Source organism: Heptranchias perlo, chromosome 31 (assembly GCF_035084215.1).
Source record: "Heptranchias perlo isolate sHepPer1 chromosome 31, sHepPer1.hap1, whole genome shotgun sequence".
Lineage (NCBI taxonomy): Eukaryota > Metazoa > Chordata > Chondrichthyes > Hexanchiformes > Hexanchidae > Heptranchias > Heptranchias perlo.
In genome coordinates, this window is record NC_090355.1 from 31,266,636 (window position 1) to 31,328,209 (window position 61,574).

The 61,574-nt window shown below is 41.1% G+C and overlaps 1 protein-coding gene across 2 annotated transcripts; it reads right to left on the minus strand.

Annotated features, from left to right (window-relative positions):
* Positions 1-19,884: 19,884 nt before the first annotated feature.
* lhx3 (LIM homeobox 3) lies at positions 19,885-57,840 on the minus strand. 2 transcript variants are annotated; one of them, XM_067969502.1, is made up of 6 exons: positions 57,735-57,840; positions 45,365-45,536; positions 37,667-37,869; positions 35,703-35,854; positions 22,208-22,379; positions 19,885-20,309 (listed from the first exon to the last, which is right to left on the minus strand). In XM_067969502.1, exons 1-6 carry the CDS (start codon positions 57,838-57,840, stop codon positions 19,885-19,887), a joined length of 1,230 nt encoding a protein of 409 aa, XP_067825603.1. The 2 variants fall into 2 exon arrangements, with proteins under 2 accessions (XP_067825603.1, XP_067825604.1); XM_067969503.1 differs by lacking the exon at positions 57,735-57,840 and adding an exon at positions 51,775-51,868.
* Between the last annotated feature and the right edge of the window lie 3,734 nt (positions 57,841-61,574).

The window sequence follows — 61,574 nt, forward strand, 5'->3', positions numbered from 1 at the left end:
CAGTAACCCGATTTGGAGACTTTTAAACATAATGGGCCGGACTTTGCTGTGAGCAGTGGATGAACGATTAGTCGTTCATTAGACTGCCCTTGCCCACAGACTGTCGATCAGCTTTTGCACGGCACGTTCCTCTAAATCAGACAGCAAAAAAGCACAGTGCCCTCTCCCGGGCTTCTAGGACCTGTGTGAACAGGGCAAACAGCTATGTATCTCCTTAAGCAATCAAATTGAAGGATCATTGATAACAGCGCAAAATCTGAACCAGGAAGTGTCAGTTAGAATAGTGAATTCAATGTCAAATCAGGTACAGAACGAGAAATAAAGAGAGGGTAAGAAAGACTGAATTAAGAGACAGAGATAAAAGATGCAGAAAGAAACATTAAAAAAAATGTATTTACATTGTTTTTTATGTCCAACAATAATTAAAATCTGAAGAAATGAGACTCTACACTTTGTTAAAGTTAATTTTCAGTGCCAAAGAGGTTGTTTAGCAATAATTAAGACTTACCATGCTGTTAAAAGGGTACTCAGACTTGAAATGACTTGATGTAACCTTTCTTGGTGACTTTAGTTCATATCTATCAGGTAAGTACAAGAACTTCATGCTGTTCAATACATTTGGGGAGCCTGACAGCGAGATGCCGTTTTCCTGCAGATCACGGAGGGAGAACGCATCTCGGACAGCAACTTCCGGATTTCCACGTTTAACTGCACACGTGAATGCTGTAACCTCACCGTTATTTTTACAGCAAAGTCCGGCCCAATGATGGACTTCCACTATTGGCAGATTAAAATAAATCTAGAAACATCCACAACAAGTAGGATTGCTACAATTTTTCCTGCAGACTGAATTTTTCACAAAAAAAACCTCATTTTTTGTTTCTGTACAAAAAAACTTTGTGAAGGCAATTTAATCAGTACTGCACTGGAATAGGCATTGCTGTACTATGCCAGGCTGGATACAAATGAATTTTGACCTGAACCACTGCACCAAACAGGATACCCCTCATACATGCTTTTGTTATCTCCAGACTCGACAATTCCAATGCTCTCCCATCTTCCACCCTCCGTAAACTTGAGCTCTGCTGCCCATGTCCTAACTCACACCAACTCCGGGTCAATTTAAAAAGGTGCTCAGGAGTCAGATTGGGTCCTGAAACCAAAGTTAAACTGCAAACAATGTATTTCTGGTGTGGAAACCAGTTTGCAGTGATGTTAAAGTTGCACTAAACGTGCTCTTAAAGGGTAGATTTTGGACAGCATATTTTAAATGGGTTATTCTGATGAATCCTTTTTCTCTATTCAAACCAATTACATCTGGAAACAGGTATTAACAAAGTACTACCTCCTCACCACCAAGGTAAGATAAAATGATTTCAATGTAACACTCCAGTTTCAGAAGAGCATGCGACATTGCTGGATGCAACAAAATATTTTAAATGAAATATAAAAATGAGTAATTTGAAAAAAAAATGTTTTGGGCAGAACATCAAGAGAACTTCCTGATCCTCTTTGGACGGTACCAAGGAAATTTTAACATCCACCCAAACAGATGCAGGGGGCCTCACTTTAATATCTCATCCAAAAGACAGCCCCTCTGCCAATGCAGCACTCCTTCAGTACTGGAGTGAGTGGCAGCCAGATTACGCGCTCAAGTCTGTGGCAGGGGAGGTTTGAACCCAAAACCTTTTGACTCAGAGGCAAGAGTATGACTAACTGAGCCGAGGCTGACATTACGTGGAGCCTTTAATTAGATTACTACCTCATAATTACTCTCAGCCATCCATTATTCTCTGTAAATCAGAGCTTAGGCTGTTTAAATTGGTTTGTGATACTGTGAGTACACATTTAACAATAGCATTCCTATAAAATTATGAAAGTCTCCATATATTTCCAAAAGCAGTGCGACCCTATATATAACAAATTGCAATTATATTGCACCCTTAACATTGTAAAAATGTCCCAAGGCGAGTGTTATGAAGCAAAAATTGACATCGAGCCCCATAAGGAGATATTAGGACAGGTGACCAAAAGCTTGGTCCAAGAGGTAGGTTTTAAGGAGCATTTTAAAAGGAGGAGAGATGGAGAGCCGGAGAGGTTTAGGGAGGGATTTCCAGAGCTTAGGGCCTAGGCAGCTCAAGGGTTAGAGATTGGAGGCCATGGAGCGATATGAACACAAGGACAAGAATTTTTAAATCAAGGTGTTACCAGGGCACACCTGGATATGTAAGGTGTAGTTGAGAATGTTGGATAACTGATTATGGTCTGAGACTCACATAGGCATGTAAATTTTTTAAAATCACACTGCAAGAGCAATTCATTAATAAAATCGAGCAGGCTTTATAATAATCCAGAAACATTCTGACTGATTAGAACTAAATGCAGGAACACAAACGCTGGGAGGAAAAAATGTTAACGTCATATGTGGGATTAAAAGAGGAAACGAAATTAGTGAACCAATTGAGTTTCTACAGGGGAGTGGGACTAATTAGATAGATCTTTCAGAGAGCCGGCACACGCATGACGGGCCGGATGGCCTCCCTCTGTGCTGTGCTGTATTATTCTATGAAATGAACGATCGCCGAACAAATTGCAGCTCTTTTCCATAACTGAAATGAAACCCCTACTTTTCCCTCTGCCCCTCACCCCAGCAGCAGTGTTAAAATGCAGAGGGAGGGACCCATATACCGAATTCAAATAACCTGCTGCTAATCCAACCCTGCCCCTCTGTTGCTTCTACGATTGCGTTTCTGCTCCATCGCCCATAACATTGTTACATTAATTCCGACCCCTCTTGGGAACCGTAACTGTCAGGAATGATTTACCTCCATCCAGCTGACCGTCACCAGGCGGACTGGGAAGGGGGATTGGCGGCCAACAGGCAGGTGTATTCACTTGTATTGATGCCTGCGTGTAACTCATTGACAAGGCTGTGGAAGGGCTTAACCTCCCTTTGGGGAGAAGATGGAATGGCAGAAATCGAGCCTAAAAGCACCAGGGAGCATTTACATAAATAATCATCAAAAGTAAAGCAAATACTTTTCGATATGCTATCGATTTTAGATTGTTTTCCCAGCTGCTTATAAACCAACTGTTTGAATAATTTCCCCGTGAAGACAATGTGAAAAATATAGACCAAAGGCTGTTTCTTGTACACCAGTGCTCACCACAGTTCTCCGCTGTACACCAGTGCTCACCACAGTTCTCCATTCTACACCAGTGCTCACCACAGTTCTTCACTGTACACCAATACTCATCACAGATCTGCTCTGTACACCAGTGCTCACCACAGTTCTCTGCTGTACACCAGTGCTCACCACAGTTCTCTGCTGTACACCAGTGCTCACCACAGTTCTCCACTGTACACCAATATTCATCACAGATCTGCTGTGTTCACCAACATTCACCATGGACCTCCACTGTGCACCAATATTCACCATAAATCTTCACCATATACTAATGTTCAGCACAGTTTGCCACACAGGTTCAGGATGTGACAGTTACCTACAGCAGTAGTTTACAAACATTTGTATGTGGTGAAGTCCATGGAAATACTGACAAACTCCTGGGGACCCAATGGAAATACTGACACAGTCCTGGGGACGCTGTGTGCAAATACTGGCACACTCCTATGGAACCTGTGTGCAAATACTGGTACATTCCCTGGGACCCTGTGTGCAAATACTAGCACATTCCCTGGGATCTTGTGTGCAAATACTGGCACACTCCTATGGACCCTGTGTGCAAATACTGGCACACTCCTGGTGACACTGTGCAAGTAATGGCATACTCCTGGGGACCCTGTACAAATATTGGCACACTACAACAGTGACTACACTTCAAAAATACTTCATTGGCTGTTATGGGCTTTGGGATGTCCTGAGGTCCTGAAAGGCGCTATATAAATGCAAGTCTTTCTTTTCTTTTTTCTTTAGTATGACATTTGCATGTTTCCAGCAACTCAGGAACCTTCATGCTTTATAATAGCATTTGACCATCTCTGTACAGTTACTGCACTCCAGATGTAATTTGTTGTGTGTGAGACATCTCGGAGACATGATAAGGCACTCTGTAAAGGGAAATGTTATTTATTCGTATCCTTATAACCCTCAATTCCATAATTACACCACACTTTATAAAGGATCCAGCAGTAACTGCTTAGGTTGGCAATCTGTCCTCAGATCCACTACACTATCACTAAAAGTAGCCTCACATATTATTAAAGCCATATAAAGGGAAATCAACCACCGGGGATCATTTCTTGAGGGATAGAATTGAAAAGCAGGGAAGTTATGTCAAACCTGTATGGAACCTTGGTTAGACCACACTTGGAGTGCTGTGCACAGGTCTGGTCTCCATATTATAGAAAGGATATAGAGGCATTGGAGAGGGTGCAAAAAAGATTCACAAGGATGATATCAGAACTGAGAGGATATACTGATCAGGAAAGGCTGAACAGACTGGGGCTCTTCTCTCTAGAAAAGAGAAGGCTGAGGGATGACCTGATAGAGGTCTTTAAGATAACAAAAGGGTTTGATAGGGTAGACGTAGGGTGGTCGTAGAGAAAATGTTTCCACTTGTGGGGCAGTCCAAAACTAGAGGTCATAAATATAAAATAGTGGCTAATAAATCCAATAGGGCATTCAGAAGAAACTTCTTTACCCAGAGAGTGGTTACAATGGGGAACTCGCTACCATAAGGAGTAGTTGCGGCAAATAACATAGATTTATCTAAGGGGAAACTAGATAAGCACATGAAGGAAAAGGGAATAGAAGGATATGCTAATATGATTAGATGAAGGAGGGAGGGAGGAGGTTCGTGTGGAGCATAAACGTGGCATAGACCAGTTGGGCCGAATGGCCTTTTTCTGTGCTGTAGTTTCGATGTAACTTGATGTAACATTCAGGGAGTAACCTTTTTAAAAATATAAATAGAGCAGGATACCAACAGGAATTTCTCAAAAACTGTCTTAACAAAGACCTCGGTTGAGATTAGCCAGGATGTAGATCTGATAAATGGAGAGATAAAATACACAAAATCTAGAAATATGAAACAAATCGGAAAATGCAGGAAATACGCAGAAGGCTGGTCAATGAGTGAGAGAGAAAGGACAGGTTAATTATTTCAAGGGTGATTCTTCATCAGAACTAGCATGATCAGACAGAACCAGGACTGGCCAAAGCAAAAAGGAGGGAGAAGATGTTGAGGTGAGGAGTACAGACCGACTGGTATTTGGCAGTTCTCACACCAGCCCTGCTTGTGAGGTCTCTGAATGAGACTGCCAATTTTGTGCCAAACGAAACATAGTTGGAGGTTCACACTTACTTGGACCAGGGATGAGGCTGGTCAAATTGATCTCATTCCTGGGAGTTTACAACTACAGAAGAATTTCACCTCGTCAGTCTAGACTGCGTTCAAACCTACTTCCGAGAGGTGAAAGGACAGTGTCCATACTATTGAACCACCAGTCCTGGCGGAGATTTTCTTTCAGATTATAATCATGATGAAGTTCCTGATCAATTATAACCCACCACTTTACACAATATCTGCTTGGATTGAACTTGTGCATTAAATCATATTACTTAGTCCAACACGTACTTTTTAGTCCAAACTATCTATTATTGAAGAAATGGCGGACGGTTCGCATCATGTGTTTATAGCAACCCATGATAAACCTTTAACTTTTTTACCCCAGATGAGTTGTAAAATGGCAGTGGAAGGAGTTCACTTGTTACAAACAGAATAAACAGCTGTTCCATGTTTGTACATGGCCATTTAACATGATACTAAAATTCCATTTAAAATTCTCATCCTTGTTTTCAAATCCCTCCATGGCCTCGCCCCTCCCTATCTCTGCAACCTCCTCCAGCCCTAAAATCCTCCGAGATCTCTGCGCTCCTCCAATTCTCCTCTTGCCCATCACCTATTATCATCCCTCCACCATTGGTGGCTGTGCCTTCAGCTGCAGGTGCAATAAGCTCTGGAAGTCCCTCCCTAAACCTCTCCAACTTTAAGACGCTCCTTAAAACGTACCTCTTTGAGCAAGCTTTCGGTCACCTGTCTTAATATCTCCTTATGTGGCTCAGTGTCCAATTTTGTTTGAAAACACTCCTGTGAAGCACCTTGGGATGTTTTACTACATTAAAGGCGCTATATAAATGCAAGTTGTTGTTGATATGGGTGCAATACTGTGCACTGGACAGGGAGATTTCCTATGTGGTTTATCTACTTGTTAAACAGGAGAAAGCAGCTACAAATACATACATTTTAAAAAGATGTTTATGTTGTAGGGTAATAGTGTGCACATACTTAGCTGGTCTGATTTTAGCAGAGATATTAGACGAGCCCCCCGTATATTGTAACTTCAGGAGCCGTAAGGGTCGAGTTGGTGAGTCCTCGCCTCCGACCAGTGCCTATCAGAGAGTCGTGGGCAACTCGCCTGCGATTTTCCGATAGGCGCTGGCGGTGGGAGCGGGCCAGGAAAATCTAACCTTCCATATTGCATCATCTTTTATTCCTGATTCCAGACATCACTCAACCTGCATTTACCCCTTTACAGAAAGGCGTTATAGGGACTCTGGCTGTGAAGCTTCCTGTTACCCCATTTCCCTGATTTTAAACCCCAAGAACGGGTGGGTTGGGGGCGGGTGGGAGTTGATAATAGTTGTTTTTAGGGTCGCGACCGCAACCTGGCTTTATTTCCTGGTTTAACGTCGGCGCTTAAAAGAACAGGCTTCCCACTGGAAATGCAAAGTCCGTAAATTTTGCGGTTGCGAGGCAAAAAACAATTATTTTCAACTCCCACCCACCCCCAACCCACCCGTTCTTGGGGTTTAAAATCACCCCTCATGGTCAGAATCACAGCATCATTTACACATACGGTGATCACATTAACATGAGGTTCATCCCCTTCTCCCCCAAAAACAACCTCAACAGGACAGTGCCCCTTTAAAGGGGATGAACCTCGTGTTAATGTGATCACCCTACTATTTGGTAGAAAATTAAACCCTTCTTTAACTTTTGAAACTAATTGCAGATCATATTTTCTACATATTCATTGTAATCAGCATCAATTTTCACCTCGCCTCCACTATCTGACCCCCCCCCCCTTCTCCTCTCTCATTGTAACATTCACCCCTCCTCCACCCAATCCCTGAGGAAATCAGCCTCCGCAACCACTCCGCCACTCCCAGGGGTCCCGGGTTCACCGAGCCCGCCCAGTAGCAGCTCCCTCGCTCCCTTTACCAACACTGTAATGGGCTACACGCGTGCTGTACATTGCATGCTGTGAACCTCTATAATAGAACAGCCACCTCATTACAATGCGTAATATAAATAATTAATGATCATCAAATCTGGAATCAGTTGCAATACACTTTGAACTCGCACTTCCCACAGCAGGCCACATAATTACAATTTGCAGATGTGTTGTTGGATCCTGCGGAGAGGTATGTACCGCACATCTGGAACCCAATTGTCAATATCAAATAGAAAGAGGGAGAAGAAAGAGAGAAAGAGCTGAGAGAAAGAACTTCCATTTATATAATAGGACCTCAGGGCGTACCAAAGGTTTTACAGCCAATTAAAGTACTTTTTTGAAGTATAGTCACTGTTGTAATTTCGGAAACGCACCAATTACTATATTAAAATAAATGCTTCTAATTGTGTCAATAATTAATAGTTATTATTCTGCATTAAAACAATTAAACGAAAGGTTCATGAAATCTTAAAGAAGGGTGTCTGATATTCAGATAGATTTATCCCGCAAAAAAAACCTTTAAAAAGTAACAAAATTAGGAATACAAATATCGCCGGATAAAAATGAGATTCGAAGAGTATGGGTTGTCATTTTAAGGATTCTGTAACGGAGCATCCTGCCAAAGAAAGTGGAGCGAGGCTGGGGTACAGTACGACCAATAAGATGTGAATGGGCTGGTAATGAATACTTAGAACTGGTCGAAAATGTTACATTTTTACCGGGAGTTTGATTGATGCAATACACATCTAGAAAGGGCGGTGGAAGCAGATTCAATAGTAACTTTCAAATAGGAATTGGATAAATACTTGAAGGGGAGAAAATTGCAGGGCTCTGGGGAAAGAGGGGTGAGGAGTGGGACTAATTGGATAGCTCTTTCAAAGAACAGGCACGATGGGCCGAATGGCCTCCTTCTGTGCTGTAAGAGTCTACCATTCTATGAAAGAATTTCAGGTTCGGTTTCACTCATTTCCCCCTTATACCACCTTTCAATGAATTCGATTTTTTTTTCGAAAGATAAAGCCGTGTCTTTATTTGTCATTTGTTTTCTCTCTCTATATTTTCAGTCTGTGGAACATGTCCCTGTGTTCCTCTTCCCAGGGCCCCTCAGTAATTATTAACAGCCCGGTTCCACACACACAGCCAATCCCCAATAAAAGCAAGTTTTGATTTAATTACATTTGGAACTTAGGATAATTTGATGATAAAGATCCCACACAAGATGTTACAGGTCAGTGGAGTAAGAGAGTTAACTTCAACCTAGAGACATCACTAGCAGGAAACAGGCAGTAATGTGTCGGGATGCGGTTAATCTGAAGGAGAACACCCTGGATTTAAATAGTCGTTCAGTTCTTCCAAATACAATGTAACCTACAACATTTTTTTTAAAAAACGAGGGAATTTCAATATACTTCGATAATTGCGTTTTACTTTCCTTTGTTATTTGCTAATAGTGTCTACACACCTATCCGTGTGTTTGTGTGTGGTCTGTATGGTTATGTTGGTGACATTCTGAGTGGGTCTATCTAGATGTCTATATGTGTTTCACTCTGTTTGGGGTTATGTTAGTGTCTATCTGTGTGTAACTCTCTGGTTATGCCAGTGTACATCTGTGTATATATATATGTCTGTGTGTATATATATATATGTCTGCGTGTATATATATGTGTGTGTGTGTAAATATATGTGTGTGTAAATATATGTGTGTGTAAATATATATGTGTGCATTTATATGTGTGTAAATATATGTATATATATATATATATGTGTGTAAATATATGTGTATGTATATATATATATGTATATATATATATATATATATGTGTAGTTAGGTATTGACTGAGTATGAGGGAGGTATGCTTGTTTGTGTTTGGGGATATTCTGTAAATACGTTTGTTGCAAATTACGAGCTGCTCCTCCCCTTGCTGCCAATCACGCTTTTACAACCCCTCCCCTAGTAGTTAATTGGGACCTTAAATATTACAACTTTTAATTGCAATTTAGATTAAACAAATTTAATAAAACACCACGAACAGAAATAACTAACAACTGCTTGGAGGGTTGACAAGAGTATGTGGGGTTTAGCAACCTAGCCTCTCCCAGTCTACTTCCTTCACCATCGATTCCTTCCTTCATATCTGTGAGTGCTTGTGTATATTTAAAAGAAAAAATAAAGCATTTAGTTGGCGCCTTTCACGACCTCATGATGTTCCAAAGCGCTTTACAGCCAATTAAGTACTTTTTAAATGCAGTCACTGTTTTAATTTAGATTTTTAACCACCTCCACCGGGAATGTGTTGAGACTGTCTGACTATCTTTCCAAGTATGTGTGTCCTGAGTTTGCATTTTTCTTTCTCTCTGTCCCATATGTATATGTGTGTGTGTGTGTGTGTGTGTCGTTGTTTCAGTAAGTGGTTATATATGCATGTGATTATGTTAGTATATGGGTCTCTTTGTGTTTGTGGTTATGTCTGTCTGTCTGCGTGTCTCTGTCTGTAGGTGGTTATGTCGTTGTCTAACTGTGTGCCTGTTTGTGTATATTTCTGTGTCCCCGTGTAGGTGTCTGTATGTGGTTATATTGATATATATCTGTGAATGTATTTGGTTATGTTGGTTATGTCTGTGTCTATGTCTGTTTGTGTATATCAGTACGTCTTTACCTGTGAGTATATATGGTTATGTTGGTGTATATCTGTGTATGTGGTTATGTTGGTGTATATGTGTGCCTCTCTGGTTCTTTGTGTTTCTATGTGGTTACGTCGGTGTATATGTGTGTAACTGGTTATGTCGGTGTATATGGGTGTAACTGGTTATGTCGGTGTATATGGGTGTAACTGGTTATGTCGGTGTATATGTGTGTAACTGGTTATGTCGGTGTATATGGGTGTAACTGGTTATGTCGGTGTATATGGGTGTAACTGGTTATGTCGGTGTATATGTGTGTAACTGGTTATGTCGGTGTATTATGGGTGTAACTGGTTATGTCGGTGTATATGGGTGTAACTGGTTATGTCGGTGTATATGTGTGTAACTGGTTATGTCGGTGTATTATGGGTGTAACTGGTTATGTCGGTGTATATGGATGTAACTGGTTATGTCGGTGTATATGGGTGTAACTGGTTATGTCGGTGTATATGGGTGTAACTGGTTATGTCGGTGTATATGTGTGTTTCTATATGTGGTTATATCTGTGTGACTCGGTCTGTGCTTGTGTCAGTGTCTATCCGTGTCGCGGGAGGTCGGTCTGTTATCTTAATGTGTGGGGCTGGTGTGCATTCGGTGATTGAGCTCAACCTTGACTCCACGGGCGATTAAATATCACAGAACGATCTTAAAAAGCCAAGTGTCGGCCTAAAGATAGGGTAAAAGTAGGAGAGTTTAACCGGCGGCCCAGCTCATTCGGAGAAGGTGCCGTTTAAACACCCGTTCAGCAATCCTGCTTGTTGCCTTCCAGCCGAGATATGCAGAGATGACCCCCCGCACAGACTGCCCTGTCACTGACAGCAGGGAGTGGGGATTCGTACCGTCGATATGTTTTTTGTCACGTTTCATTCATTCGCTGCGGGTTTTGGACGCTGCGATTCGCAAGCATCAGGTTAACCACCTGCGCTTTCCCGAAGAGAGTGATTACAGTTCAAACTCTCTGGGGCGGAATAAGTCGATTAGAACACGGATTTACCTGAATGACTTTAAATGTCATGTTTGGCCCGTATTAATCCAACTCTGGGACACACAACAATGTCAGAGAGCGGACTAGTTACACAGACTTAGGGAGATCGAGTGACCGCTCTCCTGAAATAGGAGACACCTATTATTCTAATAGCCAGACACTGGCTGTGTTTAATGGTTTATTTAATAAAATACACGTTTAAATTTGCCCTGTGAAAGTCATTTAATTAGAAATGAAGAGCTTTCAAAAATATTCTTATCTGAGGAACGAACTTGAGTTTATATAGCGGCTTATCACGGTTCAGAAGCACCTCGCGTACAATTAATTGCTGCGAAGTACAGCCACTGTTGTTATGTAGGCGAACCCGGCTGGCCTATTAGGTACAGCAAGATCCCACGGGCAGCAACGATTAGTTCAGAAACAGCACAAATCGGAGAAACATAAACGGATTCATTTAACCCGATTTAATAATGAAAGAACAAATTAATTTCGGAACAGTTAATAGAAAATGAATCTCAAAATTTTCCACCCGTTGAATTGTTTTGTTTAAATCCCAGTATCATAACCATATTGATATCCACACTGATATTCACTAGAACCGAGGGAAACTCGCGAGAACCGAGGGAACCTCACCAAGAGAAACGAATAGTTCAATCAAGAAAACCTGATAGATTTCGTTAAACGAGCGACCCGCGACTCACTAAAGAGGGGTGACATCTTTAATACCAGTCCAGTGGTGCAAATCAAATCCCACTAGTTAAACATCTGACCAATTCAATAACCTGCAAATGCAAAGAGATTTTTATTTTATCAATCACGGATGTTTTGATCCAGATCTCCCGCCTTCAAAACATTCTTCAAAACCCAATGGACTCAAAATAATTCTCCGGGTTCGAGATTGTGGTAACTGGATTGTCTTTTCTTTATATAAAAAAAAGCAGGAAATCTGAAATAAAAACAGAAAATGCTGGAGAAGCTCAGCAAGTGAGGCAGCGTCTGTGGGGAAAGAAACAGAGTTAATGTTTCAGGTCGGAGACCTTTCGTCTTTCCTTAGTTCAAGTTCAAAGCTCTGGATATTATTGTCCAAATGATGTCTCCATTCTCTTAGATTGAAAGGTTCCGCTGAATAACGTAAGGAACTGAAGAAGAGTCGAGATTTAACCCAATGTAATCAGTGCTTTGGGCGCTGGACGCAACACAGTTGATGATTTGTTGTTTTAAACCCTCAGTTTAATTTTATTAGGGGATCCAATGCTCATTAAAGATCAAAACACAGTGATTAGTAATCAGGTTGTGAATTTACTTTCATGAGCGTTTTAATTAATTCCCATTTTCCTTCCCTGCACCACCGTCTCCCCGATAAACTAGGCAGCACCGAAAAACAAAGCAAAATCGTGTTTCAGGTCAAACGCAACACTGATACAAAGGGAGAGCAAATTACAGTAAACACCAAAGATGCTCCATTTACAGTGAAATAATCCACTGTCATCCGGATCTCGTGTAACTGGATAAAACCTTCCCTGTTTATAATGAAATACTGAAGACATTGTTTAGGCTATAAGGGTCAGTGGAATTAGCCCCACAAATCAATGGGACGGACATCCAATGCCTCGGTAAAATACTCAGTTTCAGCCTGGACACTGACTGAATCTGTTTATTGCAATTTTCTCGAAAGCGTTCATTCCTTCCCATCTATGGGAAGCAACCAGACTTCCGGTAGCACCCATACGGCTATAATGCAGTTTGTATATGATTTTTGAGTGGCGCCAGCAAGCGGCACTGGGTTATACCCCCCATTCTGTACTCGGAGGAATTCAGCCCGTTATTGTTTAAACCATTATGAGAGACTGGAGAAGCTGGGATTGTTCTCCTTAGAGCAGAGAAGGTTAAGGGGAGATTTAATAGAGGTGTTCAAAATCATGAGGGGTTTTGATAGAGATAAGGAGAATCTGTTTCCACTGGCAGGAGGGTGGGTAACCAGAGGACAAAGATTGAAGGTAATCGGCAAAATAACCAGAGGGGAGATGAGAATTTTTTTTAGGCAGTGTTGTTATGATCTGGAATTCACTGCCTGAAAGGGTGGAGGAAGCAGATTCAATAGTAACTTTCAAAAGGGAATTGGATAAATACTTGAAGGGGAAAAGATTGTAGGGCTATGGGAAAAGAGCTGGGGAACGGGACTAATTGGATAGCTCTTTCAAAGAGCCAGCACAGGCACGATGGGCCGAATGGCCTCCTTCTGTGCTGTATGGGTAACGCTGCTAAGAAGCATTGACTGCAGGTGAAATTGAATTTTACTAAAGAGCTATGTATCTTGTTCTTTTCTAACATTAAAAGTGTGAACTTACTGGACAACCTTTTTAAGCTTTAATAAGTTTGCTCGGCATTGTTGCAGTTAGACAGTAGCTGATGTGAATCCTAAATGCTGTGACTACCTCCAGGGGATAGCCTTAGGGACATTTAAAGTTGAATTGATGAATAGAGATTTTAGCTTGATATTGACTCTAAACTTGTGTACTCTAAATTGAATCTCAGAACTCCAAAGGCTCTGAAGCGCAGCGGAGTGAGATTCCCTCCTCCAAGGACTCTCGCTCCACTTCACTCCGGGTATCAGATCGGGCCCTGGCTCTAGATTCAGGCTGCTGTAGTGTCAGTGGCTTTACTTGGCACTGAGGCTAAAAATAAGTTGCAGTGCAAACTGTAGTCAGAGTCTAACCTGACGGTGCAGCAAGAACTCTGTCCCACAGGGTAGATAGAGAGAAACTATTTCCTCTGGTGGTGGAGTCCAGAACAAGGGGGCATAACCTTAAAATTAGAGATAGGGGTGATGTCAGGAAGCACTTCTTCACACAAAGGGGAGTGGAAATCTGGAACTCTCTCCCCCAAAAAGTTGTTGAGGCTGGGGGTCAATTAAAAATGTCAAAACTGAGATTGATAGATTTTTGTTAGCCAAGGGTATTAAGGGTTATGGGACCAAGGCGGGTGGATGGAGTTAAGATACATCAGCAATGATCTAATTGAATGGCGAAATTGGCTCGAGGAGCTGGATGGCCTACTCCTGTTCCTATGTTTCTAAGAGTCAGGTTGGGTTCTGACTTGCAATTTACCTACAAATTTAGGGCTTCCCACCAATGCTACAGCAGAAGTGTGAATGTAGTCTTTGGCTACAGTTATACTGCAGCTACCCGACTCAGACTGGTATCCAACCAATGCGATGTGCATAGCAGATTACCTTAGTTACAAGCATAGCCTCTGCTCTTGCAGGAAACACTTCTTCACAGATCTGTTCCTTGTAATTTTCTTTAAAGCATTCATTTCTTCTCATGTGTGAGAAGCGATCAGACTTCTGGTAACAACCATACAGCTGTAATATGGTTTTTGTATGATTTTTGAGTGTTTCGAGCGAGCAGCACTGAGTTATACTGCCCATTCTGTATTCGGAGGAATTCAGCCCGTGTATTTAAACATACGGTTTAAACTGTTATGTGGCGAGACTGGAGAAGCTGGGATTGTTCTCCTTAGAGCAGAGAAGGTTGAGGGGAGATTTAATAGAGGTGTTCAAAATTATGAGGGGTTTTGATAGAGATAAGGAGAAACTGTTTCCACTGGCAGGAGGATCAGTAACCAGAGGACACAGATTGAAGGTAATTGGCAAAAGAACCAGAAGGGTGATGAGAATTTTTTATACACACTGAGTTGTTATGATCTGGAATGCACTGCCTGAAAGGGTGGTGAAAGCAGATTTAATAGTAACTTTCAAAAGGGAATTCGATAAATACTGTACTTGAAGGGATTACAATTGTAGGAAAGAGCAGGGGAGTGGGACTAATTGGATAGCTCTTTCAAAGGGCCAACACAGGCACAATGGGCCGAATGGCCTCCTTCTGTGCTGTATGATTCTATGAATCTATGATATGGGTAGAACTCTGCTAGTGAAATTGAATTTTAGTAAATAGCTGTGTATATTGTTAGTTCTTTGCTAACATTATAAGTACAAACTTACTAGACAATCTTTTAAGCTTTAATTTGATGGTTTAATAAGTTTGCTCAGCATTGTTGCAGTTAGGTTGTAGCTGATGTGAATCCTAAATGCTGTGACTATGTCTAGGAGGTAATCTTAGGGACATTAATAAGTTGAATTGGTGAATAGAGGGTTTCACTTGGTATTGACACTAAACTTGTGAACTGCAAATTGAATCTCAGATCTCCAAAGGCTCTGAAGTGCAGCGGAGTGAGATTCCCTCCTCCAGGGACTCTCACTCCACTTCACTCCGGGCGTCACATCAGGCCCTGGCTCCAGATTCAGGCTGCTGCAATGTCAGTGGGAAGCAGCTTTACTGCAGCTAAAAATAAGTAACAGTGCAAACTTTAGTCAGAGTCTAACCTGACTGTGGAGCAGAGACTCTGTCCTGCAGGGTAGATAGAGAGAAACTATTTTCTTTGGTGGAGAGAGTCCAGAACAAAGGGGAATAACCTTAAAATTAGAGTTAGGTCGTTCAGGGGTGCTCTCAGGAAGCACTTCTTCACACAAAGAGTAATTGAAATCTGGAACTCTCTCCCTCAAAAAGCTGTTGAGGCTGGGGGTCAATTGAAAATTTCAAAACTGAGATTGATAGATTATTGTTAGTCAAGGTTATTAAGGGTAACGGAACCAGGGCAGGTGGATGGAGTTAAGATATATCAGCGATGATCCAATTGAATGACGGAATAGGCTCGAGGGCTGAATGGCCTACTTCTGTTCCTAGGTTTCTATGGGTCTGGTTCAGTTCTGATTCGCAATTTACACTACAACTTTAGAGCTTCCCACTAATGCTATAGCTAAAGTGTAAATGTAGTCTTTGACTACAGCTATACTGCAACTACCCGTCTCAGACTGGTATCTATCCAATGTGATGTGCATAATCAATTGCCTTAGTTATGAGCCCCGAGTTCTGCTCCCTACTTTTTGAGCTTAGAAGATGGAGAATAGTATCACTTCGTCCTTAACATTAAACCATTTTATACTAAGCTTTAGCAAGACCCTGAGTGGTCCAATTGACCTTGAGAACACTTTTAAAATGTGGCTTCACTGTATCCTTGAGTTATACCACAACTGATAGGCAGTCAAAGTGGAGTAAGACTATTTATTAGAGGTGGTCACTGCACTCGGCTTTTGTGCACTTGGGAGTCATATCACACCCTGAATCCTGAGATGCACTGTTACTTTTTGCACAGATGTGCACCTAAAACTAATTTGCATTGACATGAAAGTGACATGACAGTATTTATACCAGTTTGTGAGTTATACTGCCAGTAGCACTCAGTAGCAACAATGCAATGAAAAGTGTCCATGGCCCCAGATGGTTCATTGTTAATGTGATGAGTATGCAGATAGAAGCCTAAATACTAAAACAATTCAGAACTAAGTTTAAAAAGTGCCTAGGCGGTGCATTGGACCGATCAAAGCATAGCTTCACACCACGAGTTATATCACATTGTGTGAAGGGCCAGCTATGAGAGCCGACCTACCAGAGGTATTTTCACTTGGCTTATGGTCAGTGCACTGAGGAGTCAGAACAGAACCGAACGCCCATATTTTACTATTGTTGTTCTGTTGATGTTGAAAAATTGCTGACCACCCATACACAACCAATAGTCAAGGGGACTACAGTATTGGGGTACAATGTATGAGTAATTTGAGACCTTACATGTGGTAAGTGTAACAGGCTTGGGAGGAACAGGTGAGTTTGGACCCATGATTTCCAAATCTCTCCACCTCTGGGGGCTTTTCCTCGTGTTATGTCTGGGTCTGTTGTAGACTAATTGATGGTGATCAATAGCTATGATTAGTCAACAACTCCATTATCATTGTATCATGTGACTACCAGGATGGCAGAAGATGAACTAGATGGACTTATTTTATCTAGCAATTCTTATGTTCCTGATGACTATTAGATCCAAAGCCAAATTCAGAATTCACACTATTTTGGCCTTACTTACATCCTGCCAAGCTGTAACCATATGCAGTGATGTAGAATGTGCAATATAACATCCTTTCAGATAAACTGGTCTTTTTTAGACAAGGATCCTGACCTGAAACTGGCTGCATGGTTCCCTAAAAGATGGGACCCTAATTTTAAGACTCGTCAGATTCCTGTACCTGCCTTAAACCACCCCCCCCCCCGCCGTTATACGGCACATAACAGCCAGGGTTCCACTCCACACTAGTACCAGCAGAGCTCCTAGTTATACTCAAACACATCCATGGTGCTCTGCTCATCGGCCTCCAACTGCTGGTGAAATTTCTGGTGATAGGAAAAATCCCATGGGATATTCAGCTCCTTTTTGTCCTCGGAAATGGCGAATGCTGCATTAGATCATCTGAGGTTACTTAAAGCTTCACACTGGTTATCTTGGTCCCGCACTCTGGAAGTATCTCAAACCCATCGTCTTGTTCCCACAGCAACCCCCCCGCCCCCAACCCTCAAAAAGCTCCTCAAAACCTACCTCTTAGGCTACACTTTTGGCCGTCTCCTCCAACCTTCCCTTACTCCTTCTTGATGTCCCATCTGTCTCTTTGTGAAGTGTGCAAAGGAGATTTACCAGAATGGCACCAGGGATTAGGGGCTTCAGTTATGTAGAGAGACTAGATAAACTGGAATTGTTCTCCTTAGAGCAGAGAAGGTTTAGGGGAGATTTAATAGAGGTATTCAAAATAATGAAGGGTTTTGATACAGTAAATAAGGAAAAACTGTTCTCACTGGCAGGAGGGTCAACCAGAGGACACAGATTTAAGATAATCGGCAAAGGAGCCAGAGGGGAGATGAGGAGAATTTTCTTTATGTAGTGATCTGGAATTCACTGCCTGAAAGGGTGGTGGAAGCAGATTCAATAGTAACTTTCAAAAGGGAATTGGATATTTACTTGAAAAGGCAAAAAATGTACAGCTATGCAGAATGAGCAGAGGAGTGGGACTAATTGGATAGCTCTCTCAAAGGCACGATGGGTCAAATGGTCTCTTTCTATGCTGTATGATTCTATGATTCTATGATAGTTCCCAGTGTTTTGGGACATTTTGTTGCTTTAAGTACGCTATATAGCATAGCTTGTTAGACTGTAGCCAGTGTTCATTGCTCACCATGTATTGGGCTCCCGATGTCTAATGCTGCCCCAACTCTCAGATTACCCTGATCTGACATAGCAGCAAAATACAGTGTTGGTTTGACATAAGATCTGCATTATAACTGTGACACTGGATTCATCAAACTCATTCCAGATATAGTGAAACCCCCTGATCAGTGAAGTACGGTATTGTGACAATCAAGAGGTCATTATAAAAGGCTGCATTATGTTCTGATGACAGGTCATGGATCTTCAACATTAATAACTCTGTTTCTCTCTCCACAGATGCTGCCTGACCTGCTGAGTATCTTTCAGCATTTTCTGTTTCTATTCCGGCTATCACTAGGTTATCAGCACTATATAAAACACTGGTGTCTACACATACCGTGATACTTTAGCTGATAAATTTATTAAAGATTTGTCTTACTGAGTGTTCAGAAAGAATAAATAAAAGACAATAAAACATTTACACGTGACCTACAATAACTTCCATATCCAGTTTGTATATGTAAAACACCTTACACTTTATAGCTCTCGCTGACAAAATGCATAGTCATATCAACCACTGAAAAACCCAAAATGTCAAGTGGTGATGTTCAAACAAGAAGTGTGTCCGTCTTTGTTTTTTTTTGCTGTTTTTTAAAGTATTTTTTCTCTAAAATCGCACCACCATTTTCGATCCTAAAAATACCACTAAAGAGACCGCTTCCCTTTACCCACAGTAAAAATACACTTTACAGAAATACAGGGTGATTTCTTCTCGTTTTCCTTCCCGGGGGGCGGGGATATTTGGCAACAGATACGCATTGCAAAGTGCAATTGGTGAATAAATGTCACTCCAAAAAAAAAATAAGCTTAGAAATTACTGTTGGCCGCGAGTGAACCAATGCTTAACACGTTTGTACGACATTTTACTGTTTTAAGACAGGCATTAACCTACTTAGTTTAAATGGGTTAAAGAAAGAACTCGCATTGGTATAGAGCCCTTTCGCGGCCTCAGGACGTCCCAACGCGCTTTACAGACAATAAAAGTACTCTCGAAGTGTAGTCACTGTTGTACTGTATAGAAACTCGGCAGCCGATTTGCGCACGGCAAGATCCCACAAACAGCAATGACGTACTGATAAAATAAGGAACCGAGACTATCGATCCTATTGGGCCGCCACCCCCGTCCGATAATATGACCAACAATAACTTCTAGGCTACTAAAGAGAGTGAAGAACAGATGAGAGATTATGGACTATAATCAGGCGTTTAACAGCCATAGAATTTCCGAGTACACCGCTCTGTTCTGTCCAGTAACTGTTCTGATGCTTTGAGTTCCAAATTTTTATAAAAATCACATTCATTCGTACGATTACTGTTAAGAGTTCAGAATCCTATCACTGTGATTCATTGAGATGTACGCCAGGATCGCACAGAGACCGGGAAACTATACGCCATAGGAGTCTCACACACACACACACATATATATATATATATATACACATATATAAAGCGTAAAAAGGGAGGGGCCACCTCGGTGTGTTGCTTGGCAACTTAACAGCAAAATGATATTTAACATAGTCTATTAAAATGTTCTCTAAGAGTCCAACGCGTTGATATCGGTCACACAGAGAGAGAAAGAGTTACAAAAACAAAAGAGGGGAGGGCTGAGAGTTGCAAGGTCCGTGTTACTGCGGGACTTTGAGAAAGTTCCTTTGTTGTCTCACGGTGAGCGTAAAATCCTGGAGTTACTTGTTCGGAGTTTCCGGCTGATGAAGCATGTGAAATGCTACACGATTGTTTCATTGTTCCCTGTTTGATCGAAAGGTATTGTTTTTTAAAACGAGGTGTGTGTGTGTGTGGTGTATGTGTGTTAAAATTGTGCGTGTTCCACCTCGTCCAGCCAGGATGCGGGACTGGCCGGGAAGTCGGGGTATCCTCCGCTGCTGCCTGTCGAGAGGTCGGAGCTGGGTCCGTTTGCTCCTAAAACCCGCATGGCCTGGCTCATACCCTGTCCTCCTCCTCCTCCTCCTTGAGCCAGGATCCCTAAGCCAGTGTCCTGATACACGAGCCCGGAGATGAGGGGCTGGCGAGGCGGGATGGCTTGCAGAGAAGCCGGGGACTGAGGGATACCGTAAGGGCTGTTGGATCTCAAGTCGTGGTACTGGTCCTCGGACAGCACTCCGTCTATAGAGAAGCCTCCGTTGCTCGCAGTCTGTCTGCCCAGGGCTGGAGAGGCGTCGTTCAGGCTGCTGTACATCCCATTCGGATGACCCATGTCTGACATCGAATGTTCGTCTACAAATGTATAAATATTTAAATAAAACAAACACACATTAAAACCCAGGAGAGTTACTCAATCTATGTGAATGAAGCAGGTTCACCCCGGCATTAACCTAGAGTTTGCGACCGAACCAGCGCAGAAGATGGAGGAAATTCACGATTTACGCTGGGTGTAGATTACGACCAGTTTGAGTTTCCGCCATCTTTTGCACTGGTTCAAAAATCATCTCGCTGAAGCCAGCCCCGCCCGCAAAACTGGCCATCCACCCCCCCCACCCCCAAACGAAATAACGAGGATGGAGAGTTTCCTCCAATTACTCCCATTCAAAAAGGATCTCCAAATTAAGCTCGTTTTCTTAGGCGCACAGGCACTAGTAGGCTCGTTTTAAACGTTTTTACGTATTAAAGATATTTAATTTACTAACAAACTGACTAATGAGAGTGTTAAATGATTCAGTATAGTTTTTCAAAGTCATTTTCATTGATTTAAAATCAGGTTACTCACAGGTGAGGGACTGGACACTTATTAAAAATGCTTATTTTTTGTAATAAACCCATCTTCAGCGGTATTAATAAAACTGCACCAGGTTACCACTCTTAAATACATCATAAATACAACAATGAATATTTTTTATTGCAAAGAAAAAAAACAGAAATGATTACACTCTGTGAAGTTGCCAGATCGGTCATGGAAGATTTTACGTTGGAGATTATGCAAATAAATTTTAGCGGAAACTTGAACTGTAACCTGGCGCACCGATTGCACCCAAAGCAGAAATTCTACCATCAGAGATCTACAAAAGCCATGAGCATCCTGAATTTCTTTGCGAACCATATGTTCAAGCGCATCGTGGGTGAAGCTCCCCACCTGGAGCGTTACAACAAGAGCTTGACCATCAGCTCCCGGGAGATCCTGGTCTGCCTTCCGCTGGCTATTGCTTCCGGGGAGCTGGCCAAATGCACCGTGTCAGAAGGGACAAATTCCTCACAATTAAACTATCGTCGAGGTAAATGTTCGGCACTGTGAGATGAGTAATTTCGATTTAAAGTGACAACGTCCATTTTATTTTTGATGGGGATATTTAAGATAAAGTGCTGGAAATACACAGCAGGTCGGTTAGCTTCTGAAATGAGAGGCACGGTGACCTTTCAGCTGGGACCCTTCATCAGCCCCTCTGTAGTGTATTTGCAGCACTCCCCGGCTCACATTCCCACGATTCACTGTTTACTCGCAGAATGCTCCCCCCACCTCACAGTAATTCATTATATGTGCAGCCCCTCCGGGCGTTTATCAGATATGGGAAGCTCAATAAATGCACGCTTCTTTTGTCAGATTCTCTGTTCTTTTGTTATACATTTGGAGTTATTTAGAATCTTGGAATCATCCATCACAGATGGAAGCCATTTGGCCCACCGTGCCTGTGCTAGCTCTTTGAAGGAGCTATCCAATTAGTCCCACTCCCCATCTCCTTCCCCATAGCACTGCAATTTTTTCCCTTTCAAGTATTTATCCAGTTCCCTTTTGAAAGTTACTATTGAATCTGCCTCCACCGCCCTTTCAGGCAGTAAATTCCAGATCGTAACAACTCGCTGCATAAAAAAAATCTCCTCAATTCCCCTCTGGTTCTTTTGCCAATTACCTTCAATCTGTGTCCTCTGGTTACCGACCCTCCTGCCAGTGGAAGCAGTTTCTCCTTATCTCTATCAAAACCCTTCACAATTTTGAATAACTCTATCAGGTCTTCTCTTAACCTTCTCTGCTCCAAGGAAAACAATCCCAGTTTGTCTGGTCTCTCCACATAACTGAGATGTTGACATAAAGAATGAGAGTTCTAAAGTTTTATGTTGGATTCAGTGATTGTTTGGAGCGATTAGAACTGGGCTTCAATTCGGAGGGACTGTAGGATACAAACCTGTGAAGGACACCTCAGCATCACTGGCCACCCCGTCGTCCTGAGTGCTGTCCTTGTCCGATTTGGAGCTTGCTCTGGATCTCTTGATGTTCCTGAAATATTGGCCCCATCTCTGCCTCCCGGCATCTTTTTTCAATCGTTTCTCCTTTGCTCGTCGGTTCTGAAACCAAACCTATTCAAGACAAAGGCAAAGACGTAAGAACATAAGGGTGTAAGAAATAGGAGCAGGAGGAGATCATACGGCCCCTCGAGTCTGCTCCGCCATTCAATAAGATCATGGCTGATCTTCTACCTTAACTCCACTTTCCCGCCCTATCCCCATATCCCTTGATTCCCTAGTGTCCAAAAATCTATCTATCTCAGCCTTGAATATACTCAATGTCCGAGTATCCACAGCCCTCTGGGGTAGAGAATTCCAAAGACTTACAACCCTCTGAGTGAAGAAAGTTTTCCTCATCTCGGTCCTAAAAGGCCGACCCCTTCTCCTGATACTATGCCCCCGGTTCTAAATTTTCCAGACAGGGGAAACAGCCTCTCAGCATCTACCCCGTCAAGCCCTCGAAGAATTTTATACATTTCAATGAGATCACCTCTCATTCTTCTAAACTCCAGAGAGTATAGGCCCATTCTACTCAATTTTTCCTCATTGGACAATCCTCTCATCCCAGGAATCAATCTAGTGAACCTTCGTTGCACCCCCTCTAAGGCCAGTATATCCTTCCTTAGGTAAAGAGACCAAAACTGTACACAGTACACTAGGTGTGGTCTCACCAGAGCCCTATATAATTGCAGCAAGACCTCCTTACTCTTATACTCCAACCCCCTTGCAATAAAGGCTAACATACCATTGCCTTCCTAATTGCTTGCTATACCTGCATGTTAACTTTCTGTGATTTGTGTACAAGGACACCCAAATCCCTCTGACGACCAACATTTCTTAGTCTCTCACCTTTTAAAAAATATTCTGCTTTTCTATTCTTCCTACCAAAGTGGATAATTTCACATTTCCCCCCGTTATACTCCATCTGCCACCTTCTTGCCCACTTACTTAACCTGTCTATATCCCTTTGCAGACTTTTTGCATCCTCCTCACAGCTTACTTTCCCACCTAGCTTTGTATCATCAGCAAACTTGTATACAATACACTTGGGTATTTGTAACCCTGATGTCAATTGTTTTGAAACACCAGAAAAGCGGAATTAATGGGACACACACGGTGCCTGTTCCACTGTATAAAATACCACCTCAATATCACCACTTTAAAGGGTACTGGCATCTGGTAGAAGTGATCAACAGTGTAATTGGAGATCACACATCACCAGAGTGCACCCACCTTAACAAAAATTATAAAGAGTGATTTGTTGTGGACCAGTTGGTAGTATGCTCACATCTGAGTCAGAAATGTTGTGGGCTCAAGTCCCACTCCAGAGACTTGAGCACATAATCTAGGCTGATATTCCTAGTGCAGTACTGAGGGAGTGCTGAACTATGGGAAGTGCCGTCTTTCCAATGAGATGTTAAACCGAGGCCCCATCTGTTCTCTCAGGTGGATGTGAAAGATCCCATGGCAATATTTGAAGAAGAGCAGGGGAGTTCTCCCTGATGTCCAGGCCAATATTTATTTCTCAACCAACATCACTAAAAGCAGATTACCTGGTCATTATAACTTTGCTGTTGCGGGATCTTGCTGTGCACAAATTGGCTGCTGCGTTTCCTACATTACAACAGTGACTACACATCAAAAGCACTTCTTTGGCTGTGAAGTTCTTTCTTTCTTTCCATTCTTGCTTTCTTTCTTTCTATACTTTCTTTCTTTCTTTCTCACCAGTCTGAGGGTAACCCATATTCTGGCAACCTCCATGCTCCGATAACACACCAGCTGCAATACTGTTGCAACCAGTGCAAGCTAACCTTCTAAACCTTATTTTTAAAAGCTGAACAAAATCCTGGCTTCTCCGGGTTTCTTCTGACATTTCAGCAGAGATGTGGGGATTTTCCAGTTATAGGGAATTCAAACCTTCATCCTGTCAACACACAGTGCAGTGGTTCACACCATGGGGTAAGATCTGTCCTTCTCACCACCATCTTGAATGTCTTCCTTTTGAATTAATGGATGATGTCCTACACAAAGAGACCAGCGGAACCCCTCATCCTCTGTCATCAAACTGCACTCATCTACCATCAACTGTTGCCCACCAAAGTAGCAATACTGGAGGCTCCAAATCAGCACCAGAACTGAACCAAAACAACCAACCGGCTGAGGACTGGTTTCATGAATTTTGTAACATTTATACCATTGTTAAACCCATGTGGCTAAGTAAACACAAGTTCTTGGCAGGGTATCTATCTAAACAGAATGATGGAAGAATGGGCCTGTTATACTGCTCACTGGCACTGGTCTCGGCAGTTTTATCAGCCAGCAGTGGGCATGAATAGTACTTCAAGCATAAGCATGGTGCCAGGCATTTCACCTGTAGAGTAAAGTCAACTGCACTTTGTTGTTTTCAAAATATTATTTTCCCATGTTTTGTTTGTCATTTTTAATTCCATCTCTTTGTGAATGGGAATTGCTGAGTGGATTGATCAGGTGTAGAATAGCAATGCCATGGGAATGCCATCACAACTACATTCTTCTCCAAGTCACACACCATCCTGACAGACCTGTCACTGTTTCTTCATTGCTGTTGGGTCAATGTCCTAGAGTTCCCTCCCTAACACTATGTGAGAGAGCCATCACCACAAGGACTGCAGCGGTTCAAGGAGAAGGCCCACCACCACCTTCTCAGAGCAACTAGGGATGGGCAGTAATTGTGCCGCCCACACCCTGAAAACAAATTAAAAGAATCAGTATATGTACAAGGAATAGCTTAATGAGAAGATGCCCCTCGACGTTATTTCACCACCGAAATAAGTTTCGGTGAACTTCCCATTCACAAAGAGATGGAATTAAAAATGACAAACAAAACATGGGAAAATAATATTTTGAAAACAACAAAGTGCAGTTGACTTTACTCTACAGGTGAAATGCCTGGCACCATGCTTATGCTTGAAGCACTATTCATGCCCACTGCTGGCTGATAAAACTGCCGAGACCAGTGCCAGTGAGCAGTATAACAGGCCCATTCTTCCATCATTCTGTTTAGATAGATACCCTGCCAAGAACTTGTGTTTACTTAGCCACATGGGTTTAACAGTGGTATAAATGTTACAAAATTCATGAAACCAGTCCTCAGCCGGTTGGTTGTTTTGCTCCAGTTGACTCAAAGCTTTTGGGGATTCGACCTTCAACCTTTTGCACTGTATTTTGGGGTGAATGTGGCACTCATGTCATTATACTACAGGTTTGGCATCAGTACATAATTTAGATCTGAGTTATAACTGAGTTATACTGCCAGTTCTGCATCACTGTGCTCAGGCTCCCTTAGGTCAGAATACCAGGGAAATGTTTAATGTTGGCAAAGAAACTAAAGTAAAGTTTATAAAGATGGCTTTGCAGGTGTATCGCAATTGTTGTGAAACCCGAAACAGGTGAGACTCAAGGTGATCAAAACGGCACTCGGATCAATGACCTTGCACCGCATTTCGAAAATGATATCGCATTGAGACAGGAACTGCAGCATAACCTGGCCTCGCAATGTCTGTGAAAGAGGAACATTATGACGAGTTTATATCACCATTAGCTGCAGGATGGATTCCAGCCAGCCAGCACCTCATTTATACTACTTGGCTCGAACTACAATTCGCCCATCCAGAAGAGCCCTGTGTGTTAAATTTGAAATGTTTCGGGAGCCATGGGCTGGAGTGTTCACACTCTCTAAACACTTACGTCAACTCCAGGAGTGTTTAGAGAGCGTTCAGGGGATCCACGTACACTTTCTAAACCAGGTTTGACGCTGCACTTGGAGTCATACTCCACGTGGTATCGAACCCAGGAAAATCAACCGCTTCATACTGGTTGAGAACTGGTATCTCGAATTTCGTAACATTTATACAATTGCTAAACCCATGCGGCTAAGTAAACGCAAGTTCTAGGCAGTGTATCGATTTAAACAGAATGATGAAAGAAGCTCGCTGGCTCCGGTCTTGCCAGGATTCTCAGCCAGCAGTGGTCATGATTAGTGTTTCAAGCACTGGCATGGTGCCAGGCATTTCACAAGCCGAACAAAGTCAGCTGCACTTTGTTGTTTTCAAAATATTATTTGCCTTCGCCAGGGTGGTTTCACACAGCACCTTTCTGGATCCAAGTCAGAGCCTGACTCTAGTATCACATTACAATGTTAGGGTCCCAGCGAAGCAGAAACCCTTTTGCAGTAATGCTAAAGTATGATCCTTCCTTTAGATTGTCAGGGCTACAGTAGTGTGGGTTCAACAGCAGTTTCTCCCCATCATGAACCCTGCAGCCTAACAGAAGACTACTTGCTTCAAACATGTCCTTGTTCCTCTAAGTGCTTCCTTGCTGTCAGATCTGCAACAAATGTAATGAAACTTCATCATTTTCCCTCAGGAGGCCCAGAGGTAAGAGTTTGATGCTGTACTGTGACTGTTTAGAAAGGTTCTGATGAAAGGCCATCTACCTGAAACGTTAACTCTGTTTCTCTCTCCGCAGATGCTGCCTCACTTGCTGAGTGTTTCCAGCATTTTCTGTTAGATTTCCAGATTTCCAGCATCCGCAGTAATTTACTTTTGTTTTAACTATTTTATTTGTTATTTGTAATCAGTGTGCGGGATGTCCAATCAATTGCCATTCATTGAACACCCCTCATAAAGAATGTGTTTTCTTTTTTGAATATTGGCTATCCATGCTGAATAATCACAACTGTGCATCTCTTTAATGTTATGCCATTACCAGCTTGTGTGCAGTGAGTTTCAAGCCTTATAACACTGATGACCTTCAGTATAAGCCATGAACAGTCACTGCAACTAAGCAGCTATTCATAGATGTTACTGCCAGAACTGGAGAATACAACAACAAACACATGATGAGCGGAAGACGCATTGATCCCATCGAGCTGGCTTCTTTCTGCAAACAACGTAAAGTCACACATCGCCAGAAACCCCTGCACCTGCCACGGTAACATTAGACGTGTCCTTCAAGCTCTCTCTCTCCCCACCCCCCCCAGGCGAGCTACATTATCCGTCTCACCAGCCACATTAGCCCAGTGTAGGGACTGCAGACTCGATCGGAAGGGCCGAGGCAGCATCTTGGAATCAGCATGTGCGTTAAAAATAGTTGATTCAAATCTGCTGTGATGCAGGGATTTACTCCATTAGTACCGGCAGCTCCCCGATAGCATGGATAACTTGGTCTTAAAGCAAATGGTGGCTGTGGTAGCTAACTCCCAGTCTACCGACTTGCATAAAATGCAAAATCTTTCTTCGGGTGCTAAATGCTTTAAATTTGATTGTACAACACATGAAATCTTAGTTGTACAAGGAAGCACGATTATAAGAATTTGGATAGCAGGTATTCCCTCTCATCCATTTAATCTCTTGGGGAAAATTCGGCGCGGTTACACACTGATCCCCAAAAATAATTCAGCAAAACTCCAAAGAAACTCACCTATTCTCACATCTTCACTTTTCAGCCATAGCCTACTGTCATGTCCATATAAAATCCCCACCCCTTGCCTACACACCCCAGCAACACAGCAATCATATTGTCCTGTGCAGCATTTGATTCTATCCCTGAAGGCTGTACCCCATTCCCAACCAAATATCTGTTCAACTCCTTTTCGAAGGAGTTCATAACACAGCTTCAACTGCCTTTGCTGGGAATCTGACTCACATATCCACTACCCTGAAAAGATCAATTGATTTAGAATGGTAGTTTACTTTGTACCAATAAAAATTGAAAGTAGAAAATATGTTTGAAGTCAGACTGCGTGACATTAGTAACAAACACAGTAATACATTCACATGCAATTCCTTTGCCCACTATTTTCACAAAGCCATAAACCTGGGTTAACTGTTTTATCAAAGTTGGAGAAGAATGTTATACAAATGTGCTAATTTTGTCAAGACTGATTTCGACCCATGTTTTTTGTGCCAAAATGTATCAAAGCATTTACAAAGTTTGCTTTGTCAATATAGTTCTACATAAAAATCCATCATTAAGAGTTAGTGGAACTTTTTTTCCATTCCCAGTGGGTATTTTCCAATGTAACATTCTCTTATTTACTTACAAAAAGTTCCCTCCATTTTCCCCCTCTTCTAAAGGCTCAGGGTTATTGTGCTACAGGTGCTGGAAGTTCCATGGTGCATTGTGAAAGTCTCTGTTGTCAATAGACAGTGAATGTTGACAAGCTGGACCATGAGGAACTTCACAATCAACCAGCAGCAGGAAACATGATTGATTTTACCACTCCAAAGGACACTGAGACAAATTTTAATATCACTATTATCACCCTGGCTGAGATCAGCAAACTCAGCACAGACCAAAGGTCGAATCTTGGACTTTCCTGGTCTAAAATGGCTAATTTCTATCCTGAGCCGTGCAACTACCAATTGAGTACCAATTCTTCCCTTGTATTAACCTCCAATCTCAAGGCTTTGGTGCTCAAATGTCATGCTTATTATCTGACTGTTTGCACACATATTAGAAGATTTCCTTATAGTGCTCATGATCTCCTATAAAGAGACTCCCACAGTTGGAGGTATTGTCAGACTGCTATACTGTACGTTTGGGAGGGTTTAAAGAAAATAGTATCATCATAATGTTCCCAGAAAGTGTAGCATGACAAAAGTATAAGATATACAGAATTCTGTTCTATTTCCTCCCTGTACTCCAGTAGAGTCTGCTGACACTCACTGTGTGTTAGTCAGACAGCAGTTTAATTGGCATCTTATTGCATCTAATTGGCTGTTGACCCTAAAAGTTACTGCTAAGCAAAATTTTCCTCAAACAAAAGATCCTTTGCTGCTGCTCTCATTAATGAGTGGACATACCTGAGACTTTGGGACATTAAATATAACATAAGCTTTAGTAAGTTTTAACTGAAATCTAATCTTACTGGAGAATTATGACTCATCAGATTGTCCAATTAGTCTTAAAGTCTGGTGGGTGAAAGGAAAGGTCTTTGCCTTAACTTTAGATTGTTTGAGAAGTAGGCAGAAGAAGTTTGAACACAATGAGAATATTTGGAGAGTGTAGAGAGTTTTAGGAGTATATTAAAAGATCAGAGAAGGGTGAAGAATGTTTAGACACAATCCGAAGGTGTAGAACAGAGTATTCAGTACAATAAGTGTCTGCAGTTATTTTATATTTAAACTGCAGGCTAGAAATAAGAGACAGAAGACAGATGAAAAACCAGGAAAGGATATTACAGTAAACTCACTGAAGACATACCCCAGAGGTGGAACCAGGGCAATGCTGAGGGAAACTGAACTGTTTTGACAAAGCAGTAAAACAAATACCTTATCAAAACAGTTGTATACCCGTACTCTAAAATTAAATTGAAACAGGAAGCACATGATTGCACTATAATCCAAGGAACTTGATACTGTAATTCTGATCCAAGTTACATGTTAAATTGAACCCAATTACTGTTATGATACTATAATTCTGAAACTAAATTATTGCAATGTTGGTGATGATTATGTTGGCAATTGTACTATCTTGCCTGCATAATAGTAGTGAAACAAAGTTGTTGTTGATAATGCATCCTCTTGTGTCCTGTTGAAACAACTTAATATTTAAATGGCAATCAATGTTGTATTGTAGTCCTACTGGTGTTTGAACTGTGACTGAAGCTTTTTATTTAAGATGTCTTCAAAGTGATGCATCAAAGTAAAATAAGGCATCCTACATACTGGTGGTTTGTCCAGAATTATGACATAACAGAAGCATAAATTTATTGATGCCATTATAATATAAATCATAAGTCTAACTAAGTATATTTAATCAGCAGAACCTTGCTAAATCAACTGAAAATTAAATGTAACTCTTGCTACAAATTCAAGAAGTGATTTTGCAAGAAACTTGTACAAAAGTGCAGCATTTGTATTTGCATTTGGAGTTATATCAATTATTGTTCGTTATTTGTTCTCTGGATGCCCTAGAAGCCCTGAGAAGATGGTGGTGGGCCTATTCCTTGAACTGCTGCAGTCTTTGTAGTGACGGTGCTCCCACATTCATGGAGTAATGACTGGTGAAGTCAGAAACATGTTCGAGGTGTGATGTCCTATTGGAATGGCACAAATTTCCTAATGCTGTCAAAAATTGTAAGTTTCTGCTTTTCTAATTATCAAACCAAGTGAAGTGAAATTTCCAAAAAGTTCCTTTGTATGTTACTACTTCACATTAAAAGTAAGTGCTTTATTTCAAAGTTACTATGAACTAATATTCTTATGCTCTGAGGCTGCCCTGGACAGAGTTAAGCAGCTACTCCCTATGGGTTGGTGGGTGTCATCTAGAAGAAAGAAAAAGCAGACAGAGAATTAAAGAGACAGTTCACTGATCAGACCGAAGTAATTTGACTGTAAGCTTGAATGTAGTTCTTGTCAATGTTTGAAACATAAATTTGATTTGAAACACCTCGTCATGATGTGTCATCTTAAGACCAGTGGTATCACTCTCACCTCTGAGTCAAGAGGTATGGTTTCAATCCCCACTCCACAGATTTGAGCTCATAATCTAGGCTGACACTACAGTGTAGTACAGAGGGAGTGCTGCACTGTCAGGGGTTCCATCTTTTAGACAAGACCTTAAAACAAAGCCCCATTTCCCCTCTCAGGTGGATGCATAAGGCCACATGGCACTATTTGAAGAAGAGCTGGGACATTCTTCCCGGTGTCGTGGCTAATATTTATCCCTCAACCAACATCACTAAAACAGATTATCTGGTAATTTACCTCATTGCTGTTTGTGGGAGCTTGCTGTGCACAAATTGTCTGCTGTGTTTCCTACATTACAACAGTGATTACCTTTCAAAAGTAATTCATTGGCTGAGAGGCACTTTGGGACATACTGAGGACATGAAACGTACTGTATAAATGCAATTTTTTTCTTATGGCTAAAGAACTATCACAACTAGAGATTTTTTCTTCTGAAATTAAGGCAGGAGAATCATCTGTAGAAGGTGAGCTAGCAACTGGCAGAACCTAAATACAGTCAGTCAGAAGTTCATAAATGCACAATGATAAACTTGTAAAAGTTTTAAGTGGAAAGACTAAGCAATCAAATATAGGTATTGCATCCTCTATTGTTATGACAATAACCCAAAAGTTAAGCACAGAGCTTAGCCAGAAGGAAACAAAATACAAAAAAAGCAATTAACACAGAAAGAGACAGAAAATGCTGCTGTTACTCAGAAACTCAATTTAAAAGAGACAGAGTATGAAACTATTAAGTAGCAGCTAATACAGAGAAGCAGAGTAAGGACTGAAAGGCTTAGCATATAAAAGTAAGAAAGAACTTGCATTTATATAGTGCCTTTCATAATCTCTGGCTGTCCCAAAATGCTTTACAGCAAATGAAGTACTTTTGAAGTAATCACTGATGTAATGAAGGAAACCCTCATCCATGCCTTTATCATTTCCAGACTTGACTATTCCAATGTATTTTGAACCACCTTTCAATTTTCCACCCTCCATAAGCTTCAGCCCATTCAAAGCTCTGCTGCCCGTAACTTATAATGCACAAGTCCCACTTACCCATCACCCCTAAGCTTGCTGACCTACATTGGCTCCCAATCACCAATGCCTCAAATTTAAAATTCTCATCCTCGTGTTTAAATCTCTTCATGGCCTCGCCCCTCCCTATCTCTTTAACCTCCTCCAGCCCTAAAACCCTTCAAGAACTCTGCATTCCTCCGACTCTGGCCTCTTATGAATCCACCACTCCCTTTACCCCATCATTGGCAGCCCTGCCTTCAGCCACCTGGGCCCCACGCTCTGAAATTCCCTCCCTAAACCTCTCGACCTTGCCACCTCCCTCTCCTCCTTTACGATCCTCCATAAAACCCACCTATTTGATCAAGCTTTTAGTCACCCATCCTAATATTTCCTTCTCTGGCTCGGTGTCCATTTTTGTCTGATAATCGCTCTTGTGAAGCGCTGTGGGATGTTTTTCTATGGTAAAGGCGCTATATAAATGCAGGTTATTGGTATTGTTGTTGTTGTATAACTTCCAAGTTGACTTTGGGTTTGCAGAGCCAATTCATATGGGTACCTCCCATGCCCAATCTGATTTTGTTGGATTTGGTGGTCTGAAGCATCTAGGCATTGCAACGTCATGACATCATAATGCTTGGAGTACATTCACCAGAAGAGAGAGGCTAGTATTTGAAGGCACATTGTCAGTAAGTTGTTTGAAAGTCACCTGGGCAAAAATATCTGCTTTTAGTAACAGCTGGGAGGATCTTGACCAAGTGACGACACCATCACATCACAGCTGTTCACTCGCTCCCTGATCCCAACTGTTGAAAGACCGTTTACACTGCAGTCCAGATCTGCAGTCCAGGTGTCAAACCATCAGGTGCTGGGGGTCAGAACTCTGCATCTGCAGTTCGATGTGATCTGATAATCGCTACTCTTAATCCCTGCTACACACTGCCTTCAGCTAAAGTTGACGTGGGAATGTTTGAAATTATCTGCTGGAGGCGGTTTCACACCTCTGCTGATAAATTGAGTCCCTCAAAGATCTGCAGTACAACTGGCCGATAACAAATTGTCATAGAACTTTTCAGAATGGCATCAAAATGCATAACATGAAATAAAAACTTATGTCTGTCAATACTATTCAAAAATGATTGTCCTGCATCAAACAATTTACACAACTGCGACGGGAAAGACACTACAGGTTCATATACTGGGCAAGTTCTTCTCCTGGGAAGCTATCTAACAGCCCTTACACTAAGAAAAGCTCAGATGAGGGAGGACATTCAGCCCATCCTTCCATAGGAACTAGTGGTCTCCTCGTCACTGCATCTTGAATAACTCCAGAGTCCTTGCCTCCATTGCCCTGCCTGGATCACAAGCAGAACTGTTTCCCACGGACAACAATAAACTTGCCTTTACTAGTTTGTGCCTATGTCCCCTGGCCCTGCAGTGTGTGGTTTAAATTTCACCCCCAGAATCTGGTGCGAAATCCATCCGAGAGAGCTTGGATAATGGAAAATCTCCTTTCCCTTACAACAGGTATAGGTTCCAAACCATTTCGCAGTGAATGAGTCCACAGTACTAATCTGTCCATTAACTAGGCACTAATTTGACAATCTGGCCCAGAGGGGTCAGTGGTCGCACTTCTAATGTTATCACTATATCTTTACCATCTAATTACTACTGTAACATCACCATAAACACTTTATGGAATCAATGCATTTATACCACCTTCTGTATATATATCCTGTGCATCCCCCACTTCCTACCCTCACCATTGGTGGCCGTGCCTTCAACTGCCTAGGCCCTAAGATCTGGAATTACCTCCTTAAACCTCCCAGTCTCTCCACCTCTCTCCTTTCCAGACCCTGCGTAAAACCGACCTCTTTGACCAAGCTTTTGGTCGCCTGTCCTAATGTCTCTTTTTTTTTGGCTCTGTGTCAATTTTAGTCTTATTACCTTCCTGTGTGGGACGTTTTCCTACGTTAAAGGCGCTATATAAATGCAAGTTGTTGTTGTTTATGCCTCCTCGGGTCAGACCCTCGAAAAGTGATTGTCTAACCCTGCGCACAATAGCTTGAGCTGACACACAATGTCCCTGAGATTGGTGCCCATAATGTTATCACTGTCCGTGGCGTTATTGGTACCAACACTCACTCACTCACTCCAAATACCTCTCCCTGCTATTTGAAATAAACCACTTGACGTCACTATTAAAGTAGCGCAGAGTCCCTCTCAGGTATTTGTGTGATATCATCGCCAGTCAACCTAACCTTTGATGGACTTCACTCCCAGGCTGGCGAGCTCGCTCAGATAAGTAGGTACTAGTGGGTCCTTCCTCTCAGGATGTACATGCACGGTGCCGCTCTAAATTGTGGAGAACACCAAAGTGTTCTCTACAGGCAGCAATAACCCTGCCGGCCTGAGTGAGGTGTCGTTGTTCAATGTATCTCATTGCAATCTGACATAGATCAGCTTTGAGTGTACACTGGTCCTGTCTGCCGGAGTTATACCTCCACTGGTGTTTCTGAGGGTTTGAAGGCAGTTCTAGCCTCTGGGGTGTGCGCTTACAGCTGAGATTGGAGGGGAAGCTGGGCGAGGCTTCTCGTTGTTTGAGCCCTTGACTCATCACATCGCAACACAGCGCATCTTCTGTGCAACCAAACTCTGAGAAGGCGGACTGCGGGTGCCCTTGTGACCCTTGACTAGAGGTTTTAAACTCCCAGCTGGCCGGGATTTCACTCCTCCTCTTTCAAATCAGCGACCTGATTCCGGTGCTATTTTTACATCAATGTAAAGTGGGAATCTCTTCACGTCAGTGCAAAAACGGCAGTGTAACTGTAATCTTCCTCGCAATGCGCCAGCTCCAGCTGCTGTTAACAGCGGTGTCGTTTCAGATGAAACCACACTGGGAGACGAATTGCTCAGATCTCTACAAGGAGTCACATTGCAAAATGCACTCGCAATGATTTCCTCGGGCTTGGTACTTATTTTGGAACGTGAATCTACAGATTTAACGACTGGAAAAAAAATCTTCATCAACACATTTACAATATTGTGACACAATAGCGACCAGAGCGATTCATAGAATCATAGAATGATACAGCACAGAAGGAGGCCATTCGGCCCATCGTGTCTGTGCCAGCTCTTTGTAAGACCTATCCAATTAGTCCCACCCCCCCTTGCTCTTTCCCCATAGCCCTACAATGTTTTTTTTTACCCCCGTTTAAATATTTATCCAACTCTCTCCGTGATATCGAGGGCGGCGAGAGAGGGCCGTTGACCTGTCCTCGCATTTTGGGAATGTGAATATCGACACAGAGTAAAGAGGAAGAAAAATATTCCATTGTCGGCGCTGACATCCCTCACCTCAAGCTCGGTGGAATAGAATTTAAAGTTACACTGTCCTCACGAAAATCAGTCGGGCGAACCTATTTTGTGTGAACACAATGCCAACCTGCAGTTTGTGGGTCATTGTGTCTTTATAAATAAAAATGCCTTGTCCAACACATATTCACGAAGAGGATGTCCCTTAAACATAATAACTGATTTTATTTTCTGTGTTCCTCCAGCAAACCAGGATTGTTACACACTTTTCTACAGTTGGGATGGTGCAGTTTTTTTCGGTGCCTGTTTGATAAATCTCTCGGCTCGGAGCAGTGAGTTCTGCTTTTATTATTCAGCAAATAGAAGCAGAACATGCTGGAACTAGAAGGCGTGTGAAGATAAGGGAAGCGAGGTTATTGGTTGGGGTGTGACCCATTCATCAGTTCTAATCACCGGCCTTTCCTCTTTACAGACGCTGACCGACCTGTCGTGTGTTCTTGCCACTTTCTGCTCTCATTTCAGATTTCCGGCAGTTATAGTTTTAAAAAGAAAAATCGGAGTATTTTCATACCTGGACCACACGCATGTCCAGCCCGGTCTCAGAGGAAAGCTGCTCCCGCACGTGGCGAGCTGGTTTGGGGGAGTTGTTATAGGCATTTTTCAGAGTTTCTAACTGCTTGGCAGTGATCGTAGTTCGTGGCCTCTTGGCGTTGGTTTCTGCTTCTGAAAGTAAATGAAAAGTCCATTCGTGCGATCTAAGCAAAGTGTGCACATTTGGCCAGGGAAGACTGGCTTCCTACAGTTTCTGTTTAACAATCATCCGGATGAACGTCTAGGCTGAAGGAGAACAGGAAAAGAAAAAACCGTATTGGTGTGTGTGTCCATGCTGTGTTTGTGTGAATGGGTGTAGGTTCATGTGGGTATGTATCTGTCTGTGCATGTGTGTGTACATGTGTGTCAGTGTGTATATGAGGGTGTGCATGGGTGTACATGATGGTGTTTCTAGGTTCATATGTGTTTGGGTGTATATGTGTGTTGTGTATATGTGTGGGTGTGAAAATGTGTGCATGTATATGTCTGTGTGTGTGAGTATATATGTGTGTGGCTGTAGACGTATATGTGCATGTGTGTATGCATGGATATGTATGTGTGTAAATGTACATATGTGTGTAGGTATAATTACTAAACGTCTGCACATACTTTCCACGGTCCAACATGCAAGGTGAAATGCAATTAATTATTTTAAAATAAAAATCTACAATGTATTGATAAAAAAAACTCATTTCTTTAATGCAATGGAATAATGTTTGAATATATATGTGTATTATACATGTATATGTATATATATGTGTGAATGCATGTATATATATTTGTGTGTATATATTTATGTATATATATATGTGTAAGTGTATATGTGTATATGTATGTACGCATAATATGTATGTGTATATGTGTGTAAGTATATATATATGTAGGTATGTGTGTGTGTATAAATTTATGTGTATATATGTACATGTGTATATATGTATGTTTGTATATATTTCTGAATATATACTAAATCCCTCTAAAACACTGGTTAAGCCTAAGTTGGAGTATTGTGTTCAATTCTGGGCACCACACTTTAGGAAGGATGTGAAGGCCTGAGAGAGGGTGCAAAGGAGATTTACTAGAATGGTACCAGGGATGAGGGACTTCAGTTACGTGATAGACTGGAGATGCTGGAGTTGTTCTCCTTAGAACAGAGAAGGTTAAGAGGAGATTTGATAGAGGTATTCAAAATCATGAACGGTTTTGATAGAGTAAATAAGGAGAAACTGTTTCCAGTGGCAGAAGGGTCGATATCCAGAGGACATAGATTTAAGGTGATGGGCAAAAGAACCAGAGGCCTCATGAGGAAACATTTTTTACGCAGCGAGTTGTTATGATCTGGAATGCGCTGCCTGAAAGGGTGGTGGAAGCAGATTCAATAGTAACTTTCAAAAGGGAACTGGATAAATACTTGAAAGGAAAAAAATACAGGGGAGTGGGACTAATGGGACAGCTCCTTCAAAGAGCCGCCAAATGCACGATGGGCCCATTGGCCCCCTTCTGTACTGCAACATACTATACAATGATATGTTATGTATGTGTGTGTGTATATTTATATGTATTTGTGTATATATATGTGTGTGTGTGGCCCTCTATTACAGATATTATACTTTTGATCTACTAGTCTGTCAAAACAGAACGAAGAAACGGACCAGTAATATATCAGTACAGACGAGATTAAGAGGAAATTTTAAAAATATTTAAAAACAAACAAGTCAAAATGTCAGACCCCTGTCCTCGTTCTCTATGCCTTCGTATTAATTACATGTATCATTGACCAATTTAATTTTACTAGTAATTAATGTCAGTTATACATGATTTGAAGGCGGGCCTAGTAATTACAGCAAGAAATTCAATGTGCATATTTAATGTTATTTTTGTAGTTGAAAGATAAGGGCCAGTATTAAGGATCTCTGTTTTTTAAATGTTCGGTGGAGTGTTACTGACCTCTTTGCTTCGCCGCCTCGTAGTCTCCCTTACAGACTAGCCTGCTGTCTTCCATGAGGTAAAACTCGTCGCCCGTGGCTAGTTGCCGTTTGCAAACAACACAAGCAAAACACTGCAGGTGATACACAAAGTCCTGGGCCCTGCGGACGACCTGGGTAGGAGGGATCCCCTGCTGGCAAGCGGCGCATTTCGTCCCGAATCTCCTGCAGGAGGGGGGGGAAAAGGCCAGAAACGGTGTCAGTAGAATCGAATCCTGTTTCAGCTGCCTCGCGTGTTGGTTATCAGGGAATAATATTGAAGGGATCTTACTTTCACAGAAACCTGTGCTTTGGTGAAAGCTGCTGTGACAGAACTAAGTGATCGAGTTTATGTTTCTTGTACCAAGAAAGATTCGCCAGTTAAAGAACAACAGAATTTACATATGTTGACCGGAAGTCACCGGTTAACGGTTTTGGCTTAGTACACAGAGGAAGAGTCAATTCTCTCTTAATTCTCAATTCGCTTTATTAACGTTATTAGATCATGTACATACCGCTTATACGTCTAGTTAGATATAGGCATGTAGTTTACAGCAGGTTATACAGGTTTATACTCAAACTAGGATTTAAACGCACACCCACTAGGTTTTCCTGATAACACTCCCTGAGTATTAGGCTTTAAACGCACACCCACTAGGTTTCTCTGACAACACTCCCAGAGTGTCACAGAATAGAAAGGATATTATATTACCCGGAAAGGAGAGACACTGCTGGCCAGGCAATTCTCCCTCTTACTCCCGACGTCGTCTCCACGCCCCTGACGCAGTCTTTACGTCCCTGACGTAAGGTATTCACTTCCACGAGGGTTAGTCTCCAGAGTCTCCCTCACAAACAAAGACACACACTGACTCTCTCTCTTGCTTACAAACAAACAAAGACACACACTGGGACCAAACCAGCAATTCTTCAGTTTTTATTCCCCAAGTCTGTCTTTTCGAATGATGCTGTCTTCTCCGGTTGGCTCAAAGTTGCTGGAGTGATCGATGTCATCCCCTGATTGGCTCTGTTCCAAGGGCCCAGGTAACATCACCGTTCCTTTGTCTCTCTAAGAAGCGGAACGAATTCAAACCGGTTCTGGCCAGTTCAGACGAGTGACTGAACTCCAGGTCACCTCAGTTCAAAAGGTCAGTGTCTTTGTTAGCACTTCGAATTAACCTCAATAGGTTTTTGCAGCCTCTGGCCAACACATAGAATTACATTGAATTTACAGCGCAGAAATAGGCCATTCGGCCCAACTGGTCTACCCTGGCGGTTATGCTCCACACAAGTCTCCTTCCACCTTACTTCATCTCACCCTATCAGCATAACCTTCTATTCCTTTCTCCCTCTTGTGTTTATCGAGCTTCCCCTTAATTGTATCTGTGCTATTTGCCTCAACTACTCCTTGTGGTAACAAGTTCCATATTCTTACCACTCTCTGGGTAAAGAAGTCTCTCCTGAATTTCCTATTAAATTTATTAGTGACTATCTTATATTTATGGCCTCTGGTTTTGGTCTCCCCTGCAATTGGAAACGTCTATCTACGTCCAGCCTATCAAACCCCTTCATAATTTTAAAAACTTCTCAGCCTTTAGCTATATAATCATTTAACTAGTAATATATATTCACACATTCTATCTATATGTATGGTTAGATAAGCGCATAATGTATACAGCTATATATTGCACACTTTTAGGCTGCTGCAAACGTATAATTACTCCGAGAGTTATTCGACACAGACTCTGCACTCAACTCGATAACCATTGCACATCGACAGATACACTGCAAAAGATATAGAGACCATACATAGATATATAGAGGTTGCACACAGGCAGATAGCTTGGTATACATTATATCCGATGGTACAGTGAATAGATTGTGTACACAGCTACTTACTTTACATAGATAAATAACGGACAGAGCTAGTTCCTGCACATAAACCCTGAACTCAGATGCTGTACATAAAAAGTCTATACAGCTAAGTGGGCAAATAAATAGGTACTGTAGATAATTAATGTCCACATATGCATACTGTACCCAGATAGATAAATAGATACAGTGCCCAGGTAGATAAATAGATACAGTACCCAGATAGATAAATAGATACAGTACCCAGATAGATAAATAGATACAGTACCCAGATCATAAATAGATACAGTACCGATAGATAAATAGATACAATATCCAGATAGATAAATAGATACAGTACCGAGATAGATAAATAGATACAATATCCAGATAGATAAATAGATACAGTACCCAGATACATAAATATATACAGTACCGAGATAAATAGACACAGTACCGAGATAGATAAATAGATACAGTACCCAGATCATAAATAGATACAGTACCGATAGATAAATAGATACAATATCCAGATAGATAAATAGATACAGTACCCAGATAGATGAATAGATAGAGTACTCAGATAGATAATTGGATACAGTACCCAGATAGATAAATAGATACAGTACCGAGATAGATGAATAGATACAGTACCCAGATAGATGAATAGATACAGTATCGAGATAGATGAATAGATACAATACCCAGATAGATGAATAGATACAGTATCGAGATAGATGAATAGATACAGTACCCAGATACATAAATAGATACAGTACCCAGATACATAAATAGATACAGTACCGAGATAGATGAATAGATACAGTACCCAGATACATAAATAGATACAGTACCCAGATACATAAATAGATACAGTACCCAGATACATAAATAGATACAGTACCCAGATACATAAATAGATACAGTACCGAGATAGATAAATAGATACAGTACCCAGATACATAAATAGATACAGTACCCAGATAGATAAATAGATACAGTACCCAGATACATAAATAGATACAGTACCCAGATAGATAAATAGATACAGTACCCAGATACATAAATAGATACAGTACCGAGATAGATGAATAGATACAGTACCCAGATACATAAATAGATACAGTACCCAGATACATAAATAGATACAGTACCGAGATAGATAAATAGATACAGTACCCAGATACATAAATAGATACAGTACCCAGATACATAAATAGATACAGTATCGAGATAGATGAATAGATACAGTACCCAGAGACATAGATACAGTACCTAAATAGATAAATAGATAGAGTATCCTGATAGACAAATAGACACAGTAGGCAGATAGTTGCTGCCCTTAGACAGACAGTGTGGACAGGCATATAGATTTACTATATAGTAGGGACCCTGCTATTCCTTTTCCTCTCCACGCCGAAGTGGATCAGATACATTGATACACCCTTCCGTTTTTTGTCCGTATTATGTAAAGTGATTTTTTCTAATATTTAAATATATTTGAATTTGGAAATAAAATCGTTGTTTGAAATTAAGTACAGGTTTCCCCTTGCTATGATGTATGTCTACTAATCTGTCCTTTTCTCAGGTGATGACTGTCCACTGTGTTTTCAGCATTTTCTGGTTTCAGTTCAGAATTCTAATATTTGCCGTTTTTTTAATCCATAAAGTCCCCCCGCTACAATACACTGTTGTGCTCTATAGCGCATTCCCTATCATTTTAAATAGACCGTTACCTTACATTGTTTTCCGCAATATATATTGAAACTAAATTAAATCACTTCTGCAGTTAAATGTTAAATTGTTTGCTAGTTTATGCTGACCATTTATATTTAGATCACACACACTAGCAAGTATAAACTGTCAGGAAACAATTGGGCTTTTTTATACCGAGTTTGCATTTTAATGAGAAGCGGGTATAATAATTAATCAAAACACACAGTCACTTCTGATTTCAGCGGTGTGCGCGAACAGTTGTTGTAAAGTGCGTTCAAAGGTTAAACGAAAACAATGTCACCAGCACTGAAATCGTGTGAGCTGCATTACTGATACTTGTGAGCCCTAGCAAAGTAACAAAGTGTGCTATTTTTGTAACTCTGGATCCTTTGCAACCTGCTGATGAAAAGTAATGGTGTTATATCAAATGGGGGAGATAAGATAACTCCAGAATATCGTCACATTAAACCAGGTTTAATTTAAACGAGTTAAACATACATTTAAAACAAGAACTTTTATAAAAGTTGTTCCTCTCTAACATCTTCCAGCTCTGGTGAAAGGTCAGCGACCTGGAACTCTGTGTCTCTCTGCACAGATGCTGCCTGACCTGCTGAGTGTTTCCAGTATTTTCTGCTTTTATTTGGGAAGAACTGATTTTACTCAAAGTGTGATACATATTTGGGATAATTTGCCTGGGGAGATTGCCAGCTGTAAGATTCTATGATTCTAAAATCGAAGATCAAAATGCAGCTGGGTGTTGTGATGGAAGATTTGGGGTTGTTACACTTCCGCGCTTCCAAAGATCGGATGCTCTTATTCTCCTCGACTTTTCTTGTTCTTAAACAATTTACCTTTTAATTTAAAAATAGTTTTCGTGGCGGTTTTATTTTTCCAGCTGAATTATTAAAAAAGGAAGGGAAGCAATAGAAAAATGGAACTAAAGACCTCAAGTTACCCCCTCCACATAAAAAAAACCGTCGCAATTTTAATACATTTCTTAGAATTATCAGTAAAAACACAAACGACCTTTTGGGCGGAGAAATTTGGCTTTATGTTCTGAGATAGAACTGCAAATGGAAATCTGAAAGTAAAACAAAACGTAGGAAATACACAGCAGGTCAGTCAGCATCTGAAAAAGAAATGATTGGATGGGGTCCAGCGTCAGGAACCCAAAAAACATCAACCTGTCTTTTCTTTGATAGGCTGAGTGACCCGCCGTCTTTTTTCCAATGCGTTTTATTTTTAATTTATTAGTTGATTTAATGACCGCCCGTTTTAATGGTGTTTATATTACTGTACAACTTGTAACGGTGCGGTAACATTTAGGGATTAATGTTACTGTTCCTACCGGACTATTTTACAACTGCATTTTGAAGCAGTGAAATGACCAGTGTTTTAAAGGACTGATTCTTTCTTACCTGCGTGTGCAGTTCAAACCACCTGAGCAGCTAAAGGAAAACTTTCTACCGGCTCATGTCATTATTGCATTAATTAATCCAAGATCTGATTTAACTTTAATCCAAATATATATATCGCCTTTCACGGACCTTAAATCTTAATGAATTTTAAAATGCAATACGTTCATATAATACAATGCAGTTAATCTCGCTGCAGTGAATAGTGAGACTTGAAAATTACTGTATATTAAACGGAATCATATTTTAAAATGACATGTATCAACTGGGCAGATTTTACCATTCAATTAATGTCTTGTTCTAAGCTTAGGTTTTTAGACATGTTTTAGTCCCTAGGCGGGTTAAGGTGTCCCTTTTGTAAAAGCTGCACATCGACACACTTGGTTACTTCCTATAGCGAGTCGGATCGCCAATGAAATAGACTAAAGGCTTGTTGGAGATACAACAGCGGAACTCCTCGCCAGTGAGTAGTGCGGAGAAGGTGGGAGGGTTGAATTGAGGATCCGCGTGTATTCAACTCCCTAACTCACCTATCACAAACCCCTCAATCACAACGTTGGATTGAGAATTGTTTTTTGGTTGGGTCACCGGGGAAGCGGAATTCTCTACAAGTATATTTAAGGTGTAAACGTTGGAAATTAAAATATTTAAATTTTGTGCCAATGATTTTTAATTTTTGTAAGATGCGTTAAAATTGATTCATTGTTCGCATCTTGTTATGGTGTTTATAAGGTGTCACATGTGAAAATGCAATGTAAAAATCTTTAAAATTAAAAATTGCGTTTAATAAAACTCTACAAAGAAAACCAGGGATTCGACTACAAAGTTGCAGTCGCTCAGACAATTACTATTCATAAAATTAAATATGCATAGTATATTAATATATTAATGAATTATATATATTATGTTAATTATATTTTATTGACATATATTAATTAAATACACATAATAATGCGGAATTATAAAATAGCCTCAGGTGTAACCCTGTGTTAATTCTATGTTCACTACCTAATCGGTGCTAACAAAAGACGTTCACTGACTGCCCCTAAAACCAGGCTCAGGGTCCGGGCTCCAGTCGCGCTCTATCCCCGCCTGTCAGTGCAATGACCCAGTTCAGCGGCTGGGGGATTTGGACGGACTAATCCTTGCCTTTCAATCTCTTGTTTAAGCAAGAAGATAGCAAAGAGATATTAATCATCCGAGATCAGAAAATAAAAATAAGAAGAAAAAAAAATAAGGACAAATAAGAGGCTTAGTATCTTGGCTAAATGTGTGAGTGTGAGTCTCAGCTCGGCGCGCAATGATGTGAAACGGGCTTTCTCGTTTCTGCGGGCGATTACTTTCGAAATCCTAAACGCAATAGAAAATTTGCACCAGAACAAGGTTATTGGTAACGATCTAATACGGGTATTTATTAGTGGGGAGTCATTAACATGAATTAAGACGCAGGGTACAACCGTCTCCTAAACACAGCGTAACACTCAGTGCACAGAAAGGTTATAAATGTATCTATCTATACAAACAAAAATCTATAAGTATGTAATATATACCTAAAACATAAATGGAACTTAAAATATACGAACTGTCCATATATATAGCTAGAGATATAATTATATCGTGCCTAATTTATATGATCTATATGATCTATATCAAAAAGACATATGTTGGAAAGTTAGATTCATGCGGCGCAATATTTAAATATTTACACAGCTCAGTGCTACGGGCTGTCTGATCCTTCCTATGCCGGGATGGATGTCTTTAGTAGCAGACTCCTTTAGGTGAAATTAACAATCTAAAATCGGACATCTTGAGCGTTCAGTTCCACACGTATGTACTTTCTAAAATGGAAGTGTAATTTTTTTAATACATTCCAACGCCAGACATGCAGTTCATTTGTTTTTCTGTAATTGAGTTCTTTTGTGTTATTTATGAAGACATTTAGCTGACTGGAGATTGTTTTGTCTTGTTATGTTTAATATTATAATCAGCAGCCATACACTAAGTTTAAATGTATATAAATGTAAACAAGTCATTTGCCAACGCTGCTTGTGAATGGGTTTCACAGGTTCGATTCAACACTGTCCTTACTTGGCATTTTAGTGTCCAAATCAGGAACAAGTACCTGTTCTGTACACAGCTAATTAGATTTATATATCCAGTTCTGATGAAAGGTCATCGACCTGAAACGTTAACTGTTTCTCTCTCCACAGATGCTGCCTGACCTGCTGAGTGTTCCCAGATTTTCCTGTTTTTAGTTCAGATTTTCAACATCCACGGTATTTTGCTTGTTTTAGATTTATATTTTATACATATATATGTACAATTCGTCTACATTAAGCGAACAATATTTCAGTAGGATTTCTCTACAGTATCTCTCTGAAAAAAAATTTGATTATAAAGTCAATACATTTAAAACGAGTCTGAAAACGATGGATTTTGGTCGTAACGGACTGAAAATCTGGCCCGTGTTCTTTGTTGGTCTGCGCCTTCGAATTAAAGATAATCAACGTTTAAAACTCATTTCGATTGTTGCGTTTTTATAGTAAAGACAAGGTTTCCAATCTAGAGATATAAGCATTATTTACTTTCACTGTTGGCCTCAGCTTGGGCTTTCCAAAATATCTTCCCTTTCACTTTTTCATCCATACCTTGATTCTCCCTAATGTGTGGGATAGATAGATTGATAGATACGTTTTACTTACTTGAAGAAATCCTCTTTGCAGTAGACGCTATCTCCTCGGCTGAAGCATTTCTCCGTCAGCTGCTTCTGACAGTCGCCGCATTTCAAGCACTTACTGTGCCAGTGACGATCCAGTACCTTCAGAATAAACCTGTCCACGATGTGTTGATTGCAGCCGGCGCAAAGTGGGATATCTGCACACACAACACTCCGTTTAACCCAAGTCGTACCACAAAACACACTGCGCAAGTTGTACAATAGCCTGACTGATTAAAAGGATTCACTTCAGAAACACTTCACAATATTACAGCGGTGGTACCGAGCCAAACCAAATACAGGTAGAACCAACCAGCTCATTTAATGTGTAATGAAAACACAATGCAAACATAAAATGACGAATCCTTCAAATAGTATTTACACTTAAGACACTATTTTCGACGAGTGAGACAATCCTCATATACAGTCTTGGATGACACATTGTACAAACTGTAAACGAAAACTTGCAAGAAATATAAACAATTCTCACTAGATTTGAGAAACAGGTGCGTTTGATTATACAATTATTGAAACAATAGCGAATGCCACAGGAGTGGGTCATAAAGTCAATTACTTGAACATGTGCAAGTGCTGAGCATCTCAATCAATCGTAGACGCTTATTTTAGTGACTGGGTCGTGTACATTAAAACGAGGAGACTACCGTCATTTACTTTAATAAGAAATCGAACTTGCCAGCCAAAGTCAGGCTCCAAGGTTGGCATCCCATATCCACACACAGACACGCACACACGCACAGGGGGCGAGTGACTGCCACAAGGATTAGCCTTAGTAATATGTGCCGCAAACACTCCCACCCAGAACCAACCAAGACCAGCTTAAAGATTCTACCGCTGTTTAAGTTTTTTTAAAAAAAAAGTATTGACTTCCTTCTGTCTGATTTGCAGATCCGAGATGATCTTTTCTCATCAAGGAGGGGGTGGGGGGGGAGGGAATCCACTTAAATTAACATCAACCTCAACTTTCATAAAATGAAAGCAATTCTCATCCCTGCCTCGTAAGATCTGATCCCTGATCTACCCAACGTAGAAACTTAAGTAAAAAGCCTTACGTTGCATTGTGACCTCCAGAGGTTTAAGGGAACCGGACGGAATCCTTTGAACGGTGTCTCCCGGTGTGAAGAGCCTGATTTGCAAAGCAGGACGCATCACTTTTGATTATATTTTTTTTGGGAAGGGGGTGGAGGTGAGAGTGGGAGGTAAGGGAGGTGGGGGCGATTAGAAAACTAACCCCTTATATACACCAGCCCAGCTCACCCACCGAATAGAGAATGACATTACAGCGTTCAAACAGCAGGCTCTCCCAACTACCACCCTGCCCCATTAAGGAAAGTTCTTGGAGAGACCCCTTTCAGATGTTCCTCAGCTAATTGAATGACCAAAAATCAGGGGAAGGGAGGAGGGAGGATCATGTCACCGATCTCTGGAAATCTCATGGAGCAGCCAATCAGAGAATGGAAGACGAGAGAGCCAATTCCATAGGTAAACATTTCCTGGACTCCACATCACTTCCGAGCAACTTCCCCATTAAGAACCAGCCCCCTCCGCGTGTGCAAGTTTCGGGTCAATATAGCAGCAGGTGAAATCCACACACATGACCATTTTTGGTTAATGTGTACGCGGCACTTACTTCCGAGGACGAACATGTACCACCCCGGCCCCCCCGCCCCCCCGCCCCCGCAAAGTAAAATTAGGAGAAAAAAAACTTTGTTTCTATTCTAAATCAGCATGTCCGCCACGGTCCCACACATGTTAATTACATTTAGTAACGGATGTTTAACAAAAACACGCAGTCTGCAGATTTTTTCATTTTCCTAGTTATTATACTGACTTTTTTTTGGAAGGGGGAGCGTAGGAACATGGGAATTGATAGATGAAAGAGGACCAAGGTGCATCTAGGTTTGCCTTCTACCATCCTGGTAGTCGCACGATACAATAGTAGACTTGTAGATTAACCATCACAATTAATCTTTACGCCTTGATTTTATCTGGGGGGGGGGGTTGGGGTGGAGATTGTTCTTAAAGGATTTTGGTGCGAATTCGTTTCCGAATGGAATCCAATATCAGAAGGCGGCGTGAGGTTCGATTAAAAAAAATAAACGCGATTTCCAGAAGACTTATGTCTTGTCACAGCACGCAGCATTGTGTGTGGAGAAACTGTACAATGCCCTTCATCGCCGCGGGCACTAACTTACAGGGGGTATGCTCCACACTGACAGCGTCTCCCTGTATTCAATCCGTTTGATTTGCGACAAAGCCCCTTTTAACTTCCCTGGTGTGCCAAGCTGAACTGTTGCTTGCGAAGGGATTAAACGGTGTTTAAAATTAATATGGCGTTTAATTATCTGTGTAATTGCATTCTACCGTAAACAGGAAATTAGGCCGGAGTCTGTTTGTGACCAAGTGCTATTTTCCGAAGATTTTGAATGAATTGTAGAACTACCGCCGGACCACAAACACGGGGTTTCGCAAGTTTAGAAACCGTAGATTTATATATAAAATTTTTGTATTTATTAATTGGAAAATTAATATTCCTGTTATTGTTAATCCTTGGTCAGTTTTTCGTTACAAAGATAATCATAACAAATGAACAGTTTGCAGAAAAAAATGTGTACATTATGTAAAATTATTTAAATAAATATTTATTTTTACTTGCAAATGCATCCAGGTTTCGATTAAGAATAGAACACTGGATATTCGTGTCTGAGCTTTACAGCAATATTCCTTATTTCAGAAATTAAGGGTTTTAGCCCCATTTCGTTCACGCAGAACTGTGTACAAAACACAGTGAATTACAGGAATCAAATGTGAACGAATGTCCCCGCTATATATATATATACATTTTAAACACCATCCTTTCTCATTAAAAACAATACATGTTCTGTTAATGAAAAAAGAATTTGAAAAGCAGCCCCGAGCTCCTTTAGTGTGTCCACCCCCGCTCCCATTCTTAGAAAAGTTTTCATTACTGGGACACAATCCACGGGCCGCCTTTTGTACTAGAATATTCAAAAAAAATATCACTGGGACCTTTGGTCGGGTGCGCTGTCCCTGTAAATGGTGGTTACTGCCTAATGGATCGAATGCAAATGGCATAGACCATGTTGGTATAAAATGCGTGGTTGCCCTCGGCCTTCTATTGTAATCGTTCTATTGATTGCCTTCGCGTTCCCATAATAAATATATTAATCAGCTGTTTATATACATATATTACACACACGCACTATTTTAATTCATTCTGGGGATGTGGGCGTCGCTGGTAAGGCCGCCATTTATCACCCATCCCCAGTCGCCCTAAGAAGTTAGCGGTGGACCGACTTCTTAGCGGTTTGATACAAATGAGTAGCTCGCTAGAGCGCTTCCGAGATCAGTTAACCATGTTGGCGTGGGACTGGATAAGGACAGTAGGTTTCCTGTAGTGAACAGGTTGGGTTTCTCAGATTGTTTCATGGCTACTTTTACTGCTACCTATTTTTATACGGACATTATTTTTTTTAAACGTCTCAACGTGCTATAGTGAGATCTGAACTCACATTCTCTTCCCTGAGCAGCTCTGGTAGTCCAGACCTCTGGAGTAACACAGCCACTACGCTATATTAATGTTTATGCATGGGGCTTGGAGGCAGCTTGCCTGTTAGGGCTCAGCTAGAGCAGAGTGCGCCTCCTATCGGCCGTGTACACACAGCCGTCTCCCTCAACTCATCCTTCGGGCGAAAATCACCTCATGCAAAAAGTTTAGAGTTAGGCTCATCTCTGCAAAACAAGGATGGGGCAGATCGTCCGTTTTTCTGATGGATACATTTTCTTCTAAAACAGAAAATGTTCTTTTCTGTTCGACTGGTCTGAACTATCGTTTGATAGAGAAAAAAAATCCGCGTTTTTTATGTAAAATTATGGTTTAGAAGTAGCTCGACGTGGACTCGAAGTATAGGATGGAATATTAATAAATTGAATTTATGTTATTCAATCAATAAAAATATTAATATACATGCTAAATGATTGTCCACGTTAGTCCGACAAAAATTGGCATTTGCCTCTAAACATAAATGTGTTTCTTTGATAAATTTGTCTGTCTTTAAGTGTTACACAATTCCTTTCCATCTACTTGTATTTGCCCAGTATAATATCCTGCAAGTTTATTCCCAGTGCAGCCTAACAACAATAACACTGAATGCTGGAAGTGGGGAGAGATAAAGACCCGAGGTGGAGCTGGAAAGCACGGGAATGGTCCAGTTGTTCATTAATAATGCAACAAGAAACTGCCGTCCCAGTGAAATCCAATAATGTCACCGAGACGGTGAGTAAAGTGAGAACGGCGAAATAAACGGAAATAATGGATGGCAACGATCAGAACCTGAGCCGGTTTCCCCGACACGGGGAGAGAGGAGCGAACACACGCATTGGTGGCTATACTTACATGTCATGTCCTAGTGTGTGTTTGAAATATAAGTACACGAGCCGCATTAAAACTGCTGAGTTGAGAATAAAATCGGTATCAATAACACAAAAAAAATCAGTTGTTGAAGCCGTGAAGCGACAGTTGTTTTTAAAGCAGAGTACAAATATAAATAGTTTGTATACAGTGAGGCAGAAAATAAAAATCGTATACACCATATGTTAGCAATTATTTATATTATTAAATATACCACCGGACTGTCGATCATGCTTTCACGTAGCTTGCGATTTTCTCACCTCGATGTAATTTTCTTTTAGTTAGCTCGGTGCAGTACATGCATTGTACATGCTACACTAACCCATAGATTATACTGGAAGTTGTTCTGTGATGTTTCTATGAGATATTAATACTTTAAACTTTATACTTTAAATCTGTCTTATTTTTGTCGTTTTGTTTTAGGATTAAATTTTCACAATTATGAATCTGATAATCTAATCAATTTATTACTGGATATCTTGTTCAATTTCATTCCCCTTGCTTATCTTGAATGGGCCCCGGCGGTGCCAGCGAGTATACGAAGCACACGTTCTAGGTTTTGCTGTGTTTTCTCATTATTAACGCGGGATTAGAACCGGTTTCGGTGTAAACTGCATCAAAAAAAAGTGCCAACGTTTGAATCCCTGCGCTTATTAATGTTACACCAGTAAACCAAACATTTAACACCTTTCTGTGCGAAAGTTGCAAAGACATGCACCGATAGAGAAGGATAGGCAATATACACGTACTTTCAGTGAACACACAGTGTGACACCAGGGCTGAAATTTAAAGCTTGCTGATGCGAGTATTTTGTATTTCCCTTCGGTCAGCTAGTTTTTAAAAAAATTGTATATTTGTGAATGCGATTAAACTCACATACGAGGGAATTTGCCACCATTATAAAATATCTCCCCCCCACCCATTATCCTACGTGTTCAACCTGTGCACCCCTTGTTATTATGCCATATCGCTTTTTTAAAAAATACATCCTTGGAGAAAATCACTACAAACGAGGCTTTTCCCCCCATTGAAAAACTGCAATCATAATTTAAACATTAAAAAATAGTTTTTTCCCCTCATTTCTTCCAAACATGTGGCCGCGTTTTAAAGAATCTCATTGTCATTTGCGATATGAAAAGGAGGGGTCTGGGTGGGGGGAGAGACATATGTCAGCCCAGTAACATTCGTATGTCCCTAATCCGCTGTCGGTTTTAACCATAATCCGATGCATTACTGAGATAAGAACCAAGACCTACTGATAAAAGGGAAAGAAATCTGCACACACAGGATTGGGCCTCACAATCTCCAATAACGTTAAATTAAAAAATCATATTGCAGCATTAAAAGCTAATTTAATATTCACTTTAATAGCACAATTATCAACACGATACTTATTCCCAGATAGTGCCGATTAAAATAAAGTACAGGCCCGCCACTATTACCGTGTGACTATAGAAAACTTGATCATTATAATACATGAAGGTCCAGTCTTATAGAGTTAACAACAAACAATGTTTAGCAAATTATTTCCAAAAAAAAATGTTAGCCTGCGGTAGGCTGGATGATATCTCATTTTATGGTCAACTGCATGTTTTAAATAACACATCGATACATTAAAATTGAAAGGTTTGTAATGGAAATGTCACCTAATTAGATAATTGGCTGGTTTAAGAGTTGGTCTCGAGTATTGGGTACACATCTGGTTATATTGAGAACCTCTTTAGTCTAATTTCTGTTAATGACTGGCTTTTAATATCAGACTGTTTTAATAACACTGCGTCTAATACTGAAAGCCCGTTACATCCAACAAATGTTTAGAGGTGGTAAGGTAAGGTGTTGATCCAGCGACACTATTAGAAAATCTTGGGATTGAGGGGAGCGAGGTAGGACACAGTTACAAACCCCTATCCCCTCAGTGTAGGTTGGACCTTGTTCTAATCGAGTACCTTTGAGCAGATCATCATTCTGGGCCAGTAAAGCGAGAAGCATATCAATGTTTGAACTCTCTTTTGCTGTGTTCAGTTCTCTGAGAGCATCCATCTTGCGCTGTTCCCTGCGCCAAATCTATGAGACTCGAACTCTCCTTTGCTGTAAATTTTGGGAAAGAACCCACGGGGCCGATGCCTTTTGCAATTAACTTTTCAACAGCGAGGGTTCGCGGCGCTGTACCTGTTCCGTGGGCAAAGCTCGGCGGCTGAACACAAGCTCCGAGTGACTTGCAGTCGCAGGGCTGCTGTGTTACTGGGTGTGCACACCAGGGAGTTGGAGCAGCGAGAGGGGCTGGATTCAATGCGCGTACACCACACACAGACATAAACACACGCACAGACACAAACACACAGATGCGCACACACGCACCACCAGTACAATAAGGAAGGACATAGTGTGATCCCATCTCGACTGGAGAAGACCAACTATAGAAAACTCCGGTGGGGTGAGGGGACTGGGACAAGGTGTCGCACCTGTGGATCAGCAATAAATAAACCTCCAGTGTTTTCTCCCACCGTTTCGAGTTTTTTTTGTTCGAGGCATAACATAAAATAACTGAAAAAGTCGAGAACGTTTTAAAATCAATTTTTACAGTAAATTGATTTAATTTGTGTTTTACCAGTTTTGATATATTTTATATATGAATATTGAATAATCTGTAGTTTAACATGTGTTTGCATTCCAGTGAAATTTGAATAAAATTTGATTTAAAAAAAATTAAAGCTTCCTATAAAAGGGGCGGCAGGATTCTGTAAGGCACCTGACAGTACCTTGCCTACAGAGGCGGAACCACATATAAAGAGGCTGGGGGAAGACATCAAGGGCAATTTGGGGATGTAGCCGGGGAATGGGTGACGAAACCTCTGCCAAATAATTAGATACGTCTCCCTAACCCCTTCAGTGTTTGCATCTAGACCTGAACAATGATCTGCTCTTGAGCAGGGTTATATTCTAAAGTCATACTTGTTTTATATATATATATATATATCCATATACGTACTTATACATAGATGCACACGTTTATATATATATATATATATATACACCTATACACACATATATACACATATATATATACACGTACAGTTGTAATTATACGGACGGGTTATAAATGTGTCGTATTATGTAAATATTATGTGTTTGTACTTATATTATATCTGTATAATTTATCTATGTTTTAGGAATATTAAATTAGTTCTAAGTGCGCGTGTATAGGAATTCTCACTCACTCCCGTTACCTGTTTCTTCCTCCACAGAACTTCACTGTTTCATTTCAAGATACAACCAAGCGGCAAGAGCAGAAAACGCCGGCGTGGTTTTGGTAATTTCGTTCTTGCTGTTTTTTTTTTTGTTAATAGCTCTGTTATGTTAGATTTAGTTCGTTTTTTTTTTGCAAAAAATATATATTATCCTGAAGTTGTCCTGGAGACCCCGCCGGTGCCGGTCTTGAGGGGTCTCGCTATGCAAAATGGGCTTTTCTCTTTTTCTCTGTGTTTTTTTCATACGACTCCAAAACCAGAAGATGGAACAAAATGCATTTGTCCACTTTCAAACCGGTGTGTTAGAATTGCTGCGGCATCCCCGGGACTGCGGGAAGATAGGTACCTCGGTTACACACGCTGAGTTATACAACCATAATTCCAAATATTTGTGGGGGTAAAAACTGAGGAAATCCATTTTACTCGGTCCCTTAGATATATCGACATATAGATTAAATATACAGTACCGTCCGATCCAGGGTTAAATGAACATATGATTTATTTCTATGATCTATATTGTAATGATAGCGTTGATACAAGGATACGCGCATTTGAATCAGCGTGATATGGTTTGGGATAACTGTATACAAATTCTACTTATTACAGCACTAATGCAATATAAAATCAACCTGGCAGTGTCTGTGTGGACCGTTCAGTGATATCTCTGCCTGACAACACGTGTTGCAGTTACAATGTCTGGCGCATTAGATTTAAAATATGTTCAAGTAAATGTATAAGTAAATCTTAAATATATAGATTAGATATAAATTAATGCGCAATCTAAGGAAATGTGGTTAACAACTAACATGTGAGGGAAGTGTAACTAACTCGCGTGAAAAAAATAAGAACTAAGGCTGCAGGGTAATCCCATTGAGATCTCCCATTAGATCCTGCTCTTTGTTAATGCTCTATACTCACCCAATCTATTGTTTCCCGTGTCATGTTATCCTTTAGAATATTCCAGACCTGTTCAGACCAACGCACTATTCAGAAACCCTGACGTCCATCCACGGCCTTTGACGATCTACATGTAACACAAGCGGCCGCTTTAGGACCCTGGAGGAATCACTTGTTTGGAAGACGGGACTGTAAATTCACCCCAGACTCCTCGGAATGTTATGCATTAAGGTCACACGGGACTTACTGTGTTAGTAAACAGGGAATAGGCTTTATTCAAAATCCAAACTGTCGACCACTTTTAAAAAAAATAGTGTTATATTTGCCAGAAATAAAGAGTTTAAAAGCAAAGCCCCGTCCCACCCTCTGCCTCCAGTTTACTTTGGAAAATATCGGCGCTCAATAAAATGTTAAGTAAAGTAACACCCTGATAAATGTTATTGACACTGATCTTTAAAGCCGAGCGGTGCCTTGGGAAATCAGGCGTAGTGCTGCTGATCTATCTCCTGATGAATTCAAAATCAATGTCCCATTTGTTTGCATTCCCAGACTATATCAAACACATTTTTGGTGAAATGTGCGCTATACTTCAATGGCCGTTCCCAACTTTTTAAAGCTTTAATAAATATTTTTACGTCCTATTGATCCCTCGCTTGAAGGAAGGGCGGTCGCTCGTGGGATAAAACGAGGCGCGCTGGCAATGCTGTCTGATCGTAGGATACACACCTGATCCGCCGACTCTCCGCCAGAGAGAGGGAGGAGGGAGGGGGGTGATCGAGAGAATGGCACCGACAATTTAATCTGTAGTTTGTTAAATCAATCGAGCAGCTCTAACTCCTACAGCAAGCACCTCCTTGGGTTTGATATCAATGGTTAAACATTTGTGGTACACGCAAGGTAAACCCGTGTTATAACAGGGAGGGGAATCGAAAATCTGGTGAAAGCTTGAGTCCAATAAGCGTAGGATTTGATTTTGAGTTTTTGTAGCACGTCTCGTACGGAAAGTACGTTTCAAACTCCGATACACAGCGATTTCCAACCAAAACCATTCCTTTCTAACCGTGGCCCAATACTGTATAATGTATCAGAATTCCCACTGTGATCTTTAACCTCACATCGCAGGCCACATATTCAAATTGACCTTTTTTTTTTGTTCAAAGCCACAACGAATTTAACTGTCCACAAACACGAACATTTGGCAAGTAAAAAGGAACACTGTTGTAATGATAAGTAGAAAACATTACTCCCTCAGTGCAGTTTGAGCCCAGTTTTTTTTCCATCCGCTCCCCTCCACCTGATGAATCGCACCGGGTGGATAAGACTGGTGAATGCTTCTCAATTAATGCAATGATCGGCACGACACTGCCTACAGCTCGCCGACACAAACCACACAATCACACCAAACAATCACACCAAACAATCACACCAAACAATCACACCAAACAATCACACCACACAATCACACCAAACAATCACACCAAACAATCACACCACACAATCACACCACACAATCACACCAAACAATCACACCACACAATCACACCACACAATCACACCAAACAATCACACCACACAATCACACCACACAATCACACCAAACAATCACACCACACAATCACACCAAACAATCACACCAAACAATCACACCACACAATCACACCACACAATCACACCAAACAATCACACCAAACAATCACACCAAACAATCACACCACACAATCACACCACACAATCACACCAAACAATCACACCACACAATCACACCACACAATCACACCAAACAATCACACCACACAATCACACCACACAATCACACCAAACAATCACACCAAACAATCACACCACACAATCACACCACACAATCACACCAAACAATCACACCACACAATCACACCACACAATCACACCAAACAATCACACCACACAATCACACCACACAATCACACCAAACAATCACACCACACAATCACACCAAACAATCACACCACACAATCACACCACACAATCACACCAAACAATCACACCACACAATCACACCAAACAATCACACCAAACAATCACACCACACAATCACACCACACAATCACACCACACAATCACACCAAACAATCACACCAAACAATCACACCACACACCAACAAGAGCTCGAAACGTACAGCCCGCCATTAATGCCGTAGACAATATAAGTAGTTGGTTTCTAAAAGAAAACAATAAAATCGTCGATGAACTAATTCATGAAGGAATGATGGAGGGGTGCTCTGTCAGGGGGAGTGTATGCGACACTGCGGAAATTACAGACACAAAATAAAGCGGAAAATGATTCAACTGTTTGGGTGTGCGCTATCATCAAACTCTGCTCCAATAACACAGGGGGCCGCGTTATTAAACACTGCGGTTAACTGAAGGCTGTCGATTCTGGACTCGGTGTTTCCCGTTTAAGGAGAGTGTTCCTATCTGACTCTACCTAAAGAGCAATTTCTGAATAACAATGTTTACAGCATGCTTATTTTTATTTATGTTTATTGTTTAGACTGAACGGTATTGGACACTAATCGATTAGACACCAATAACTCGCCATAACCCCAGGATACTGATCTGCAGTCTTGTTGCATTGACGGTTGCTACAAGTAGGAGGATAGAATTTCACAAACATTATCCTCTGTCTTTCTTCGCTGCTCTGAAATGTTATCCTTGCATCCCCCCTCCCCGCACAGACACACACACACGCGGGGTTATAAGAGTGGGTTCAAAGGGGGTGAGGGGTACAGTGCCTGTGGGTCTTTAGAAACTCCCAATGTACCCCGGCAACAAAGGAATCTTTGGCAAGAGATGGACGGAATTCACAGTTGGTGCTTTGGAGACATCACACCTGACACGGGGGAGCAACAGAGCTGAAATATCCCATATCCGTTGTAAGGCTTGGCTTGGAGGAGACTGGGGCAAGCGGGCAAGGGGCAGACGACCGGTTGGATCTTGCTGTTCGGGGTTACAGACGACTAGTCCTGTCGCTCTAGATGCCAACAATGAATGATGTCCCTGTCCTGACAGCCCAGACCAGACACGCGCTCTACATCTGTTGATAGAATTTCCTAACAATGAGCCTCATTACATATTCATAACGTGTGCTGGTTACCAGTGAACAGAAGGGTGAGGGTTAAAATTACAATTTATCTTTTTAAAAAAAGTTAATACACGCCATCTTCCCTTGCATTTTAACAGACTTGAAAAACGTCATGCAAAAACACATTTTTTTTTGTAAAATTTCTTTGCATATTAAATGTTATGAAAATACATATAAGAAACCAGCCTCCTCACCTCTTCATAACGAGTGTTAGTTGGGACGGCAGAAGGCGTTAATATTGTCTGTCAGATTACAATGGGATTTGGACATTGCCTGCAGCGCTGTCAGACTATTGGAAATGCATTTAAAACGCGTCCTTATTCTCGTTTCCTACCTCTCCCTATATATTGATTAAATATGGAGGCAGTTTTTTTGCTATTTTAGCCCAGGTCAGTTAGAACCGCTTGATCAATCGAGAGCAATCGTCGGCTAAATTGTCCATTTGAAAAGGATGCACGCGTGAGGTGGGGTGGGGGGTGTTGAGGTTTGAAATGGACGGCGATTATGAAACCCCCTTTTAAACAGAGACTCGCGTAATTCACTCAGCGCCTATATAAACATTTTAATGTCCTGGAACCCTAAAGGGTGAAGAAGTGAGACGGTGTTCGGCCAAACCAGTTTACAACAAAATACCCCTTACCTGCACTGCCGTTAAACCGTGGGCGCTCTGTCGATTTTGTACAGCTGGCGGATCCAGGGTGTTCCAGCAGCATTTTATTTAGTGTTTCAATGGAAAATTTCTTCATAAATAATAATAATAACAAAAAAAAATTAATAAAAAAAGGTTGGAGTGTGTAATCCCTCCTGGAAGACAAGGTAACCGCGGCAGGGAGTCGCAGCCGAAGCTACTGGTGTTTGTGAGAGAGCGAGTGGGAATTCCTGGAATTAGTACTGTCAGCTGACCCCTCCAGTCGCCTCTGGGAGGTGCACTCTTTAGCATAACAAACGCTGCTGCAAGTTGTGTTGTCCTGGGGCTGAGATGAAGAAGCCTGGACCCGTTGCCGGGCGTGTTCACTCGTGTCCCCAAGTACATCCCCATCCACGTGTCAGTGTTTCTTTTAAACAATAGAGCAGTTCAGAGGCACAACCCCCTTTCACATTGTTTTTATTCAAACACAATTCCGTTTCATTAAAGACACTAAGGTTTTTTATCGATACATTCTAGATTTTTTTATTTAAAAAAATAATTACTTGCATTTCGCCCTTGCATGTGGGACGGTGAAGCGTATCTGGAGACGTTTAATCACTATACATACACATACATATACATAAATACACACATATATACACATTTACACACATATACGCATACATACACATATATATTTACATTTACACACATATATAAACACACATAAACGCATATATAAACATTTACACACACATATATACACATACAAACTATACGTACACACACGTACGTGTGTATATATACACACATACAGACCGCACATATATAATATTTAAATTGCGCTTTTTCAAATAACGATATATACATATTGTATTTAAATAGGGCTTTTTAAAAAATAACGCACTGGAAATATTGTATTGGAGATGGATGGGTTTCTTCAAAGCCCTTTTATTTTATCAACAACTTAAATTTATTTAGTGCCTTTAGCGCTTCGCAGAAGTGTAATCTTGTCAATGACAATTCAGTGCTTGTTCCCAGAGTTTTGCAGAATGTACTTAGAGAATAAGTTCCAACCCTTGGTCTGTCGAACAGGCCATAGAAAATAAGGCTCACCTTAACACGTGGAAGATAAAGAAATAATAAACTTCAAATATACGTTAAATTTCAAAAATGAAAAAAAATTGCAGGGCTGTGGGGAAAGAGCAGGGGAGTGGGACTAATTGGATAGCTCTTCCAAAGAGCCGGCACAAGCACGATGGGCCGATTGGTCTCCTGCTGTGCTGTATCATTCTCTGATTCTGTAATGGAAATGTGAAATAAACACTGAAAATCCCGGCAATGCACAGCAGGTCGGTCAGTATCTGAAAATAGGAAAATCAAGTCTTTTGAGTTAGACCTTTTCTCAGAATTGAATAATAAGCGAGTCCCGTCCTATAAGGTGAACACCCCAAACGTTAAACTTATCCTTCCTTTCCAGCAACTGGTGGACCTGCTCTATTTTTCTAACACATTCTGTATTTATAATTATTATTATACTACAAGTGTCCGACACTTCTTAGATTTTGGTTGTGTTGAAACTAATAGGGGGTTCGCCTGCTGCCACACGCTGTTAGCGGTCCCACTTTTTAAATATCCCACTATGATCAATGGAAAAGAAAAGATAAGGAATGCTGGAAATCTGAATTTAAAAAACAGGAAATGTTGGTATACACAGGTTGGACACATATAAAAAGACAGGCCAAATAGAGAACAATTATGGTCTATGTTTATCTATCGATCTATCTATCATAGTATCATAGTAAGGTACAGCGCAGGAGGAGGCCATTCGGCCCGTCGAGTCTGTGCCGGCTCTTTGAAAGAGTTATCCAATTAGTCCCACTCCCCCTGCTCTTTCCCCGTGGCCCTGTAAATGTTTTCCTTTCAAGTGTTTATTCAATTCCCTTTTGAAAGTTATCCTTTCAGGCAGTGCATTCCAGATCATTACAACTTGCTGCGTAAAATAATGTTTCCTTATGTTGCCTTTGACTCTTTTGCCATCTATCTATCTTACTCAATCTATACTGTTGGGGGAATCAAGAACAAAGAAACAAAATCGTAAAATTAGAGCTAGGCCATTCAGGAGGGAAATCAGGAAGCACTTTTTCACTCAAAGGGTAGTAGAAATCTGGAACTCTGTTCCCCCCCCCCACCCCACCCCAAAAAAAGTCCGTGTGCTGGGGCAATTGGAGCTTTCAAGTCTGAGATCGAAAGATTTTTGTTAGGTAAGGGAATTAAGGGATATGGTGAAAAGGTGGGTAAATTGAGTTGAGGTACAGATCAGCCATGATCTAATTGAATGGAGGAGCAGAATCGATGGGCTGAATGGTCTACTCCTGTTCATAATATTCCTATGTTCCTATATATAACACAGATACGAAAGATTCATTTCACAAGAATATTACATTCTAAAATCATTGGATACTTTCGTTAAAAAATGTGAATGACTGTGAACGACAAACATACCCCTCACACACACAGACACACACGCAGGCACTCACACACAGACTCACACACAGACACAAACAGACACACACACAAACACAGACTCACACACATAGACACACAAACAGACTCACACACAAAGACACACACGCAGGCACGCACACACAGACTCACACAGACACAAACAGAAAGATACACAGACACAGACATACACAAACACACAGAGACACAGCTGTACCACTTTGTGTGCAGAGAGAGCATTTTTGGGATTGCTTGCTAGTCCTACGTCTCCTTTAACACCCACAGAAGCACCAAGCGATGAACATACAATGAGGCGTGGTACTCGGACCTATTACGTTCATATACAATATATATCACACGAACCCCTCAGCCAAACCCAGAGCCCCTGACTTTAACTCTTACCCATTCTACACATTTGTGAAAAGGGAATTGATTTTACAGTTATTGAACTGACCGACACATATTAGAGGTACAGTCCGAGAAAATGTTACAGTCAGCTCACTGGGAGCACTGCACAATGCCAGCCTTGTTATATGGTCTGTGTAGGAATGGGAATCCTGAACTGCGTTTTTAATTTCCACATGAAACCAATTTCATTGCACTGTTCAAATATTAATACAACCCGTTTATCCAATAATATTTGTTAATGAAGTATATAAATGAGTATTAGAATGGGGCTATAAAGAACTGTAAAATTGTACCAGTGCTTTTACTGAATGTGAATGGTTTGTAATACATCACTCGCATACAGTGATGGTCTGTTTAACGTGTACTGAGGCAGTCAGACCATCACCCGGAGCACTAACCTTAGATGACATGAATTGAAGTAAACGAAAATCAATATGACTTATTATCAATTTTCCGTACAGATTAGTAAGTGAATGCGACCCTGACCGTTATTATACCCTGAATGTTCCGGGGGGGGCGGGGGGGAAGAGGGGCTAGTCTTTAACTTGTGATTATTATTATTTTTTTTTGCCTGGCTGGAAATGGACCGTTCACTTTCTTAATTACACCATGAAAAGTCAGGGCTGGGCTCGGCTTAACTGAGAGAGCTTTATGTCCTCTGGTCGTGAAGATTTAATAGAGGCAAGTGGAGTGGAATAATGTGTACAGTCCGTCAATGCAGTGCCCGAAAAGAGAGAGGAGGAAAGGATCCATTAACTGGGGAGCACGTCATTCACTTCATGCCGAACAAGCTTTAGCAGTTAGGTGGAATCGTTGCATGCAAACAAATTTCAAGAATTTAGTACAATTATCCATTGTAGTACTCTTTAAAACTAAGTTGGATTCCGAGTGGATTGTGGAGTAACTATAAGAATCATTTTAAACAATTCGAGTTATAAC

What these genes read in the sequence shown, in the direction of transcription:
- lhx3 (XM_067969502.1), bottom strand. Translation starts at nt 57,840, where the DNA reads ATGAAGAAATTTTCCATTGAAACACTAAATAAAATGCTGCTGGAACAC. An exon ending in ACGGTTTAACGGCAGTGCAG is followed by an intron (nt 45,537 to 57,734) that starts GTAAGGGGTATT and finishes TTGTGTGTGCAG; the next exon opens with ATATCCCACTTTGCGCCGGC. An exon ending in TGCAAAGAGGATTTCTTCAA is followed by an intron (nt 37,870 to 45,364) that starts GTAAGTAAAACG and finishes CCCCTCCTGCAG; the next exon opens with GAGATTCGGGACGAAATGCG.